The sequence below is a fragment of the Protopterus annectens genome, chromosome 3.part1, assembly GCF_019279795.1.
Source record: "Protopterus annectens isolate FY-2018-M chromosome 3.part1, PAN1.0, whole genome shotgun sequence".
NCBI lineage: Eukaryota > Metazoa > Chordata > Ceratodontiformes > Protopteridae > Protopterus > Protopterus annectens.
In genome coordinates, this window is record NC_056732.1 from 1,327,238,082 (window position 1) to 1,327,310,170 (window position 72,089).

A 72,089-nucleotide genomic window follows, 5' to 3' on the forward strand; every position below is an offset into this window, starting at 1 on the left:
CATGTTTAACACAATGGTGTTCTGTCGAATATACAGTGGGGCAATGGTGTACCAATTCAGTGTTGTCTGTCCACCCTACAGATATACTACAAATTTAGCTGATGTGCATGGCCATTGCAGGGAATCATGAGGAGTCTCTAGTGCTATACAGTGTGAGTTACAGACAGGGTTCATGCCATGACTATGTTCAGATACAATACATATATACTGTGGAATGTGACCCACGTCACTGAGGTGTATACACACTAAGCCATGATGTGGAAGTTGTGACACAGGTCACTGATGGGTATACGGATGACACCCCTGCACATCTGCAACCATATTGCTGCAGCCTGGCAACTATGGGCAGACATGGTGAACACGTTGGTACACCATGTCCCACATGACATCTGTGTACCACACACACACACACACACACACACACACACACACACACACACACACACACACACACACACACGAGGAGCTAGTAGGGCATTTATATCCATCACCAGCAAAGGGAATGTACTGTATCTGTGGCCTGATGTGGATACAGTACAGTTAACTGCTGTCATGTTGCAACACCCTCAAGATGTTCAACACATCCTATGTGGTGGATTGATGTTATGCCTAAACAAGATGTGCACATGCCTGTAGGATGTAAAGCATTCCACATCTACATTATGACCATTATATAAAGGCCATGGCCAAACCATGTGTAGCCATTGTACGACAGGGTGTACACACAAGCACAACACTTCTAGTGTGTGTGTTGCTCCATGTCTCTGGCCATCCTCCATGGCCATGTGTGTACATGTGTTGTCCAAATTATAGTGATGGGCATCTATTTCACATGTCTGTGTTGTCCCATATGACATATATGCTCCACTGACAACAGGGTTATGCAGATAAAGGGTGATATGTGGGATATGTTTTCAGGTTAGGTAGGCAGTGTAGCAGCCAGGTCAATAGATATCATGGACATGTCAAGATAGCACATCACATTGTGTGACATTCATAACAGGACTATGATCCACACCGGTGAAACCTGTGTGCTGGCCATACTCCAGCCCACTGTGTAGTACTGTTTGTATTCCACCACATGTGTAGATCAGATCTGTTGTAAAAGTAAACAGCACCTCCACCATTGTATGCACAGCTGTCAACACATCTAGCAATAAAGTTTGTGAGGATTCATGTCGGTGAGATGATTCACATAGTTTGCAAGTGTGGCACATGGATAGTCATTGTGATGCATTGCAAGTCCGACCTGTATATTGTGACAGGACCATACATTATGTGTACATGTTGTGAATGGCCACATGGCAGATAGATTTGTGCATTACGGTTCCTAATAAATAATAACACTCTCACCTGCAACGGGCTGCTGTCACTGCGGAATGCCAGAGGTACCTTAATAGGATTAACACAGCAGTATGAGCATAATCCACCCCTGTATAAAAGCTACAGGGAGCAATGTGCATGACACATACACCTGTACATTAGACTATACTATGGTGTATGCACATGTGTGCATACACAGAGTAGCATACTATAGTATGCGGTATGTGTGTATACATGCCTTGCATATGATGTTACATTACATATTGTACAGTGACACATGCAGCTATATGGAATATAGTTGCTATAGGTGCAGTATTGACTTACCAGGCAACTCCAGGCTCAGTGGTTGAGAGACATCCACCTCCACAATATCGGCTAGGGCTTGTGGATGTGGTTCTGTAGGTGTCCCCAGGTTGGCCAGTAGCTCCTTGGTACATGTGAGTGGGGGCTGGGTTGGTGGTCCACCACCTGTTGCACCTTGTTCCCTGGTGATTGCATTCACATGCTGTTTCACCCATCTAATGAGGTCTGTACAATGTCTGCACACCTGCTGGTATGTGCGGTTGTGACCACCCACATCATTAACCCTCCTGCGAAGTTCCATCCACAGGGCATCCCGCTGCTGTGCATCCCGTGGCACATGGCTGAACAGGATGTTGTGATTATCGAGTAGGTATGGGATGAGGGCCTCATCCTCCAAGCTTGTAGAAGGGGGAAGCCTTGCAAGCGGCATACCTGAAAGACATAATGATGGAGACAGGTCACAGTACCTCAGAGACATACAGAGCTACAGCTGAACATACATGTGTATCGCATTACTTCAGTTTAAATAGTTGTATTTGCAAACCTACATGACACTGACGTGTGTGTGTGTGTCACACACGTGACACTCAATGTTGAGTGGATCTTATCACCATATATGTGTGCGTGTGTGTCACCTAATTACGTTGCTCATACTCCATGTGGTTGCCGTCTTGATGTGGGCATGTCTGTTTGCCTGTACTGGTGTTCCTACCTATCAGCACATGGCTGGATGTGTCCACATTAATGCAGTCGACCTTGATGCAGTGTATATGTCACATATAAGGACATACACTGCCTTAACAGACATGACCTGTGACCCTGCAGACATACTCACATAAGGTTTTACATGTATGTGTTCTGCCATATACATCTACATGGCACTGTACAGTGATTCAACATCCTGCCATGTATCACCTGTGTTGCACATGTGATACACATGAGACACTGGCTAGCCAGATGGTATTTGCAGGGATGGATATCAACTATGGCATGTACAGTCAAAGTCAACTAGTGGGCTATATGCCATGGGCCATGCATGCATCTAGGATGAAAGGTTACCTGGCAGTAGCCGACAGGTGGGTCTGTGGGGCCAGGTGGAGCAGTGCCACATTACTGCCACAGGGTTAATGATACATATACCATGCATTGCCATGCAGTCATCACACCATGTCTGAGAGGGGAGCGATGTGCAGCTTTGACGGACAGGAATGCAGAGTATGGCAGGACTATGTCAAGTGTATGGGACAAGGATCTGTCCAGCATGTGGTAGGTGGATGTCCATGAAGTATGTGTTCGAGATCAGGACGAGTACACGTAGCATGTCCGACATCACTGGGTTGGACATGGATTTATTCAGGGTATGCATCATCCTACATAGTGGAGATGTGGAATGGGAAGGCTGGTGTAGGCCATCTGCACATGGCCAATACCCCTTAAAGGAAATATGTGATCTGATATGGGTAACTTGAGTGGTCTGTATGGCTGGACAATGATCTCTATATTCAAGAATGGTACCCTATTATTATTAAGGTTGCCACATATGACTCCCTGATGGGTGTGGTGACGTAGCTATCACAGGAAAGACAACTGCCCAGCTGCATCCCTCACACACAAGTGTCCATTATGATGACCGCTGCCTAGGTGGTAGTTCATGGGTACAGGGTTATTAATATAGGGGTGACAATGCAAGTCAGCTATTGCTCCTAGGTCATAGTCATTCGCTTACTTCAATAGGCAGATGCCTTCTGGTTGTCTGTGAGATATGGACTTCAATGAGGGGGAATAGAATTCACTAACACTGACATACTGTAGCTGCCACCAGTGTGATGATCACGTATTATTTAGACAACCTTCTGTAGTGTTGTTTCTGCCAGCAGTCCTGTTGCTAAACACTCCTGTGACATAGGAATGTACATCTAGTATACCGAGTGTAGGTGGTACGCAGTATGGGTGATGATGTCCTATGACCTGGCAAGGTTATGATATGCAGTGTGACATCAACCATACTGTCATCTACATCTGTACTGCTGATATCAATTAAGTGATCAAGGCTCATGGCCTTCCAGACCAGACTCAGCAGGGTAGTAGTGCAGTACTTCCCATTATCAGTGGTGTCTCCCCTTTGTTGGACTGCGATACCTGTTGGTGTGCACCATTCAGTGTGTACACAACCTGACATGGAGCTATGATTTACATGATGTGTACATGGAGAGCATCTTGTTTTGCCATATGTGTATGATACAACCTGTGATGTGGGCAGGTCACATGCAGACTGAGTGCAACTTGTACCTGCATAGTTGTGGGTACAGGGGCCCTGTGGTGTACTTGGATATATGCTTGTGTACCTGTTGGGAGGAGGGGCCATGTTTTTATATTATCCAAGACCCTGTCTGGATTGCTGATTCATGCTAAGCACTTGTTCAGGACTTGTAAACAGTATGTAAGCTAATGATTACTATAGCACTCAATCTTCCACATCACCTACAGGTAAGGGTGAACAGGCTTTGTACATACATTTCTCACTTGCATAGAGTAATGTAGCTGTTGTACTCACTTTCCTCACTTATCTAGGTGAATGTAGTTCTATATTCAGGCATGCCCAGAGTCAACTGTCAGTGTTCTCACCTGTCTATCTGATGAATATGGACATCTTGAGGCAATGTACACATTGCCTCATGTACACAGACAAGCCTCTCCACCTATCACCCCACACTACAACTTGTGAGAGATGCACTCATCTAGCCAAACTGGAGGTAAAGGTCTCTCCAACCAAGCCTGAGCCTGACTGTCATGTGGAGAAGATACACAGTCGCACAACACCACACTCATCGCATAAGCCTCACTGTATCTACCCCACCATTAACTGGGAAATATACTCGTGTACCAACACATTAGCTCAACGGTTTCTGAAATTCATAAACACCAATGCCCTGACTCAACATATCCACACACCCGCCAGGGACAACAATATCCTAGACCTAGTCATTACCAACATGAGTGACTGGTGCTCCACATGTGAAGCCAACTCCTTGTTGGTCCGATCAGACCATGTGCTGAACACCGTTGATATCCACATCCCACACCTATCCCCCATTAAGCGAACCACAGTATAATATGTCTACAAGGTCAACTACATGCTTCTTAAGGCAGACGTGGTGGACGTCATGACACCCATGCAGATGGACAGTACTGTTACAACTGCTGAATCCTACACAAATGCACTCTATAAGCACTTACAGGAGTGCATGGCTTGTGCTATCCCAAATAGAACCAGGACGCTATACTCATAATTAACTAAACCAATCTGGTGGTCCCCTGCCATAAACATATTGTACTACAGGAGGAAGACACTGTTGCAAATGAGAGTACAATACCATGCATGGAGGAGATCCCTGGCCAGCCTCAGTAAGAAGGTGAGATCCCTTATACGATCCTCCAAAGCTAACTACGAAAACTTTAACGCAACTAATACCAACAACAACCACAGAACCTCGATGTCAACAGCCAGATCTGCTCTGAGTTACAGCACAAAGGCACGAACATTACAGAAACAATGGATATTGGCAACATCCTGGCAGATCCCTCTCAAAGCTGCACACTTTGAAGGCAATATCACAGCATCCATGGGACTGGACAACATCCCAGGCTGCGTTTTACATGAACCTCAGATCGTACTGTCTTTTCACCTATGCACCATGTTCAATAATAGCCTCACATCGGGCATAGTGCCCCCTGAATGGCATACAGCAACAGTTATTCCACTGCACAAAGGTGGCACCACAATGGACCATGGTACCTATTTCCCTATAGGCCTGACTAGCCTGGTCTGCAAGGCTATGGTGCACATCATGGATCACTGTCAGAGACATTGGGTACCTCCCAACCTTTGACCCCTCCCTGTTTGGCATTGTTAAGGCTGGACCATGCCTCCTAAACCTGGTGGGCTTCTTAGAGACAGTTACCAAGGTATTAGATGAGGGTAAGGAGGTCCACAAAGCCTACCTAGATCTCTCATAGGCTTTCAACACCATTCTTCCTTCTGGTATTATCAACATACCCATCCTCCTGAACATTAACCCCTACATCATGTGATGGTTTGCAAAGTGGATCACGGACAGAACACACACAGTAGGAGTTGCATACCCTAGGTCCGACTGTATACCAGTTACAACTGCCGTCCCCCAGGGCTCAGTCCTAGGACCCCTCATGTTTGGTATATGCTTCTCTGACGTACAGACAAGCACAGGAGGGCTTTGGCTGAAAAGGTTTGCAGACGACTGCAAACTAGGGGACATAATTGTTTCCCCAGCTGTTACAGACACCCTCTGGAAGGGTCACACTGAGATGGATGCCTGGTGTTAATATCATGGCGTCAAGCTGAATGCCTAAAAGTGCATAGTCATCCCCTTTGGATATAACTAATTACCCACGGACTACCACATAGGTGCTAGTCCCCTACATAAAAAAAAGGTATTACGGGATCTGGAAACACCAGTAGATAGCAATCTCTCCTTCGATACCCATAATGACAAGGTGGTTAGAATATCCTTCTACATGGCCCCCCTAATCTCTAACGGGTTCGCATGCAGATCAGAGGGGCCATTGTGACTCTACACATGTCATATCAGACCCATTAAAGGATGCAACACCCCATTTGGGATATACCTTACAAGACAACTGCAACAGCTTGGAAGACCACACCAGTACCACACCAAGAGGATTACTGACCTCAAACAGATGACCTATGCAGCCCAACCTACGAAACTCCAGCTGTTCTCAGTTGCATACCGCATACTCACAGGTGATCTCTGCTTGACATACAAGGCCCATGTCCAACCCTGTATTGCTGGATATGCTCCACCTAAACAAAAGCCCCTGAGAGCCACATGCTCTAGGGATATACACCTAACCACAATGATGAGTAGGACGTGCTGAACGGATAGATTCCTGACCCGGACACTCCCTATGCTTTGGAATGTGATTTCAATGTAAATCAGGCAGGGCCCCTCATGAGCACTCTTCAAGGGAATCTTTGCCGTGTGGATGGGAGACAGACATGTACCCGGGGATCACTGCAGTGGCTCTGCTGGACAAAGGTACAGGGAACTATTGGCTCTGCTGTTCAGAGGCACAGGGAACCAACCTATGGGGGTGGCAAAAGACAACACATGCTAGCTAGGCTTACAGATATCCTTGGTAAGACAGCCTAGTACCTACCTTTGCACATACTACATGTCTTATGTGCATGGGCAGTTAAATAGCTCTTCCATTTTACTTTACTATCATGCTGATAAACTGTCGGCTCACTAAAAGACATATGTATCCTGTTATTCTGTATTGTAAATGCTGATTGACATAACTAATGTTTGCCTACCATTACAGTAATGCTATGTAGCTTGTAATACATATCTGCCTGCAATACTGTACATTACACAGTTATTGGCACAATATCCCACAATGCAAAACATACTTGCACAGTGGCCCAACATTCCACATGTTATTCTCTGTATTACACCCATACATATGGCTACAGTTACAATATATCAACATATAATATCCCCTGTTATAGCACATACTTGTTGGACCAACCTTGCCACTGACGTCGGCTGCTAAGGAGTATTTCTGTTCAAAGCCCTTATATAGCATCCCTTGTGGTGTATGTGGTGTTTGCTTTGTGACCTACAGCAGTACACACAAATACTACAAGCGTGACTATGCTCAACAATACATCTCTACAAGATAACTGTTTCCGCTATATGGATTGTGTGCACTTTAAATACTACAGAATAGTACTACATACACAGACATACTGACTGTTCTACATATCTTATTAGTAACCCGACATATCGTTAACAGTTGATGCAATCCTTTTCGGTTTGTGTTTCAATGTTATTTGTAATGTTCCGCTGGTATATACGGATGGTTTGAATGTGTGATGACACATCCTTTTCTAGTTACATATCGGTAACATGTTGTATCTTGTCCACCAATTGCTGTTCCAAAGTAGTTAATTGGATGCACATCAGCTGTGCAGCTACTCCATTAGCTGATACCATGGCAACAGTGGTGTATAAGTGAGTACTCCTTTTAGGGGTTGTCTGTTTGCCTTACTTTCGAGGGAGACGGCCTAGATGTGTTATTGTGATATATTTCAACAGCTATATGGAGACACACAGAGATATAGTAGCTTCATGACTCCCGTGGACTGTGTGTAATGGCTAGACGATTTAGTTCTACATGTGAGTACAGCTGTTATATTTCGGAACAGTGCTACTTATGCAGGGTTTGTTTGTACCTGATATTTCTGCAGATGTTTAAGTCTGGCAAGAATGTTTGGCCAGCTCAAGGCCATATGGCTGTGCATTAACTGTTATGTAGTGTACAGTGTGCTCACCAGACATCCTTGATTTGGTGTACAAGTGTAGCATACTGTGCTGTTACTCACTAATTGCTAACACATCCCGGTGTATGCACAACCCTCTGAAACGGGATTAGTGCAAACAAACCCTATTACATCAGCAGCTGTTCCATTGTATAACAGCCACTATTTCACTTAGAGCCATGTTAGTGTGTCTCTGACAAGGTATGTTAAGGCTTCTGCAGATGTCGTACAGTGTATGAATGATTTGTGATGTTATTACAGTTTGTATTGCAATATGTTTGGGTGTGGGGGTGATGTTGGTGGGTGTGCAAAGCAAATGCAGGTGTGTAGGAACTGCTTTTATACATAATTGCTATGTGCGTGAGGGTTCCTTCCTTATTTGAACACCTATCCTTTTGTGGACTACTACGATGGTATTTGCAGGCTGATTCATTAAGGCACTGTTATGTGGTTCCTGTATAGCATGCAGGTGATGTTAGTCCTTGAATCCCTTCGGTAATACATCTGAATGTAAAAACGTGTTGCTACATGATAGCTGTGTATTTCTGTCATAGGTATTTGCAGTCATCGTAGTTGTGTTGGTGACTGACCCTTTTTGGCTAGGGTTGCCGCCTTTTCATATGTCCATAGTGGGTCCTTTTCGGGACACACATCTGATTTTACAGGCCGACACAAACCCACGGTCAGTACAAGGGATAGAACTTTCCTTTCTTGCCTAATTATAAGCTTATACTTGTAGCAGTTTAGTAGCTTATCATGTTTCCTGTACCATGTAGGTACTTTAGATACAGAAATAACTATTGTATGCAACTGTTACAGTACATATGGGACATAATTATGTCCTACAATCCCAGGACATTTGCCACGTTTAATATATTTCATCAAGACACAACCGCCCAAAGAGGGAGTGTCCCTCGCAAAGTGAAACAGGTGGTAACACTATCATTGGCTCATGTCCATAGCACATATTTGTAATGGTGTATAGGCATATACTCTCCATATCCTTTGTTCATAAAGGTTGGTAGTGGCGGAATGTGTGATGGTCTATCTTATACACATATGTGAACACTTCAACCGCTGTATACAGGAGACCTATAGAATTCTGAAACCACAGTGTTCCGACGCACACAATCTCGGGAACAGACTCCCATACCCCACATTACCGACATCAAAAGTAACTCGCGAAGGCAACACAAACATGGAACACATACATGCACACACAGACACACTGATACCCAACACATCCAAACAAACCATCCTACACTATGTATGAGCAGGTGGCCAAGCCCTCCTACACACCCCATGTAGGTGTCTGTGCCCCACACACCACCCACTACTTTAATATTCTACATCCTAGGTCACGCAAACAGACGCACAAAGCTAACCCACAACCACACATTACAGTCCCACAACAACACACACCACACACAGAACACACACTTACACACACTACAGCCTTAAGAAACACACGTACACACAGTAACCTACCCAAACCGCAACACCAGAAGCACTGACTAACTGTCCATTAACATCGTGAAATTACACCTCGCACATCTGGTGTTTTGGTACTGTGTTCTTTCAGACCTTAAGTCTCAGGATTATATACGTCGGTATGTAAAGCAGTCAGTATGTGGTAGGTATCCCATTTATATGTACCTCCATGGTTATGTAGATGTTGTTAACCTATCTATATATCTACATACATATATATATATATATATATATATATATATATATATATATATGTATATCCCCATATATAAACATATCTCTCTCTCTCTCTCCCTCTCTCTCTCTCTCATTGTGTACATGCTGGTTTGTCCTATTTCAACACATTCCTACCTTTTGTGTTTTATCCTGTCAGTATACACGACTGCCATTGGTACATCTCAGGTAATTTAGTGGTATGTTATTGTGATGAATGTGTACATGGTTGCATGTTCTAATCCCGGCAGTGATATCTTACCTCTCAGAGCAGACACTGGTAGTGCAAGGGTGATGAACGCACATTTCAGTGGTTGTGTGTTCCACATGTTTATTATTCTGTGGAGAACTACCTATATATGCAAGCTGTGTTTAAGGTATACTATGTAACATGTACACATCTGTGAAGATTCCTGTCAGGGATACTCCCCATTATTTGGAAACACATCCCTGATTTCATTATACAAAACCCCTCACTAACACTCCGGGGAATCCTTGCAGAGTGGGTGGTGAACAGTAGCTACACCCCAGGGATCCTGCAAGTGGCTCTTCTCCACAGAGGGACAGTTAGTTGATTGATGGGGTGGTGACAGCAGACACATTTTGCCTATGCTTATGAGTGGCCTCGGCGGTTGGCCATGTTCCTACCTATGTATCTATGAACCTGTGCATACAGTATGGACACATGCTGATAGCTTAATATACTGTTCAGGTATTGACTTACCTTGTGCCAATGGCGGTTGTGTGTACAATAGTTGAGGGCTGCCTATGTAGGATGCACACAGTAGCCACCTATCTATGACAATTTACAGGTGGTCGTGTGTGTGTGTGTGTGTGTGTGTGTGTGTGTGTGTGTGTGTGTGTGTGTGTGTGCCATCCATGTTTGCTATGTGTGCAGGTGGAGAAGGGTGTCAGTCCATGAGTGCCTACACTGTCAGTGTGTGTGCTATATGTTCCCTCTTTGCCAAGGCATGGGGCATACTGGGCATGCCTCCATCTGCCTACTGGGGCTAGCACAGGGTGTTCATGGTCTGAGCCCCCCTGTGCCTGTGGGTCCCTTGGCAATGGTTGTGGGCTGTGAGGGCCTTCACCATTCTGTTCCTGCTGCAGCTGTTTCCAAACAATCATATTGTGTAGCATGGCACATACTATGAAGATGTGGGCACATGCTCCTGGAGAGTACTGCAAGGCTCCACCAGATATGTCCAAGAAACAGAACCGTGATTTCAGCATCCCAAACACGTGCTCTATGATGATTCTGGTTTCTGCGTGTGCCTCATTATGGCATTCTTGCGTGTCTGTGTGTACATTTCTGATGGGTGGCATCATCCATGGTTCCAGTGCATAGCCAGCATCCCCCACCAGGTGGCTATATGGGATGTCCCCCCTGGCAAATACCTGATACAGCTGTGAGGCATGCCAGATGTAGGAGTCGTGATAGCTTCCAGGACTGCCGACACATACATCCATGATAATGCCCTGGGTATTGCACACAACCTGGCAGTTGATAGAGGGGAATCCCTTGCGGTTTATGTAGTGCCTACCCTGCTCACCGGGTGGTGACTTGATGTGTATGTGCGTGCAGTCTATTGCACCCAGTACCTTCGGGTAGTCTGCCACACGGTGGAAGAGACGCATATTGCTGGCCAACTCCTCCTGCATTCGGGGGAAGTGTATGTGCTCATTGGCATGTGGTAATATGGCATCCAGGAACTGGTGGTGTACCCTGGATGTTGATGCCTGTGAGATCCCCATGATATCCCCAGTTGGCCTTTGAAAGGTACCTGTGGCTAGTATTCTCAAGCTTACACATACCTTCGTGTCCACTGGGATGGGTTCCCCTCTGTTACTTCTGGCTCTGAGGCGTGGCCGGCACAGCTCAACAAGTTGCTGTATGATATCTCTGTCCACCCTGTAATGCTCTACTATCTCCAGATCATGTAGCCCCTGGTAGGTTACCCTGGGTCTGAACACTCGTCTCCTCCTCCGGTGCCTGAGATGGTTGTCAGCATCATCCTCCACACCACCATCGGTCTCCAACACATGCTGGTGAATCAAAGCTATGGCAGCCCCTAACATATACATATTAAAAGTTCCCTGTCGGTATACACCAATGGTGCAGAGTGTCTGCAAATACACAAGTATGTGTGTGGGGCTTTCACAACTTATACTATTGTGCAATGGATGATGCTGGTGTAATTGGGTGTGTTTGTGCAATTCCATCTGCAGGGTATCTTAATTATTGGTTTTACAGCAGGCACTGCTATTGTGGGGCCTTTGGTGTTGACTTCCGCTTGTCTGCCATGATTCATCTATTGCCCTTTACTTCTATTTTCAACCAGATTCACCTCCTATTGTCAGGCATGCATCCAGCTGCCACCTTTCTTGTTTTGTGCTTCCACAACCCAGGATTGTATTGGGAAATGTGTTATGTAGCTGATCTACAGCAAGTTTACTTTGTTCTGCTGTGACAGTTTTCTTTTCTTTGCTGTACGGCACCTCTCCTTTCCTGTTCTGCAAGTAGCTGCTAGCAGCCTTGTTAGCTGTTGTCTATGTCCCACTGTGAGTTTCTAGGTGTTAATTACTCATTTGTACTACAATTACCATGCTGCAGCATTTCCTTATTGTCTTCCTGTAACCTTCCTGTTTCACCTAAGTTGCGCACCGCGCATGCCCGGTTTCCAGCTTTTGAGCGCGTTTTCATCCATGTTCACATGCACTTTCGGTCACCTTGTGTGCTCCCAGCTAAGCATAGCTATGGCTAGATACACATCCCTATCCTGCGGCTTTGCTTAGCAACAGGCATCCTGGATTACCAATGCTCCAATGTGCTTACAGCTACAGCAGCGCACACCTCTCATGATGTCATGTTTACCTCCAGGCCACTCCTCGGTGTTGTACCGCTGCACCGTGTGGTACATCCTTATGCCGATGGAATGTTTACGATTCAGTATTACTTGACTCATTTGCATGGCATTGACTACTAATTCCTAGTTACCGCGCAGAACACTGTCACAGACCCTTAGCAACCCTTGCGCCTTGGTTGTGGTGGAGCATACATAGCATTGACTATTATGGTGAAATCATGATTTGTGTTATATTGCAGTTTTATGACATCTAAATATATTTTCCTTGTGTTCCCATTTGCGCACCCATGCACTGTGGTTGTACTTTGCGTTAGTGTGGCCATGGCATTAAATGTTATTTTTTATGTGTTGTGCATGTTTTTTATGCCATTGGCTATATATTTAGCCATTGGCATATGTTAACATTGTAATACGTAAGTTTGGTCTGCTTTCATGGCTTTGATGTTCTGTTTGAAAAAATGTAAACCTTTTTTTGGTTTACATTTCTGCATGCTTACTCTACGCCTGCACCACTTCATGAATCGCTATATACCTTAATTTGCATGCTACACTGCTGTACATGGGATAATTAGCATACAAGCGCTGTGAGCTGCGCAGCTCTGGCGTATGCTGGTAGTGCACATGGAAACAGCTCTTACCTGAATCGCTCAACGGCCATATTTGGCACTAGATCGCCGATGCTACTCCGGTGCATGGCGCAAGCTTCATGAATCCCGGGGAGTATATCACTTACTTTGGAAGCTTAGCTTGCCCCAAGCCCCTTGACAACATTACCCACTATTGCCCCAGAAATAGATTCAGTTCTGCCCATTGTTAGCAAAGTTTTGACAATGTGTTCCCTGGAGTGTGTTTAACTAGGTATCTGTTTTACTTAATACATCCTTCCTGCACTGCACACAGTCACTTGCCTTTCAGTGTCCATTCCTTCCGCTTATTTTTGCTTGTCTCCTGTAGTCAGGTTTTGTCCTTCTGTAGTCCTGCCTTCTACCTCTTCAACTCTACCATCCACCATAAATACTTTTATCCAGCTTGTTCAGTTGCTCATTTATAAAGCAGTTCACTTCTGAGTCAGTCAAACACACTATATTTCCACCTCCCTAGAGTGCTTGCTTATCTGCCTGTGCTTTTATATCTGTTTTATGCCTAACTCTCCCATAGGAGAAGCTTCTTACTTTTCTGTACCTTTAATATAACTCTTTCACTTGTTTCCCCTCCACCATCATCTGTTTTCTCATCTTGTCATGGTTGTGTCTGTGATGATTTATTTCCTACTTATCACTTTTGCTAGCATGTGACCCCCTCTTCACTTCCTGATTTGTAGCATCTGACATTGCATGTCGTCATAATCTGTCTCATCACCTCTCGCACATCTGAGGTTGCTCTCCCAGTCCATGTCATTCTGGTGATTCAGATTTTTATTACTTGGGTTGTTTAGTTGTCTAAGATACCTTTGTAGAAACTTGTGAACATCTTCCGTATTGTATAGCCTGAACTATTCCCATTCCTGCTGTACTTCCAGAATTACTGGATATTTCATCCATGCAGCTATTCCATTCATTCTTATTTTATTTAACATCTACAGCATAGCTTTCCTTTTTCATAGCGTATTTCTCAGTAATCCTCAACCAGCTTTATGAATATTCCTTTAAATGGGATAACGTTCGTCTTTGCTTGCCTTAAACATATCAAAACTTGATGGGTCTGCTATCTGTAGCTGCTTGGTTGTTCCACTCTGTGTATCCTCTCTATTAGTGTTTCTTGATTTCTTGGCATCATAAATCTCTCATGCAACAGCTGCATTACTAATTGCTCCAGTACACTGTTGCTAAATCTCTGCTGTATTCCAATCATCCAAATGTTACTTCTTCTTGAGTGATTTTCACGTCCATCCAAGTTTTCTCCCAGTCTGCCTGTTAGTTACTATATTCTGTGAATCTGTTCCTACAGTTGAGATTTAATTGCATCCCCTGTAGACTTTTTCCTTTGATTTGTTGTTGTTCTATTGTATGTTTCAAAGAGCTCACATCCTGGCCTATGCTGATTATCCTTTAAAACAAATGGCACAATTATGCATCCTTGGATTTAAAAACAGTCATCTGTTCCTCCTTTTGTTCCTGCTCACTCATCTGTGTTTCTGAATCATTTTTCTCTCTGGGAACACTATTTTACTACAATTTCTGCAGGCCATGACCAGAGCTTTGGCCTTAGCAGGTATCTTTTATTGCATTCTAGCACTTTCCCTAGTAATCTCCTTTTTAATAGTAGCTTCTGTTCTAGTGTCAAATTTTAGCAGAGCTGGTATTTCACTTAGCACTACCCCATTCCTTTCTCTTTGCTTATACTCTGATAGCAACCACAAGTGCGGGCAGGAGTCTCTAACTTGCAGTCTGAATTTCTACTTGGCCTCATCCCACATCAATACATTCCCTTCTATAATTATTTTCTACCAATTCCTTAATTTCTTTGTTAATTTGCCCCAGCAAATTGCAGCCCCCCTCTTGTCTACTTCTGTACTGCTACTTGCAGTCATCCCTATTGGTAAAATCTCCTTCCTCCACTCCATTGATGACTTTTAGCTCTTAGAATACATTTTGCTAATTTATGATTATAATACTCAGTTTGGTTGTTCTTATTTGTCTTGTTGTGTCTTTCGGCTTTTCCCGGTTAGGGATTGCCACAGCGGAACTCCGGTCAGCTAATGATTGGCAGTAGATTTTTACGTGCCGAGTTGCCAGCCCTGACACACAACCTATTTTGTATCCATATTCAAAAACAAGAGCTTCCTGTTTCTCTGTTTTTGTATTATCTTTTCTTTAGTCTCTTCCCACAAATCCTTATCTGCCATAACAGAATCCATTGTAATTCATACTCATAAATATTTAATTTTATTGTGCCCCCTATCTATGGGCATTGATGAACCAATTAATGTGTGGGTACATAGTCTACAGCTATAGCCTTTGTTTTATTTTCATTAATTTTTTATCCTGAAAAGACTTGAAACTGTCTCAGAATGTTTCACAACACTGAGATTTCCTTTTCTGATTTTATCAGGTACAAATAATATTGTCTGCAAATAAAGCCAACTTTTCTTGATTACCGTACCAATTATATCCTTGAATTTCTGAGTCTCCTATTTTCATTGTCAAAGGCTGTAAATATAATACAAATAACAAAGGGGAAAAGAGGACACCTCTATCTGGTCCCTCTGTTCAGACACAGCTTATCAGAGAGAAACCCTCCCACTTTAATTTTTGTCTCCATTCCTTCATGTAGTCTCCTAATTAACCTTATTATTATATCAGGAAATGCAAATGCTTTCATTGTCCTACTCATAAAATCCCAGCCTGCTTTGTCAAATGCTTTCTCTGTATCATGAGCCACCACTAACAGCAGTATTTTCTTACATTCTGCCCCCTCTAGATCATCATTGTTCTGTTAATGCTGTCAAATGTTTACCTTCCCTCCACAAAACCACACTGATCCATATGTATCATTTGTGACAAAACCTTTGCCATTCTTTTAGCTATTATGGACATAAACACTTATATGGTTTAAAATTTAAGTCGGACTCTATTAAGCTGGGTCTGATGGGTCTTTGCCATCTTTAGATATTACAGCCATCACAGCTTATTTTGACTTATTTTTTTCCCCTAAATTATTCCATGTCTTGTGCCAAAGCTAGAGCTTGAACTGCTTTTTGCTGAACAGCTGCAGGATTCTTCCCAGTCAGTGTTTTCTCTTCACCATTTCTATTTGATTTTCTTTTAGGCTCTCTTAAGTTTCTTCTTTGCTGGCATTCAGGCTGTGTTCTTACTAGCCAGTAAAAAGAAGTTATGTACTCACCATAACGTTCCATCTGTGTTGTCCATTTTCATTCTTCCTCAGCTAATGGGTTTGGATCTGATCCCTTGGATCTGACTCGGCTGTTGCTAAAGCTCATGGCAACCAAAAACTCTTGAGCTTCTCCCTTACTCATAATGCACCAACCCCAAGTACCTCAGATCTTGTTTGCTGATTTTTAGTAGAAAGAAATATTTGCAGTGCATAGGAAGAAAGAGGAGTCAATGATTCACATGCAGTCAAGTAAGAGGAAGACTATATGTGGAGCTCAGAATAAAGGGCAGTAATGTCCTCTAACATTTTAAAAGGATGGGGTTGGTGGATGAGGAGTTCAGGAAGAATGAAAATGGACAACACAGATAGAATGTTATGGTGAATACATAACTTCTTTATATGATACTGTCAATTTTCATTATATCCTCAAGTAATGGGACATAGTCCTCAGCTACTTAAATTCCAGGGTGGACTCAAGAAAAGATATTCCTGAGCACCATTGAATGAAATGATGCTCTACCTGTGGAGACCAAATCCAATTTGTAATGAGTAACAAAGGTATGGGGAGTAGCCTAAGTTGTTGTTGCACATACATCATCCATGGATGCTCTAGAGTGGAAAACTGAGGAAGTTGCTATGGATCTAGTCGAATGCGCCTGTAATGGTTTTGGCAAGGTAATACCCAAATTGTTATAAATGAAATACAGTCAGTCAGTCAGTCATCTGGCTAAAGTTACTTTGGCAACTGGCTTTCCCAATTTAACTTTTTTCTGATGGCTGTTGTTCTATGTAAGTAAAAACATAATTATCTGTGAACATCCAATAAATTTAACATGTATTCACCGTTGTTAGTAAATTTATGAAAGAATACTGGCAAATTAATGGACTGATTGATATTAGAATCTGACACTACCTTAGGAAGAAAGGATGCACTGGTTCCCAGTGTAACTCTATCCTTGTGAAAAATCAAATATGGAAGTTTGTAGGACAAGGCTTGAATCTCATAAATTCATCTGGCAGAAGTAATGAATACCAGAAAAATAGTCTTGCAAGAAGGGTATTTAAAGTCACACTTTGCCGGTTTGAAGTGGGGATGAGTAAGTACCTGCAGTACCAGATTCAGGTCTCATGGGGGAGTAGGGTCTTTAAAAGGTGGTCTTAAATGAAGAGTGCCTAGCAAAAAGGATTTGCAGAGCTTACAACAGGCAACAGAAGAACTGTCAAATGTGAAAATTCGATATTGCTGTTAACTGAACCTTAACTGTAGAGGAACTATCTCCTTCTTTAAAAAGTAGGGCCAAAAATTCAAGGATGTTGTGTATCCAGGGAGGAGGGGCCGGCATAATGGTTAAGGTGTTTACCTTATGGACACAACATGCAGGGTTCAATTCTCACATGAGGTAATTGGCTAAGCTTAAAATGGCCCACAGCAGCAAGTTAGCCTAATACTAATCTATGAACCTACCGGAGCTGAAAAAGGAATAACATTATTTTGATGTGCCCAGTAAACAAACCTTTTCCATTTACTGGAATACAGCTTACGTATGGAAGGTTTATGGGAAGATAAAAATAATTGTCAGACTGGGGAAGAGAGCATAGGTTGTCTGGCTATTAAAGGAATTGGAGAAGCCAGGCTGTCAGCCTTACGTTTGATATGCCGGGATGGCTAATTTTTGTTGGATGAGACAGGAGGTCTTGAGTTCCATTCAGAACCCAAGGATGGGGAGGTAAGTGAAGCCAAAGGAATGGGAACCAAATCTGTCGAGGCCAGTAAGGTGCAATGAGGACGACTTTGCTGTTTAAAATGGCAGCTTTCTGTAGAAATTTTGGAATTAGTGGGATTGGTGGATAGCCGGACAGTAGACTAGGGGCCAATCATGAAGTAGATCATCCCTCAGTGATTCCCCCTGTTGAGAATTAGGGCAAAGTAGCTGCTGCATTTGTTGTTTAGGGGAGAAGCAAAAAGATTGCAGTAAAGTTGGTCCCACTGACGAAAAATCATTTTCACCACATTCTTGTTGAGCGACTACTTGTGCGGTAGAAGAATGCACATGCTCAGCTTGTCTGCTATCACATTGGGCTTGCCTGGAATGTGCTTTGCTCTGAGAAAGCAGCTGGATGAGATCAACCATGGCCACACTCTGAGTGCTTCTCGACATAAGGGGTAAGATCTAGTCCCTCCTTGTTTGTTGATGTACCAAACCATTCACATATTGTTCATTTGAACTGCAATTATCCCCAAAAGGAGAGCATCCTGAAGGGCCTGCAATGCTAAAAGCACTGCTCTCATTTCTAGAACAGTGATATGCAAGTTGGCCTCTTTGGAGACCAAGTTCCTTGGACTGTTTTGCCCAGAAAATGCTCCCCACCCCAACTGAGAAGCGTCCGTGGTGACTATAGCCTTGGGCTGAGGGGGAATGAACCTGATCTGACTGAATCCACCACCTGAGATCTCTCTTGCATATGTGATTGATTCAAATCAGAGTAGATACGGGACGGTAAAGTATTGACCATTGCATGGCTAGCATCCACTGGAGAATCCTCATGTAAAATCTGGCTAAAAGTACTAGTGTTATTGCCACTGGCTAACATTGATCCCAGAGCTTGAAGGATCAAGTGGGCTGAAATCTTGGTACTGCAGATTATTTTTTTGACCTGTGATCTTATGATCTGAACTTTTGAGGGAGACAGTGAAGCTATGATTGATTTTGTATTGAGTAGCGCTACTATGAACTCTAAACTTTGAGTTGGATCCAGTTGACACTTTTCATAGTTTATGGTTATCCCCAGTAGAGAAAAGTCTGGAGAACCTGATCTCTTGCCCTTATTAATTGATGCCTGGTCGGAGTGGTAATGAGTCAATCATCTAGAAACGGAAACACCCGGAATCCTTGCAGTCTCATGTGAGCTGTTACTACTGCCATACATTTGATGAACACCCTGGGGCTGATGTGAGACCAAAGGGCAGAACTCTGAATTGGTAATGACTGGCTCCCAGCCAGATGTATAAGTACTTCTGGATTGTCTGTTCATCTTTATGTGTCAGTACACATTCTGAAGGTCTGTAGAGCACATCCAGTCATCCTTGACCAGAAAAGGGAGAATGGACTTAACCATGACCATCTGAAACTTGGTGCATCAAACTGACTTGTTAGTTGCTGAGATCCAGAATTGGTCTCCAGTCACCTGTTTTCTTTGGCACTAAAAGAATCTTGAGTAAATTTCAGATTCTATCTGGTCTGATGGAACCTCTTGGATGACTCTTTTTTTTTTTTCTAGCAGCTTTTGAACCTGAATTGCTGCTTGTTCCCTCTAATTGGGTGGAACATCAGGGTATTTCTTGAAAATGGAAGAGGAAGGGAAAAATGTATTATATATTCTCTGTAAATAATCCTCTGCACCCAAGTATTAGTTGTTATTTCTAGCCAGGCTCTCTGGTGCAGGGATAGCTGACCCCGATTGCCTCCAGAATAGGGCAATTAGGCCTCCTTTCAAGAATACTGGAAGAGTCTGTCAAAGAATGAATCTCTGGACTCCCTAGTTCTGTGGGCCACCTCTTTTGTGAGGGCGGCATCTACCATTAGAGTTCCCACCTCTACCCTTGGTGGAACTTCCTACACGTGTTTTGTAAAGGTCCCTGGCATTTCTTGAACCACATCATTTGACTGCCTTGTTGATGCCTAGAAAAGGATCTTTGAGGGGTTGAAAAATGCACACTCACAGCAGAACAGAGTCTTTCCATCCTTCTCACACCTGGATATTGTGTCTTTCACTTTGAGGCCAAACAAAGACATGCCGTAAAAAGGAGCATTGATGAACAAAGACTTGATGGACTCTGCAAAATCTCATAAGTGCATCCAGGCACTTATTAATTGATACTTGGTCAGAGTGGTAATGAGCCAGTCATCTAGGTATGGAAACACCCGGAATCCTTGCAGTCTCACGTGAGCTGTTACTACTGCCATACATTTGGTTAACACCCTGGGGGCTGAGGTGAGACCAAAGGGCATAACTCTGAACTGGTAATGACTGTCTCCCAGACAGAAGGGAGAGCATCTTGAAGGGCCTGCAATGCTAAAAGCACTGCTCTTATTTCTAGGACATTGATATGCCTGAACCCACTGCCCATGAGGTTCCTTCAGCTACATACGAAATGAGCCTCATGGAAGAATTGGAAATAGATTGCAGGGTAGCCAACTGAGAAGTCACAGATGATTGCACTTCTTCATAAATGGAACCTGAGAAGGTATTTGAGAGCTCCTTAATTAAATCTCTCTGTAACCTTGTGAAATGTGCCAGATAATTCAGAGACCTTAAAGCAAAGGTCGCTGAAGCATAAACATGCTTCCCAGACCTGTCCACTGCCTTTGACTCCCTTTTGGGGGATCAACAGTGGAACTATCCTCAGCAAGTTCCTTTTTAGTGGCCTCTGCCATGAGCATAGCATCAGTGGGCACCCTTTTTTCCCAAAATTATTTGTCTACTGGCGGTGCCATAATTTTGTCTGGTCTCTGCGGTATAGGTTCAATAGAGCCAATATCCTTCCATGCCCACTGAGAGATCAATTTAATGAGCTCATCTGTGGGTGGAGTCACTCAGGAGGTAGATGGGTCAGTACCAAAAGCCACCAGGAATACGGACTCCTTGGATGAAGGGTTGCTGGGCATCCATCCATCTTTCTCTGCTTAAGGATTTCAAGGATGTCTCCAAATGAGACATCTTCAGGAGGTGACTGTGGAGACCTTTCACCTTCATCTGAAGTGCTCAGTGTGGACCTCGGATCTGAGAATAAAGATGTCCTCAGATTTGAGGCAGACAGAGTTGGATGGCTTAGATCCAAGGACTCTGAAACAGTAGATAGAGTCAGAGTAGGAACTGGTAAAGCGGGTGTAGTAGAAGAGCGACCCTCCTGACCCAAAGGTGTAAAATATTATTATCATAGAGCTAGGCTGACCAGACAGAGACAGTACTACAGTATATGTTAATATTTATTTGTATTAGTACAAATTCTTGCCAAACAGTTAATACTGTCAGAGTTACTTCAATTCTATTATAACATGGCTAGACACAAAGTAAAGACTGATGTACACTCAGTCCAAATATGTCACTAAAGAGTGAAAAATATTGTCCAGTTTATATACTGTTTTAAATGTCAAACAATGTTATTTTTAATGTCATTGTGACTTGTTCTTCTGGTTTCAGTTTGTGTCATGAAAAAGTCCATGGTTATTTCTAGCCTGGACAGTTTCTGTTGAAATAAAAATATGTCCTTCTTTGGTTATTTTCTTCCTTTTTGTATCTGAAGACTTAACAAAAAGTCTCTCCACGTCATATTTGCGTCACTTGAAGTGTCTGTATTTTATTTCATTTATTTCTGCATCTGAAAGCTCACAGAAAGTCAACTTCCTTTTTTCTATAACAGGATGCCTTTTACAGTAAGCCCACAGCTATATGTTATTAATATCTAAGCTGAACATTTACAAGAAATGAAGTGTTCTTGCAAAGCAAGCCATATTTTCTTTTACTGCACACACAGTATAATTTTGGGGAAAGCATTTTAATTTATACAATCTCTATCAAGTCCCCCTTTTTAATTAAAACCAAGAAAATTGTAAGACAATTTACAACACAATACGATTTTTAGTACTTTGAATCCCTTGGTCTGTTGCAACATACAAATCCCTTGCATTTAAGGCTATCTCTTCAAAGAGCATTACATTACCAATGGCTGTTACTTGATTAATACTTTTATTAACACAAATCTTAACACACATGCAAACTGTTGTAATTAAACAAATAATAACAATAAGAGCAATTAATGTGGAAATTATAGTACCCCACCATCCTGAGAACAATCCCCTTAGCCAGTAGCTAAACTAACTAAGCATGTTTTATTTTTGCAAGTGTCAGACACATAGCCATTATTACTTATCTGTTCTTAACTGCTTTCATGCTTGCTTAAGCTAGTTGTCAGCCTTGCAGTTACTCAGAAGCATTTATTTCAAAATCTTGTCAAGTTAACCCTTGCTTTACAAGGCAAAACCTTGTATTAGAAACAAGCATATATATATATATATATATATTTTTTTTTTTTTTTTGCATTGCAGCATACATTTAATTTCATTATTGCTTTGGGAAAAGAATATTTAAAAAAGCAATTTACAGGAAAATGTGATCCTCTGTACTTAATAGCCTTTCTTCATTGTTAAAAACAATTACTTGTTTAACAGTTTTATAACACATCTCCTCTGTTATATCTGAGATAGCTCCATACGTTGCATTTGCTATTAACTTTGTAACTTTTTATATTGCCTTAGTGGCACCATACCAGTGAAAAAATTCAGCTCTTGAAATAACACCATTTCCTATGTCCAGCTGTTTTAAAATCTTTTCCTTTTTTTCTTTTTTTTTTTATCATGAACCTCCCTCTTTTTCTTGTGATTTTTTTACAATGTCCTCTGGTAATGTGTGAGTAATTCTTATTATTGGAACTGCATACTTTATGTAACAGAATTTCTCCTCTTTCATCTCTTCCTTAAAAGAAGTATTATTTGTTAGCTCCCATGATGTTTTTATTTTATATTTTCATCAGCTGTAAATGTTTTTTATGGCTGATTGTCTTACAACTCTATTTTTATAAGATTCTTTAAACATAAAACCTGTATGTGTAATCTCTACAGGGACTGCATGTAATGGCATTTTCCCTCTGTAGGAATGTGGCTAAAAACCCAACAATTTGACTTATGTGCCCTTTGCAAACAAATTTCGCATGTCCAAAATATATTGAAATCAGGTATCCAATTATGATGTCCCTGTTCTCATGATTTATTATATCTGAGTATCTCTCCCCATTTTTTCTTTGCAACTGTTTTAGATTGCCTTGTCCTGTCCATAGATTGCTATTATAGAAACAAATGTAAACCTTTTTAAGACTAACAAACTGTTACTGTACTGATACTGTTTGATTGTTATTAACTTGCACTGATTTTTATGAACCAACATGGTGTGCTGCTTTTGTTTGGATTTTTATTAGCTGAAAAATGCTATTTGTCTAAGTTTTTATTAAGTTTTTTATTGACTCTGTACTTTACTACCTGTATGTATTGCTGTGTATTATTTCCTGGATGGCAGTTACACTAGTCTGACTAATGATGTTTTTGCTGTACTAGTTTGTTTATAAGACCGTTTGTTGTTTGTTATATTTTATGTAAGACATTCTTTTGAAAATATGACATTACAGTCACTATTTTTTACCAAGATTGATCCTGTTTACTGTATGCATAAGCTGCCTTTGGAGACATACTGTACGTTTAATGTGGGGGGGGGGGTTGACCCTCTCTTGTTACCATAGAACCTTTTGTCATTTAGGATTTGTCATAGGTACCTCCTTAAATGTTACTCTATTTCCAGATGTAGATATGGACTTACATACCCAACATTTAATTGCATTGTTTAGTTTTGCATATACCATTTGCATTACTGTAAATGTATTTACTGTATTTGTATTAACTTTAACTTTACACTGTATTTGTATTACTGTAGGTTATTTCTGTGTTTATTCTGAATCTGTCCTGGCATATTAAACCAGTAAATTAATGTTTATTTTTCTGTCTTTTCCTATCTCCTTTGTTTAATTAATTTACATTGAGTTTAAAAAATCCTGTACTTTGCTGTGAACTGATAACATGTGTTCTGTTAATTTTTTTGCTTTAATGCCTATTGCCTGCCATGATCTGGGTTATAGGGAGGATTATTTCCATATTCTACTGTTCATAATTTACCATTTTTATTATACTGTTAGTGTTTGTAATTACCCTTTTCAGTAAGGCAAGGGGTTTGTCCTTCCTTCTGTTTATTGCTTACCTCTTTTTTTTGTGTACCCTGATGTTTGCAGGTTATTTGCATACATGCTCTTTTCTATTTATGATTTACCTGTTCCCATTGTTCTATACACCTCTTCATATCCTCTCCCGCCTCTTTGGGGATTGGATATAGCTTCTGAAAAGGAGGAATGTAATCCGAAGGATTACCTACACTCACTGGTACTGCTAACTTGCCACAGTTTGTCTTTGATGTAGCCCATAAGGGCTAAAATTGTGATTTGATTTGCTCCCATTTATCCTGCAGTTGTGAATGTCTCTTGGTAATGTCTTTTTATAGTTACTTTTGTCAATTACAAAGCAAGGAAATTGTTGAGCTGTATCCCAACTATCTTTTGCTGTGGTAGACCATAAAACCTTGTTATTGAAATCAATTACTATTCCCAGTTTGCCGAGAATATCAACCCCAAGGATTGTTGTTCCACAACTGAAATTCATAAGAAATGTACCCTGTATTGAAGATCCATTTTCTGTGAAACATATTTTAACTGGCTTACTGCTTATGGCCATGCAAGTGCTGCCATCAAAGCCTTGAATGTAAGATTTTTTTTTAACTGATTTACAGGTAACTGTTTGTTAGTGACTGAGACTGCTGCCCCTATATCAAGTAGGACATCTTTCCATAGTGTCCCCTCCACCCATATGTCCACTAACGGGCATCTGTCCTTTCCACGTTTAAAATTTGTGAGAAAGGTTACTTGGGTGGGGGCACACCCCTAATCAGAATCATATTAATTCTGATCTGTTTTCCTGGGTATGTCTCTCATTACACAGACTGCATGTCTTCCCTGTTTAATGTGTACTTTGTACTTTGTACTTTCAATTTCACATTTTAATTCCTGACTTGCACCATGTGTGAGATTCCATAGGGTGTACTTTATTTTTTCTGTATCCCTCTGTGTTTGTTCCTGTGACTGATTCTCACTTAAACTATTTTCTTTATCTTGATTTCTTTCCCTATTTTTGGGTTTTGAAGAAGCACTATTATACCCTTTTGTATTTGACGTTCCTTCCATCGTTTGTAATATGGACAAACCTGTTTAATGTGGCCTATTTTCTTACAAGTAAAACATATCACCTGTTTTTCTGAACTTTGTTGTGTATCTGTCTGTAACCCCGGTGGAGCAAAAGCTGCTCGTGTTCCCCATGTTTTTTTTCCATCAGACCAGTTATTGCATCCCCTTCCTTTTCCACGTAGTCTACAAGCTGTTTTTGTACATTTCCTATGTGCATCTGCAATACTGCGTACTTCTTTTAAGCTGTCTAGCACTCTGGCTTTGTCTTACTCCAAGTGGAGTTTCAGATGTATAATCTCTGAGTCTGTATCTATCTCTCTGATAGAAGCTAATTTTAAAGCTGCATCTGCATTTTGCAGAATGCCATTAACTGTTTGATGGAATTGCTTCAACATCCCATCTGGCATTACCTTGTCTGTGTGTTTTAAAACAGTTATGTGAGTCTAGACACTCACCAGTTTCAGCTGCTTGCTTTGCTTTGACATCTGCCAAAGCATTTACTGTAGCCTCTACTGTATTACATTTTTATGTGCTTTGATTTTGACAATACTAAACTTTCCCTGTAAATTATTTTGGGAATCAATGCTCATAACTCTCATAGTACTGGAGCATGTTTTAGGAGTTTGCCAACACTGTTGATGAATCCCCTTCTGACCCAAACTGGCATGTGTAAATGCAAAAAAAAAAAAAAAAACATTTAAATAAAGCATCATTTCAAATAGACCACACAGTATATGTCAGCCATTGTTTAAATGCCAACATATTGAAACAAAATTCCTTTTGTTGTCTTGCCACTGAGGCAGAGTCTGCAATAAATAACACTATTGATATATATCAGCAGGAAAAATAACTGTCATTTCTGCTGAACCCTGCCCAATGTCAATTGGTATATTTTGTACCCCTTGCAAACCTTGTTGGGCTTTTTCTAACTGTCTTGTCAGATTAATCTCTGTAGTTTGTGCCCTTAGTAAATGATATTGGGCTCTGTCTGATTGTTACATTAAACCAGAAATGTCATTATGTAAAGTCTGAATGCTATGCTGAGTATGTTCCTCTAAATGGCATTATTGTCCCTTACTACTGTCTCTAGAGAAATTTTGAAAAGCTGTGAAAACCTTTTCTTTAAAAGGTTAATATTAATAGCACACTCTACTATGCTAGAACTTTGTTGTTTCGGTGCTTGTGCAATATTTACTATAAATAACATTTTTATGTAGTCTGTTACATTATTGACAATTATACAATGACCCCCCCATTAACATTCCAAAACATGCACGCTGATTGGTCAGCATGCCCATTGTAAATCCGACTTATACTGATGGAAAAAATCTGGTCGCCAGGACTTTTTCCATTAGTATAAGTCTTGATTTTTTTGTGTTTTTGGTAGCAACGGAGAATGGAAGAGCTCCATTGCTGTAATCTCGCTATGTTAAATGAGTTTAACATAGCAAGATATCTTAAAAAAAAGCAATTAAGATCTTTCCCGCTCTGTTGCTTTTTTTAAAGATATCTTGCTATGTTAAACTCGTTTAACATAGCGAGACAGCTTTAAAAAAGGGAACGGAGATCTTTCTTTCTCCGTTGCTTTTTTAAAGCTATCTTGCTATGTTAAATTCTTTTAACATAGCGAGACACTTTTAAAAAAGCAACAGAGACCTTCCTTTCTCCGTTGCTTTCCACACACAGCTCTGATGCACTGCGTAAGCATAAGAATGCGCAGTACATAAGAACTACCACAGAATACCGGACAGCTGCGGAAGGGCAGCACAGAAGCATTATACAATGCCATTATTTAAGAAAAGTAAGTATTTTTTTCTTAAATAGTGCCATTGTATAATAGCAATAACCCACTTCTGGGTGTGGGTAATGCTGGATTTACCCACGGTTGTCTTTGTTTGGCCCCTCGGGTTTCACCCTCGTGACCAAACCACACCAATCATGGGTAAATCCAGCATTACCCACACCCAGGTGTGGGTTATTCCTTAAGAATTGCATGCACTTGTACTGTATGAGATTTAGGTGACTGCAGAAGGTACATTTAACTGTTGTATATGTGAAGAACTAACAATGCTAGAATCAAACAGATTGTTTATCAGAATAGGATATATCTTATGGTATGGCTTACATACTAGACTCTTGTGACAAGATAGACATAAGTTTGGAAAGTTATTTCCACATAAAAATCAGTCTTTATGAATTGCTGTACATTTTACTATGTATGGATTATAGGCATTTATACATTTACAAACACAACTGTTATTTAAATTTTGAACATTAAACATTTTAGATTTACATTTCATGTCTGACAGAAGGTTTAAATCATTTAAATTTATTTATACAATATGTGGGCATTGTAAAGTTAACTGTCTGTACTGGCGTCCATGTTATAACTGTAAAGAATTTACTGTATTTTGCATAGATGACAAACAGGTGATTAGGCTGAAGTCAGAAGACACAGTGTCCTTTAACAGACGAATTGATGGTGGAACATCGCAGGACAGCTTCTATGACGTCACACTGTATCCACCAACAAAGTACTGGAACTTTCAATCTGTTGAACTCATGAAAAATGTAAGGCCTTTATGAAATATTAACTGTTGGTAACGGATAAAAAAAAGGTTATGACTAGTGGGCTAGGCTCACCATTGTAAAATATTGTTATCAGAGAGCTAGGCTGACCAGACAGACACTGTACTACTGTATCCATTAATATTTATTTGTATTAGTACAAATTCTTGCCAGTTAATACTGTCAGAGTTATTTCAATTCTATTATAACATGGCTAGATACAAAGTAAAGACTGATGTACACTCAGTCCAAAGATGTCACTAAAGAGTGAAAAATACTGTCCAGTTTATATACTCTTTTAAATGTCAAACAATGTTATTTTTAATGTCTTTGTGACTTGTTCTTCTAGTTTCAGTTTGTGTCATGAAAAAGTCCATGGTTATTTCTAGCCTGGACAGTTTCTGCTGAAATGACAAATATGTCCTTCTTTGGTTATTTTCTTCCTTACTGTATCTGAAGACTTCACAAAAAGTCTCTCTACATCATCTTTACGTCACTTGAAGTATCTGTATTTTATTTCTGCATCTGAAAGCTCAAAGAAAGTCAACTTCCTTTCTTCTGTAACAGGATGCCTTTCACAGTAAGCCCACAGCTATATGTTGTATCTAAGCTGAACATTTACAAGAAATTAACTGTTCTTGCAAAGCAAGCCATATTTTCTTTTACTGCACACACAGTATAATTTTGGGGAAAGCATTTTAATTTATACAATCTCTATCAAAAGGGGTAGGAGCCAGTAAGGCACTCATCTGAATCTGCACCGAGAGAATTTTTTGCACCATTGTTTCCACATCTTCTTCTGTAAAACTCCTCTAAGACCAAATGGAAAATACAGAGGGGACCTAGGTCTCTCCAAAAAGGGTGAGGGGATCCTGGAGGGTACCAGGTCCACAAAATGTGAGTATTTGGTCCTTGGTAGATAAATAATACTGAAAGGAGTGGTTGGATCCAGTAACCATTTTACTGGATCCAAAGAAGTCAGATCTGACAATTTTTTTCTGCTTAGGATCCAGTGTTAGGGTCGGATCTGACAATTTTCTCTTTTTCTTTTCAGGATCCAATGTTGAGGTCGGATCAGAAAGATGTCCCTTTTTGGAATTATCTAAGGCCCTGGAGGAAGAAGAAGATGGACCTGGAGAAGGAGATTTTGACTTTTTAGATTTAGCTCCAGATAAAGCCTCTCTGAATGCTGAGGGAAGTAAACCTTTAGGATTAATTTATTCTTCCTTTCATTAAGTGCCCTGAAATTAAACTCATGGCACATAGCACGGTCTTCCTGTAAATGAAAAAGCCCAAGATAATACACACATAAAGTGTGGGGATCAGATACAGGATTTTTTTGAACCCTGTTGGGCCTTTCTATACCATAGCTTCAAAAACAACAATAGTAAAACACACTATCAACAAAAATAAAGTAAAGAAGGACTAAACTTTTTTTTGGAAAGAGAAAAACTAGAAAATTTTACCAGCAATGGTAAATAAAGAATCTGCACTGAGTGTAGAAACTAGAAAGGAATACTAACAATAGTATTCAAAGTACAACTGATGGAAAAAGGAAAAAGAAAGAGAGATAATATAAAAATGTAAGCAATAGAGTAAGCAAAAACCCGAGAAGAAAGAGGTTTTAACTGGAAGGAAATGCAAAATTCAAAAAATTTACAACTTATCTGCTTGAGAGTAACGGTCACCATGTCTTTCTTGTAAAGTGGCAAATCAGATCTGAGATACTTGGGGTTGGTGCATTATGGTTACGGAAGAAGCTTGGGAGTTTTTTGTTGCCACGAGCTTTAGCAACAGCCCAGTCAGATCTGAGGGATCAGATCCGAACCCATTAGTTGAGGATAGAATGAAAATTGACAACATCAGATCTACATTTTATTTAAACTGTCAAAATTACTAGTCTTTATCTCTCAGTTTCTTTTTTTCACACTAGTAGAGTTGAAGTTAAGTTGTTGATCAGTGTGCAGCCATAATGGAAATCCCCATATATTTCAATTTTGACAGCACTTTTGTCATTCTCTAAGTTAGTAAAGATAAGATTTGAAATGGGTAAATTTGAAGATGGGTCTGAAGTGTCTTTTCCCTTTTTGGGTCATAGAATCACTACAGCTTTCTTCCAAGATGCTGGTCCCCCCTTTTTAAGATACTGTTAAACAAAACCTTCTAGGTCTTCATTAGTTTCTTCCCTCTCAACTTGCAATTTTCAACCATAATACCATCTGTCCCTTGGGACTTCCCCGTGGATTGATTATACAACAACATTTTATCCAATTTCTTCCCAGTTTAGTTATTAATTGTTAATACTAAAAGTACTGAGTTCTGTGAGAGATTACTTCTATGACAATTACAGGGAAATCACATTATAAAGAATTCCCTCAGGACTAGACTGAAAATGTGTCTTGCATGGGTATGAACTACAGCAGGGTTTTATTACTTAGAATTTAACATCTGATGTGTGAAAACATATGTGTTTGCCTCACAGACAAAGGGTACAGGGCATGATTCTCACCTTTGAGGGGAAATTGGGTAGGTCTATAATGAACCACAAGGACAACTAGCCCAGTACTTAGGGTCTATATTACCAGATCGAACATTTAGGTTGTCAAATACTTAAACATCGAACTGGTAGTATCGAAAGCCAAAAACCGCGAACGGCCACTTTCATGCAGGTAAAGAATTCCCTACAGGAGATGGTGCTGTAAGATTCGCTGGGTACACTAGAAGAGTGTTTTCATGAGGGAAGTGTTTTCAAACTATGCAGAGGAGAGGGCTCGTAACATGGAGTCCCACACAGGATGACTGGTGAGGCTGCACTGACAGCATGAATAATTTCAATTAATCAATTGATGGTCAACGTTATACATACTGTGTTAATTGAATGTACTGATTGTCTGAAGAAGTCGAGAATCTGACGAAAACGCATACTGTCCGTTATCAGAGGATTAAGGCGTTTACATGTTTTTTCGTGGCTGGTGACAGCCTTGTCTGCTTGGTTTTGGAATAAAGAGCTTTGGCTGACTTCCTGGTGGCGATTGTTTCGTTTTGTGGTTGCCTTTTGACTCTATTTGAGCAGACTACTATAGTTTATACTACGTGGGAGGAGGAAGGAAGAGGGTCCAGGACCCCCCTGGAGAATGGTCCTTGCAAAGTCTGCCCTAAACTTGGAGAAGAAATCTAATTTGTAATCCTTTGTAACTGTATGTACAGAGGACCAAGTTGTTGGTTCTAGAATCTAACCCTTTCCAAAAAGCCACAGATTAAGGCAAGGCTATGGTATAGTGAGCTTTAACCCTGCCTGGAATTGTCTTAATTGTGGTGGATATAACTAAAGGTAATAGTCTGAGACAACCATTTGGAGTTAGTCTGGTATGACACAAGTTGTCCTTTCTTCTGACCTTAATAAAAAATTTATAAATGACCAGAGCTTCTGAACATTTTAGCAATGTCAAGATAATTTTTAAGTTGTCTGTGAACATTCAAAGTATGGAGGATCCTTTCTCATTTTTATTTCTGGAAAGAAGACTGGATAGCTAGGCTCAAAGTAAACTTAGATACTAGTTTAGGCAAAAAGGGTGGATTAGTTCCTAAAGAAACCTTGTCTTTGTGGAAAACGAGATACGATTGACACCGCATAAGAGCTTGCCACTCTCAGATACTCTTCTTGCAGAAGTAAGAGCAATCTTCAAAACTGTTTCCTATGTTAAGAACCTCAAATCAGCCTGATGAGTTGGGGTGGAACAAGAGTTATTTTTTCTAAAATAAAGTTAAGATTCCAAGAAGTAGCCACCTGTTTTACAGGAGGCTTGGTATGCAATGTCCCTTTCAAAAACAATTTGACATGGGAATGCATTGAAAGGAGAGGATCCATAGTCAGAGATGCTGAAATGGCTGACAAATATAGCTTGACAGAGGAGAAAGAAAGGCCAGCAAATAATAACTATACTAGCCTTAAAAGCATTCTGGTTCTTGTTCTGACAACAACTAGAATATCTTCTCCATTTACTAATATAATATTTCCTAGTAGCAAGTTTTCTTGCCTCGTTTAATACCTGCTGCACATTTTCAGAAAATAATTGTTTAAAAGGAATTAAGACTCTATCATCTAGGTAGTTAGTTGAAGGTGTTTGGACTTGGGATGTATGAAACATCCTCTATTCTGTGTGAGTATGTCATCTGTGAGGAAGCTTGTCATAATTACCCACAGCCATTTCCAAATGAAAGGAGAAACATTGTTGCCCCGGTCAGAAGGGATTCATGACACTGATCTTTAGTGAATACTTCTCAGCCTTCAAAATGATACTGGATGTCAGTGGAGAGGGTGGTAAAGCATACAGGAACCTTGCAGTCCAAAGAAAAAAGAAAGCATTTGTTTTCCAGGCCTTCTTGCATGGAGTCCTGGAGCAGAATTTTGCCTAATAACTTTGCATGGAGCCAAATTGATCTTTCTGAGGTGTTCCCCAGAGCTGGATCAAAGCTTCAAGCTAGTCTGCACAGAGGGCAAGGTCTAGTTTGCCCCTGTTTGTGTACCAGATTACTTTCTTCACATATAATAGTTGTCAGAGCCATAGCTGATTTAGAGAGTTAAAACATTTATTATTACCAACATCTCTTTTACACTTGTGCATTTTGGCCCATCTTTTGTGTTCCAAAGATTGCATTTTTCTCCCATAGCAAAATTTTTTAGATGTTCTACTGAAGCCCATGTCAGTACAAGATATCTCCCACACAGGTTTCTAAAAGACTGCAAAGGTAAGCAAGTCATCTAAATAGGGAAAACTCTGAATACTTTTCAGTCTGCAGCAGGCCATCACTGGAGCTAGACACTTTGTGAATACCTTTGGAGCAGTGGATAACCTAAAGAGTAATGGATCCAAACTTAAGAAACATTTGAAATCTGGTGCTACAAGAATGTGATAAGCATTAACCGCAAAAGAAGGCAGGTGCCCCAACGTTCACTGATAATCAAAAAGTAAAGCACCAAATCCAGGAAAAGTGACACGAACAGTTTAATACACTAACGCTGAAACTTCACAACACGTTTTCGTCAAGCATTTGTTATAAAAGACATCATAGGTAGGAACTGGAAATAATAATAATAATAATAATAATAGGTAATACCGAAGTTTACAGTTGTCTAGGTCACCAACCTAGGTTTGTATATAAGACTGGTAGGAATTTAAAATTCCAACTGAAAAATTATAAAATAGATAGGACCAATAAAGTACTTAAAGGAACTACAAAATGTGGAGCTTGCAATCAGTATGTTTATATATATGAGGGCAATAGTATAATTTTAGAAAACTTGAGTAAAAATAAAATTGATTTTCAGACAGGAAATTGTAACACAAAAAGTATGGTTTATTTAGCTGTGTGTACAGCCTGCCCAGCATTTTATGTTGGGAAGACAGATAGGCATTTAAAGAACAGAATCTATGAACATACATATAACATTAAAAAAAAAATACAAATAATGCCTTGTTTAGACATATACAGTCTAACAATTCTAACCATACTTTTCATTTTGCCATACTTGAAAAAGTGCACTTTAATCCTAGAGGGGGTGATGAAAAACTTGTATTAGAGGAGAAAGAAGTTATATGGCAAGTCAGATTAAATGCATCGAACTCTCCTGGAATAAATTATTACATATCTCTGAAACCTATTTTAAAGGTCAGGGCTTGACAACGTCATTATGTATTTAATGTATTCTCAACATGTTTGGTAAAGGTTATTAAGGTTATTCCATTTTATTTTATTTTATTTTATTACATTATTTTATTGCACCAATTCTATCTGTAGCCTTTTGAAAAATGATATTTGATTCATCGATATTGTATTTTGTATTTTATATTAAGTATATATACATATATATATTTTATACATTTTTACCCATACATATGTTTTTAAACATACACATTTTTATTGATTGTGTATTTACATCACATCCTCTTCAAGTAAGTCTATTTTCTGTGGTTGTATGTATATAAGTTTGTAATTAATGATTGTTTAGGTGAATCTGATGAAGGCCAGTTAAGCTGGCTGAAAGCGCTTATTCTCGTTTCTTTTGTTACACTAAACGTGTGCTTCTAAGGGAGTCTTTATTGTTTAGGACTTCTTGCTTTATTTGCCTGTCGTTTTTACATTTCAAAGAATGCAATAAGATTACACAAATATTTTAGAATGCTTAGTCACTTGAGACACAGATGCAATAAGATTACACAAAGATTTTTCTTCAGAGGAGGAAAAAGAACCCATGATGTTCCTTATATGCTCAAAAGAATCAAGCATAAACTTTAACCTGTGAGCTTGACAATTAAGAATTCTAAAAAATATATGCTGCAGAAGAATGCATTTTCCCCACATCATCAAATATTTTCATATCCTTGTCAGAGGGAGAGGAATTAGCTTTTACTAGATGTTTAACTGCAACTGCATTTACCAAGATGTGAAAAACTGAAAGGCTGCCAGCCCAACCAGATAGAATCTTGTAAATAATACTATGTGATCTGTAAATATTAATATAATCCACAGACAGGTTTTACAAATGTAAAAGAGAACTATATTGTTCTGATTAAACTGTATGTTGTACTGAACTTCAAAAATATAACCACAGTGCACTCTGCTGGAAGAAAGCTGATAAGTCAAGCACTGTATAACTGTTTGATCCCAAACTCAGAGACATGATGTTTAGACTAGCAAATTCTTTCTATTGTTTTGAGACCAGAGTTAATTGCTAGATTGTACATGTATAATGTATTTAGTGCTGTGGCTTCCTGGCCAGGTGCAAGATCAAAGAACTGTTAAAATTCTGAGTTTCTGTTAGCCTGCGTAATTAAACCAGAGAAGTGCCAAGAATGATGTAATCTAAAATGAGTCAGCAGTGATGTATTATCAATTTAAGACCTTCTCAGAGAGAGAGAGAGAGAGAATCACAGAATTTTGGATTTTATCTGAACCTGAACAGTACTCTGACTTTGCCCTGTATGTATGTAAGTTGTTTAGAACATTGTTTCTCTTAGAAATAGATAGAAAATAGTAAGCTTAGACAAGCTGTTTTCTATGTTTATGTCAGACTGTTCTACAGTATTATTTTAAGCATTTTCCTGTGTCTGAACATTTGACTAGCACTGTTGAATTGAGGAGATTTGTCTTGTGTTTTTATTATTTAATATTAATTTTTTTAAACCTTTCAACTGCAGCTGTTTTGTGTCGAGATAATTTAATCTCTAGAGTACATTTCATGTATATAGTGATATTGTTCAATCTACTCCAATAAGCCTTGCTGTTCATCATACCTACTAATTGTATAATAATAATATTTCACAGTAAAATTGGACACCCTTTGATAAGGGCCTTATTAGTAGCTGATATTAGTGACTAGTGGCAGTGACTACTACCTTATAGCCTGGCAAAAAAGGGGCATAGGTGGAAAACCTGTGCCAGCCTTCCCCAGGAGTGTCTGTGTGTTTGTATGTAACTCATATCTAAGGTGTGTATGTGTCAGCTACTTGGGCAGGGACACGAAGCACTGGTTGGACAGAGAGGGTGCTGGATGTTTTAGCTTGACCACTAGGCTGAAACCTGTACCCTATAGCTGTGTCAGTGGGAAGTCTTATTGGGGATCTGGAGAGAACGGGAGAAACAGCCCTCGACTGACTGTGATCTCTGTGTTCTCTTAAGGGAAAGTGTGCTTTACTGTGTGTGTACTTGTTATCCTTCCCAATGTGCATGCCTATCACTGGTGCTAGTGGTGAGGATTGAGGCTCCTTGATTACTGGGCCAGTACACGAGCGTCACATATTAATTGGTTGGCAGTGGTGGGATATCCACACCACATATTAATTGTGTGGCAGTGTTGGGATATCCACATCAAATTGGCTTGTAGTGGAGTGGATAGTGGATTTCTGTAGCTTGTGTACAGTGATCACTGTAGGTATTTTTGTACTCTAACTCAGCCACACAGTGAATATTCAGAGTTCAGATCACAATTTTTATATTTCTTTTGTTAGCTTAGTTAGTCAGGGAGAGCAGGCAAGCATGTCAGCAGAGGAGTATGGCAAGCTGATAAGGAGCCAGTTGGCTGAGATGTGCCAGGAAAAAGGACTGGTGCATGGAAACCTGACTAAGGTTATCATGATTGCTGCTTTGGTCACAGCTGCATCAGAAAACAGCAATCAGGTGGACAATAAGACTGGCAGTGGAGATGTACAACACTCAGAGAATGGACAGCTCAACCTTTCTTCATTGGACCTAGAAATCCATCTGGAGCTAAAGACATGTGAGTTGGAGGCCAGGCATTTAGAAAGAGAAGCAGCAGAGAGACTGAGATGTCTACAGACTGAGGAGAATGAGAAACTGCTATGCCTGGAAGCTGAGGAGAAGGAGAGGCAGAGACAGAACGAAAAAGAGATGATGACTCTTCACCAGAGTCGTGAAGGTAATGTGGAAGGGAGTAACCGGACCCCAGAAGCACAAAAGGTCAGTAAATTTCTTCTGCAGTTTACAGAAGGGGATAATTTTGATAGTTTTATTCATATGTTTGAGAGGGTATGTAAACAGTATGATGTTGACCAAAGGCTCTAGGTACAGTTTCTGACCCCCTTACTCCATGGTAAAACTGTAACTATGCTGTCTAAATTATCTGATTGTGAATTTTTTGATTATACTGCTGTTAAGAATTGTTTGTTAGAATTTTTTAAGCTAACACATGAAACTTGTAGGAAAAAGTTTTGTGAACATAGACGCAAGGCAGATGAAAGTGTGTGTAAATATGTTGCTGAATTGAGCACTTATTTTCATAGGTGGGTGAGTGGATATCAGGTCACCACTTCTGATGAGCTGGCAGACCTTTTGGTGAGGGAATAAGCTCTTAACACTTTGCCTGAAGACATGAGGATCTGGTTATCTGATAGACAGTGTGCTACTTCAGAGGAGTTGGGGAAGAAGGGAGACCTATTCCTAGCAAGCAGGGCTTCCATGCACAGGAAGGGGACCCCAGTATTGCTCATGGGTCTAAAGGAACCCATAGTGGGCAGCCCAGACTGCCCCAACAGAATCTACCAGTAGCAGGGGAAGCCACTAGTCCAGGTACATGTACAGAACCTAGGGTTAAATGTTTTGAATGCAACCAGTGGGGCCATGTGGCATATAGATGTCCACGGAGGCAAGGTGGGGAGCAAAACATGAGGGAGCCAGTAAGTGGGATGGACAAAATGCCAATAGTAGGTTGTCTTGAGACAACAGGGGTACCAAACTACCATCATGCAGATGTCCTGATAGGGAAGGATTTTGATGAGGCAGTTTCATGTATTAATGTAGTTACACACAGTCAGGCTAGGAGACAAACATGTGGGTCTGATAGCTTGGGGGAAACCCAGACAGACTGCACACTCCCAGTTAGGACTAGTGAGGTGGTTACTTCTGGGAAGGAGCTACCCTGTAGCATTGAGACTGAAGGTGAGCCACAGCTGTTTGTGAGTACTAATGGTCCCTTGGACAGAGTGACTGCAAAGGTAGAGGTGAGTAGTAGTACCCGGGCTGACAGTGAGGCACCGCTGTCAGAGAATACCAAACTTCATGTGGAAGGGGAGCTGGGAAGGGTTACAAAGAGAGAGAGTTGAGACAGGCTCAGCTCTCAGACCCTACATTGCAAGGCCTGATGTAGGTAGCTAGTGAGGCACCTGATTCTCAAGGGAAGGGGGAATCTGTATACTGGGACAACAGGTTACTGTATAGAGAGTGGACCCTTGAGGGAGGGCTAGAAGTTGAGAGAATACAGCATTTGGTAGTGCCTAGAGCCTACTGCCGGGCTCTACTAGCCACAGTCCATGATATTCCCTTTGCAGGTCATATGGGCATAAAACATACAATGAGATGTATTATGCAGAACTTCTACTGGCCTGGAATTTCCAGAGATGTAACAATGTACTGCAGGACCTGTGAGCAGTGCCAAATGGTAGGCAAGGCAGAAGACAAGGTGAGAGCTCCTTTGATGGCTTTGCCTGTGACTGAGAAGCCATTTCAGAGGGTAGCTATAGATATTGTGGGGCCTCTGAGTACCCCATGTTCCACAGGGAAAAAGTGTATCTGAGTGGTAATAGATTATGCTACAGGATATCCTGAGGCAGTGGCTTTGTCCATTGAGGCAGAAAAGGTGGCAAGGCTTTGTTAGAGATTTTCAGCAGGGTATGTTTCCCAAAAGAAATACTGACTGAGGTGCCAATTTCATGTCAAACCTGCTGGCTTGTCTGTGGAAGTACTATGGGTGAAGCACCTGAAGACCACCCCCTACCGTCCCCAGACTAATGGTCTTGTTGAGAGGTTAAACTCTACAATCAAGTCCATGCTATGGGCATTTGCAGACCACTTTAAGAGGGAGTGGGACAAATATTTGCCCCATCTGTTGTTTGCTTACAGAGAGGTTCCCCAGGAATACACAGGGTTTCATCCTTTGACTTGCTGTATGGGCATAGGGTGAGGGGACCTCTAGATTTAATTCATGATGAGTGGGAAGGTGAGTGTTAATCTCACAAGGAGTCTGTTGTGGCATATGTCCTAAACCTCTGGACAAGGTTCGGGGAACTCATGGGCTTAGCCCAGGAGAACCTGTCAGAAGCCCAACAGTAGAAAAACGTCTGGTATGACAGGAATGCTCGAGCTAGAGAGTATGTTGTAGGGCAGCATGTAATGGTTCTCATTCCTGTCAGACACAACAAACTGCAGGCAGCTTGGGAGGGACCCTACAAGGTGGTAAGAAAGGTAAGTGATGTTAACTACATGGTAGAAATGCTAGGCAGGAGCACAAATTGTACCATGTTAACATGATGAAACCTTACCATGATAGGGAGGCTGTTCTGCTGAGTATTTTGCAGTGCATTGCAGGAGGAGTCTGAGGGAGATCTGGTGACTGATCTCCTCAGTGAGGCTCAGACTGACACCTCAGTGAAAGGGGTAGCAATGTCCCAGCAGCTATCTCCTACCCAGGTTCAAGAAATCCAAGCAGTGTTCCAAGAGTTTGGGGACATGTTCATTGGGAAACCAAGGTGCACCCACCTGGTTCAGCACCAGGTGGATACAGGACCCCAAAGGCCTATTAGGCAAGCCCCTTATAGGGTGCCTGAGAGAGTCAAACAGACTCTGAGGGAGGAGATACAGGAGATGTTGGTACTAGGGGTAATTCAAGAGTCCAACAGTCGCTGGGCCTCCCCAGTGGTGCTGGTGCCAAAGAAGGATGGCAGCACCAGGTTCTGTGTGGACTACAGGAAATTAAATAGTCACACAGAGTCAGATGCTTACCCCATGCTTAGGACAGATGAGGCCCTAGAGCAGCTGGGTGGGGCTAAGTATCTTACCACCATTGATCTTACCAAGGGTTACTAGCAGGTGTCCTTGACTTCCAGTGCTAGAGAGAGGTCAGCCTTTGTGACTCCTTTTGGCTTGTGTGAGTTCACAAAGATGCCCTTTGGGATGAAAAATGCCCCAGCAACTTTCCAGAGGCTGGTGGACCATATCCTATCAGGAGCAGGAGGGTTTGCCCTTGCTTACCTAGATGATATTGCCATCTACAGCCATTCCTGACAAGAGCACCTTCAACATGTCAGGGAGGTGTTGAGCAGACTACAGAGGGCAGGGTTGACCATTAAGCACAGCAAATGTCAGGTGGATATGGCAGAGGTCTCCTACCTGGGACATAGAGTGATGAGAAGTAAGATCAGGCCAGAACCTGCCAAAGTGGAAGCCATTTAGGCATGGCCTGGACCTGTTACCATAAAACAGGTGAGGGCATTCTTAGGGACAGCAGAGTACTTCAGAAAATTTGTCCCCAATTATAGTACCGTAGCTGCTCCTCTCACAGACCTAACAAGGAAAAACAGGGCAGATAAGTTAGTGTGGACCACAGCATGTGAGCAGACATTCCAGAAGCTTAAAGAAGCTTTGGGAGGACCCCCTGTGTTAGCCAGTCCAGATTACAGCAAATAATTGGTTATGCAGGTGGATGCTTCAAACCTTGGGCTGGGGGCTGTACTTAGCCAGATTTCTTTACCGTGAGAAGAGCACCCAGTGGTTTATCTCAGTTGTAGGTTGCAACCCAGGGAGGAATGCTATGCAACTGTAGGAAAGGAATGTCTAACCATAATGTGGGCACTGCAGAAACTTCAGCCTTATCTGTATGGAAGGAAATTCACTGTAGTTCTAGATCACAATCCCCTAACATGGTTACACCGATCCAGCCAGCAAAATGCTAAGTTGCTAAGATGGAGCCTAGGTTTGCAAGCATATGATATGTCAGTGCAGCACTGCAGTGGAATTAGCAATGCTGATGCAGATGGGCTCTCAAGACAGGGAATGGGGTAAGGTAGATTCAGATAGACCTAACCCTCTCAAGCAATGTTTGTCAAGGGTCACTTGAAAAACTAGCTTGAGGTCTCAGGGAGGGGGAAATGTAAAAAACTGAAAGGCTGCCAGCTCAGCCAGATAGAATATTGTAAATAATTCTATGTGATTTGTAAATATTAACATAATCCACAGGCTGGTTTTACAAATGTAAAAGAGAATTATATGTTATGATTAAACTATACGTTGTACTGAGCTTCAAAAATGTAACCACAGTGCACTCTGCTGGAAGAAAGCTGATAAGTCAGGCATTGTATGACTGTTTGATCTCAAACTTGGAGACATGATGTCTGGGCTAGCAAATTCTTTCTATTGTTTTGAGACCAGAGTTCATTGCTAGATTTTACATGTATAATGTCTTTTATTGCTGTTTCTTCCTAGCCAGGTGCAAGATCAAAGAATGTTAAAATTCTGAGTTGCTATTAGCCTGGGAAATTAAACCAGAGAAGTGTCAAGATGATGTAATCTAAAATTAATAATCAGTGATGTATTATCAATTTAAGACTTTCTCAGAGAGAGAAAGAATTAGAGCATTTTGGATTTTGTCTGAACCTGAAAACATCTACTCACCAGTACTCTGACTTTGCTCTGTATCTGTGTATGTTGTTTAGAACATTGTTTCTCTTAGAAATAGATAGAAAATAGTAAGATTAGACTAGCTGTTTTCTATGTTTATGTTAGACTATTGTACAGAATTATTTTAAGCATTTTCCTGTGTCTGAACTCAAGACTAGCACTGTGTTGAATTGAGGAGATTTGTCTAGTATTTTTATTATTTATTATTAAGCCGAAAAACACAAACAAATTATTAAATATTTTAAACCTTTCAACTGTGGCTGTTTTGTGTAGAGATAATTTAAGGTCTAGAGTACATTGCATGTATATAGTGATACTGTCAAATTCACTCCAATAAGCCTTGTTGTTCGTTATACTTACTAATTGGATAACGATAATATTGCACAGTAAAATTAGACACCCTTTGGTAAGGGCCTTATTAGTAGCTGATATTAGTGGTTGGTGGCAGTGATTATTACCTTATAGCCTGGCAGAGAAGGGGGCATAGCTGGAGAACCTGCACCAGCTTTCCCCAGGAGAGTCTGTGCGTTTGTGTATAACTCATATCTCAAAGTGTGTGTGTGTGTGTGTGTGTGTGTGTGTGTGTGTGTGTGTGTGTGTGTGTGTGTGTGTGTGTGTGTCAGCTACTTGGGCAGGTACAGGAAGCACTGGTTGGACAGAGAGGGTGCTGGAGGTTTTAGCTTGACCACTAGGCTGAGACCTGTACCCTATAGCTGTGCCAGTGGGGAGTCTTATTGGGGCTCTGGAGAGAAAGGGAGAAACCAGCCCCAGACTGACTGTGATCCATGTGTGCTCTTAAGGGAAATTGTACTTTATGTGTGTGTACTTGTTATCCTTCTCAATGTGCATGCTCCTCACTGGTGCTAGTGGTGAGGATTGAGGTTCCTTGATTACTGGGCCAGTGCACAGGGATCACACAAGAAAATCACTGTTGTGTCTGATTTGTGGTTAGAAAATAAAAATGTATAAAATGGGGATCTTTACACAATCTATTTGCTTTCTCGGGGGCAGCAGGCTGGCTATCAGGCAAATTACAAACTGTAATAAATGAATCCTCCAATGCTGGAAAAGCAGGAGGAACTGGTGTAGGTTCAGGAAATTCCATTTTCAATAAATCATACTATTTCTTTAATGATAGTGGAAGATCAATGTGTTCCAGCAGAAACAATTGATCACTTTGGATATGGTTTCAGAAAAGGAAAATCCTTCCAAGGGACTATTGGAAGAAACACTCCTTAGAATCAGAAACCTGAGGAGAGGAAAAAGTACAGTTGTATAAGTTGCAGTACGTATTTGAATTTCTCACTGCTACAGTAGTGTTTTGGCTATATGGGTTGTATCATGCCCACAACACAACAACCAGCTTAACAAAACTCTGGCTCCCATTCACATTTTACTTTGACTGTTGCTTGCATAGTCCAGTGGAGATAAATCAACAGTCAAGTGAATAAATCTTCAGGACTTTCTTCTCACACAGAGAGAAGATCATAGTCATCCTGAGCCTCTATATGATATAAACAGTAACAAATAACATTATATCCCAACAACTAACTATATAAAGAAGTAGGGTGTGATGGATGGTTCAACTACTGCAGCAGTAAGGAATTCAAACATCTACTGCTATGGTAGGTGCAACTTACACAATTGCGCTATGTTCATTATTTTCACTGCTGCAGTAGCCTTTTGGTTATATGGGCTGATTACCAATGCCTATTCGACCTGGGAGGAGGAAGGATAAGGATCTAGTAGACCTGGGGAATGTTCTGGAAAATGTATCCATGTGTAATGCTTTGTAAAGATATGTACAGAGGACCAATGCTAGGGGAGTCTACCCCTTTCCAATATGTCATCATAAGTGCCAAGATTCTCATAGAATGTGCCTTGATACTGCCTGGAATAGATTTTCAGTGGTGAGTACAAGAAAAGGCAATAGCCAAGGACAATCACCTTGACATATTCTTACTTAACATTAGTTGTCACTTCTTCATCCCATTATAAGAAACAGATGGCTAATCTTTTCTAAAACACTTGGTTCTGCCAAGATAGTACCTGAGGTACGTATGCACATCCAGAGTATGTGGAATCCTTTCTCCCTGGTTTGGACAGTCTGGATAGAATATTGAGACACTTATAACTTGATTCAAAGTAAACTTAAACACATTTGGGCATATATGAGGAATTTGTTTCCAATGAGATCCTATCACTATGGAAGACCAGACAGATTTCACCCACCATGAGAATGTACAATCCAGATACTCTTGCAAATTTCAGAACAATGAGATGAGCCATCTTCCATGTAATGAACTTTAAATCAGCATGATGTGAAGACACAGTCAAGGTTTCCAGTACAAAGTTAAGATTCCAGCAAGGAAACACCTGTTTTCTAGGAGGCCTAATATTAAAAAAAAATAACTTAAACTGCTTTACTAAAAAGAAAGAAGAAAGGGGAGTATCCATGAGCAGACATGCTGAAATGACCACAACATGTACCTTGACAAAAGAGTAAGACAGGCCAGAGGAAAGTAACTTGCACAAATTATTCCAAAACCAGTGGTACACAATCTCTGATAGGGTCCTAGTTATTGGGTAGGCACCAGCAAGAACATCTTTTCCACTTGCCAATATAAAATTGCCTTGTAGCAGGTTTTCTTGAATCCTTTAGTACCTGCTACATGTCGTCATGAAAGAGGTGCCTAAAATAAATCTAAGTTGAATCATTCAGGCTTGAAGTAGTTTGAAATTTGGGTGTATCAAACTCCTCCTGTCTTGAGTGAGTGCATCCAGTCTATGATGAAGCTTGTAGTACTTGCCCCTGGCCAGTTGCATAAGAAGGAAGATGTGATCCCTCCCACCTCTGGGTCAGTTATAAAGGAGCCTTAATCCTCACCACTGGCACTTGTGGGGAATGTTCACTGGGAGGATAACAGGTCCACACCCATTATTTCCAGTTGCAGCTCTCTGCATCAAGTACAATCAAGCACAATTTCCCTTAAGAGCACATGTGGAACACAGTCAGTCCAGAGCTGGTTTCTCCCTTTTTCTCTAGATCTCCAGTAAGACTCCCTTCTGGCACAGCTATAGAGTTGAAATCTCAGCTGAGTGCCCAAGCCAAGACCTCCAGCACCCTCTTTGTCCAACCATTGCTTCATGTTCCTCCCAAGTAGCTGAAACACACACACTCTTTGAAATTCAATTTATACACACACACACACACACACACACACACACACACACACACACACACACACACACACATACACACACACACACACACACACACACACACACACACACACACACACACACACGGGAAAGGCTGGCAGAGGTTTACTAGCTATGCCCCCTTCTGCCCAGATTATAAGGTAGTTAACACCGCCACCAGACACTCCTTAAGGCCCTTACAAGGGTATTCAATATACTGAGTGAGATTAATATTAATACAAATGGTAGTTTGACAAAGAGCAAGGCTGTTAAGACACAGTGTCACCAGATAAATATGCAAATACTCTAAAACCTTAAATATCTCTACAAAGATCAGCTACCATTAAAGGTTTAAATATATTTCATGATAAATAATATCTATTCACAGTGACATCAGAGCTCATAATCACAGTAAATATTTAAAATAACATTGAAGAACAGATGCAGACAAATAAAGGAAAACAATACCTAAACTAAGTTTTACTGTATTCCTGACTGAATCTAAGAGAATTACTATCCCATACTTACTTAATAGAGCAAGGCAGATGATGTGCTGAATGGTCCTTCTTGTTTTCAGGCCCAAGACAGAATACAGAATGCTCAGTCTCACTAAGAGACTTCTCAAAATAATATCTAAAATAACCTCTGGGATAGCTTGCAGAATGACATCACTTCTGGTCATCTGACTTCTAGTCACCATGCAACCCCCCCCCCCCCCCCATTGCTGGAAGCTGGCAGGATTTAGAACCTACCTGTAAAAATACACCCACAAGGGCGTTTGCTCAGATCTGTGACAGGTGCTGGAAGTCATAAAACAATTTCATACCTCCACGCTTCCAGAGTAGTAATTAGTTCACCTCAAAGACAATACAGAAAGCTTCCTAGTACAGACTTTGCATCTCTGGCTGCATTGAAACCTGTGGGATAGCATCTTTATGGCCTAGCCCATAAAGTGATTTAATTTCAGATATATTTTAAAGTTTGCTGGACTGATGTTAACCTCCTGTTTTCGAGCTTCCTCTGTTAAAACATACACATTTAAACAGTTACAATAGTGCATGTACATTTCTGTTCTCCCAAGTAGGGCACACTGTGGATGCATTTCAAACATAAGCACTTTACAAATACCTTTTCCACACAAACATCTGTACAAATCAGTTTGATATACAAATGCATACAGTTCTAATAATTTGTAATACAAGGATCTTGTATATATCAGTTTGATATTCACAAATGACATAATTATTTACAAAATTCCAGCTAGCTGTGCTAGCAGTACCTCCTATCATCACAGAAGGGTCAATGTTGCCTGGGTCAAAAAGGAGTCACCACAATAAGTTTGGAGTCCTTCTAAATCTTCAGAATTACCCTGGGTATCAATGGAAAACATGAAATGTATAAAGAATCATTTCTGACTACAGGAAATAAAATGCTTCTGCTTTCTAGGTTTGCCTGCCAGGAGACTTGTAGTAGAACTTATTCAGTTGTCTTTTTTTTTTTTTTTTTGTAAAGTTCAGTTGCCTGTTTTGAAGGGAGGCAAACAAATATATCTGAGGTGTTCCCCACAATTAGATCAGCTCCTAAAGGACCCCCTCTTTCAATTTCAATTCAAGAGGGACTGCCCTGCTTCTGCTTAGCTTGTCTGCCACTATATTTTGCTCTGACAGAATGTAAGATGCTTGGAGGGTTAAGTAATGCTGTAGAGCTACCAGCCAAGCACCATTGCTTGTTTATGTACCAGATCACTGTGGTGGTGTCTGTAATCATCTGAAGAGGTCCTGGGAACTATAAATGAAGAATAGATTTTAAGCCATGGATCACAGCCAACATTTCTTTGATATTTATGTGCTTTGGTCTGTCTGAGAAGTTCCACAGGCCTTGAACCTTTACCCCCATAGAAACTGCTCCCAAAGCAAATTCTGAGGTGTCTAATTAAAGCCTGACTGAGGATTTGAGGGGAAAAGAGGAAACCAAGATTCAGAGCCATTTGTTGTTTCCAACAGCACAGATCAATTTTTTACAAATCCTGAGACTGGAATCTGAAATTCCAGAGGATGAAAGTGTTCAGTCTGTGTTTTTTTTTTAACAGACCACTGAATTGTTCTCATATTTAACCTGGTGAGTGGAATCATAGAGGCCATGAACCTAAGATTCCTTAAATATTCTCTTGCAAATGTCTGAGACTAATTGGAGAAGCGTAGGAAAGTTTACAGATAAAAATCCACTTTCTCCTGTGTAAGACAATCCTTTTGCTGAAAATTATCTGTAGGACAAGAAACACAATCCTGTGTGATAGAGTCAAGGAGAATTTCTGAAATTTATCTGGAATCCCAGATTGGTAAGAAGAGATAAAAGCCATGTTAAGGACTCATGATGTCTAGGAAAAGACTCTGCCAAAATAAGCAAGTAATCTAAATAAGGAAATATGTGAATGCCATCTGAGCTGCAATGAGGTATGACTGGAGCTAGATACTTTGGAAACTCACTTCGAGCTGCTGGTAATTCAAAAGGTAATGCAGAGAACAGATAATGTGACCCAGAGACAGAGAATCTGAGAAATTTCTTGAATCCAGAGGCTATGGAAATGTGAGAAGGATCTTTTAGATCTGTTAATGTGCCACTCAAGGGAGAGATGAGGGGTAAAACAGTGTTTGAAGGGTCAGCATTTTGAAGTTTGATACTTTCACATACAGATTGAAAAAGTAGAGCTCCAGAGCTGGACTCCAAAAAGTTATTTCTTTTTTATCAGAAATATTTGGGATATAAGCTTTTGCACCTTTGACTCCTAGGATAAGTGAAGAAGAACCTGGGAAAAAAACTCTGGTTTGGCAGATGGAGAAGTCATCTGAAATGAGGCATTTATATCCAATGCTAACTGTACCCTTCCTGTAGTACTTTTAGTACCTGATAGTCTGAAACAATCTGCTGCCAAAGGAGAATGCAAAAAATCCAGTTTCTAGGACAGATGTCTGAGAGATAAGGGAAAGGAAGAGGGTTGTGGGAAGAATGCTGGCATAGTCATTATGAGGTATTAGATGGTTCCTTTTTGGAAAAGGCATTGTTTTTTGTTGGTCCCCTCCTGCCATTTCTTTTTGCTCCCTGTTTGATTTGCATTGGCAGGGATTGCTTGTTAAAGGAAAACAGAAATTGGGAGATTTGTAAACAGGAGTTTGAAAAATCTCAGACACTCCCCAGCCATACCAGGTTATTTATCCTATCATACATTCAGACCCCAAACTGTGGGCAGCAAGGCAAAAGGAGGTGGGCTTGCAGTATATATTAAAGACATACACACCTCCAGGCTGGTCAAACAGTATGATGCACGGAATACACTCCAGGTGCAGTTAACTATTGACAAGACTCCTATTCAAATCATAGCTAGCTACAGGCCCCCAACTTTGACTCAAGATGCCCACTCCACCTATCTGGACCTCTTTGAATATATCATGATTCAACCATTTGCCCTGATCCTGGGTGACTTTAACTACCCAATAATAGATTAGAAGAACTACTCATGCCAAAACACAAATGCCCAGAGATTTCTAGATTTTGTCAATGCAAATGCCTTGGACCAGCTGGTTGACACCCCCACAAGAGGTGATAATATCTTAGACTTGGTATTAACCAACATGAGTAACCACTGCAGCATCCCTACAGTGTCTTCCTCCCTGGTAAGAACCAACCACAAAGCAGCCACTTTCAAAGTCACCATCTCCCTCAACCCCCCCCCCCCCCAGCTATGGTCATACAAAAAAACTTCTCCAAAGCTGGTTAAAACCTGCTGAGGGAAGGTATAAACAGCTTCACAGCCCCCTTCCCCTCCATAGGAACTGGCATATATGTCAAAACCTACACCAAAGTACTATATGAGCATTTATATAGCTGTATGGAATCAGGAATACCAGACAGGACAAAATCATCCTCAGCAAGGAAGAGTAAATCTGTCTGGTGGACATCTGCAATAAATAAACTCATTAATTGAAGGAAAAGGTTGCTGTCCAGGACCAAGAAGAAGCAGGTGCCTAACTGGAAGTAATCTCTCCATAGCCTGAACAAGCAAATAAGAGCACTAGTGAAATCCTCAAAAGCAAGCTTCGAGTCCAAACTGCTCACATCTACAAAAAGACAATCATAAGACCTTCTTCAGATATGTCCACAATCTGTAAGGAAGCATTCAGATCTGCTCATAACAGGTGGTCAAGGACACCACATACACAAATGCTGTAGATATAGTCAACCTGCTGGCAGACAGGTTCAGTAAAAACTTCACCCCTCTGTCCCCCCATCAGTAAATCAGGACATCCCCAGCACCTGCACCACCCTATCTCTAGGGAGCAAGTCATCACTGCCCTCTCAAAAGCAAAAAATACAGCCTCCTTGGGACCCAATAACATCCCAGGCTGCATCCTACATTAACTCAGGTAGGAACTTGCAGCACCATTAGGCACACTATTCAACCAAAGCCTGAGTACTGGCTTCATCCTAGCTGAGTAGAGGACAGCCACTGTAATCCCTTTGCACAAAGGTTAAGCATCCACCTATCCAGAAAATTATAGACTCATCAGCCTAACTGGCCTGATCTGCAAGGCCATGGAATGAATTCTCATGGACCTCATTAAAAAGGACACTGGCAACCTCCAAACACTTGATCCCACACAGTTTGGTTTCATCAAGGGGAGGTCATGTCTGTTAAATTTGGTTGACTTCTTTGAGACAGTCAGACGGTGCACACCACCTACCTTGACCTAGCCAAAGCCTTTGATACAATTCCCCACTTGGGTATAATAGATAAACTGTCTCAACTACTCATCAATCCATATGTTACCAGATGGGTAGCAAACTGGCTCACTGATAGAACCCACCTAATCAAAATAGGGGAAGCCACCTCAAGCAGTAGACCTGTAACGAGTGGTGTACCCCAGCGATCAGTCTTGGGGCCTCTGTTGTTTGGGATATACTTTTCGGAGGTGCAGGCCAAAACCAGTGGGCTATGGCTGAACAAGTTTGCAGATGACTGCAAGATGGGCACTGTCATCAATTTCCCTAGTGATGTGGACATCCTCCAAGAAGGTCTCACCCAAACAAATGACTGTTGCCAGAAACATGGCTTCAAACTGAATGCCAAAAAAATGCATCATTGGGGAGAGTGATGTCCCCACAAATTATCATATTAATAATAAGGTCCTAAGCATGCAATCAGTCGTGAGGGACTTGGGCACCCAGGTTGTTAGCAAACTGACTTTTGACCACCATATTGCCTCTGTTGTACGGAAAGCTTTCTACATGTTCCAACTCATTATTAAGGGTATCTCATTCAGGGACAAGGAGGTCATGACATCCCTGTATTCTTCCCTTATATGACCCATTATTGAGTACAATGCCCCTTTCAACATGAACCTCACAAAGCACATACAGCAGCTGGAGAGACAACAGAGGTTCCTCACCAGGAAAATCCAGGGCCTCAAACATCTACCCTAAACAGATGGGCTAAAAGCCCTGTTCCTCTACTCAGTCTCATACAGACTCCTCAGAGGTGACCTCTGTCTGGCATACAAAGCAATCTCAGACCCCGCCTTGATGAGACTGCTGCATATCTGTAAGCCTAGCTCCACCCAAGTAAGCCACATGCGTGACCTCAAACTGTTCTGTGACATCAATAGGACTTGTTGGTGGGACAGATTTGTGTCCCAGAGACTCCCCCTTCTGTGGAACAGACTCCCTCACCATGTCAAGCAGACTACCTCATTAACCCTTTTTAAGTGCAACCTGGATTACTGGATGGGGAACAGAAAATACACCCCTGGGATTCCACCTGTGTCCTTGCTGGACAGGGGCATCAGGTGCTCACTTGTTGGAACATGGGCTAAATTCTTGGCTAAGCTTGTAAGGGCCTCAGGGCCAGCAGCCTAGTAACTTCCTATGATCCTATGAATTAATTTCCCTCTTTCATTAAATTGTTTGAGGACCTGAGTAGCAGAATGGCTAAACAAAATGCCTTTATCTAGTGCAGAATTCAAAATTGCAGACTTTATTTCATCAGCAAACTTTTGATTATAAGCACAGCCATATATATTCAAAACTGTAACAGTGGTAGTGGCCCTAGACACAATATCTTCCATTCATACACACTCTTCAAAGGATGTATGGATACTTGAGAAATGTTAGAAAACAAAAGATTATGTACTTATCATTACACTAGATTGTTTCATTCATGTCCATCTGATATGAACCATGGGTCTGTGAGATGCTTGTTGGATTCAGCTCAGCAGCGTTAATGACCCAGCCTCAAGCCCCTTTAAGACTTTCCCTTCCCATAAAGCACTAGTGCCCAAGTTACCTCAGATCTTGTTTGACACCCCACTGACATAAATACAGATATAAACATGCCTGAATGTTGACAGACTATCAAGAGAATGTCAAAATCCTTTAGGTTCTACAAGTCAGAGGAAGGGGGATGGAGGGTGGGTTGCCATATCGGACAGACATAAATGAATAGATCTAGCATTATGAGAAGTACAAAACTTTCATATCCTATTTATTCAGTCTGATCTGACATGTGGGTCAGAATCCCAAACTACCTGAAGTCCTGGACAGCATAATGGTAGTAAACCTTTCAGGAGAGAGGCACCAAAGGATGCCCTAGCCCTGGAAATGTAATCCAACTTACACTGTTTAATGAAAGTATGCATGGAAGATCATGTGATAGCCTTACAAATTCCACCTATCAAAGAACACCTGAAAAAGGTGGTAGAAGTTGATACTGCCCTGTTGGAATGAGCTTTAGGCTTGCTTGGCAAGGGTCTGAAAGCCGCCTAGAATGGGAAAATTTAGAGACTTTTTCACCCATCTCACTGGATATAAAGGAAATAAATAGCTGTGAATCTTTCCTAAAGACTTTGGTTCTCTGAAAGTAAAAGCATAATTGTTTATGCACCTCCAAGGTATGCAAAATATACTCTACTTTGCTGGAATACTTGGGAAAGAAGGCTGGAAGATGAATGTGCTGTGACATGGCTGACTCAGGGGCTACCATAGGAAAGAAAGAGTGGTTCATCAGGAGGGATGTAAGATGCTGATGATAAAAGTGCAGGAAGGTCTGAAACCTTCCAGTGGAGGCAATAGTTAACATAGAGAGTTTACTAAGAAAGGAACTTCAAAGAAATGGAGAAAGCTGGTTTGAATGGTGGCTTGTTTAAATCCCCTAGAACCAGGTTTAAATCCCATGGGGTAATCAACTCTTTGAAGGTAGGTTTTATCAAAAAACCTTCTCTGAGAAATATTTTACAAAGCTTATGTGAAGTGAAAGAGCATCCCTTAAGGCTCGCATGAAAATCAAAGATTGTTGCTAGTTATACTTTAACTGTGGAGAAACTAGATGCAAAATCGAATAAATATGCTAGGAAGGGGAGAAGGCCTGGAATCAGAACTGAGAAAGGATCAATATTCTGTGAGGAAGCGCACAGAGTTATTTTTTTCTATTTACTATGTTAAGTTTTGTGAGTAGACACCTTCTGGGAGGCGGTCAAGATTCTGACCACCTCCAAAGAGAGAGATACTTCTCATTGGCCATTACTGGAACTGGAGAAGCTAAGCAGCCAGGTTTAGGCTTCCTAGAGGGGTATGAAAGGAGACACTGTACTGGATCCAGAATCTGGGGGGGGGGGTTCCCTGAGATGAGGCCTGAAAAGGGGAAACTAAATTTGTGTGGACCAGAAGGGGTTATGAAGATGACAGTGGACTTGCACTGGATTGCTTTCTGCATGAACCTGGGGGTCAGGGGTAAAAGTGGGAAGGCATAAAGAAATCCAGGAGGCCACTACTAGGATAGAGCAGGAGGGATCATGGCAATGAAACTGCTGCATTTGGTGTTGTATGGGGAGGCAAAAAAGAGCATAGCAGAAAATGGCCCAGCAAATGCCCTGATTGAATATCTGGCTGGCTATCACTGGATTGAATGATTACTTGGGAAGCATAAAAAGAGACCTGCAGAGCCTGTCCACCAGGCAAATGAGAACTCCCAAAAAGTGTACTGCTACAAGAAAGTGGTGTAATGCCACCACCCATTGCAAATCCTCATTGCTTACGGACAGCTACAGTCATGTTGCTCATTTGCATTGAAATCATACACAGAAGGAGGTAATCCTAAAGTTCCAGCAACACCTGGAGGACAGCCCTCAACTCTAGGACACTGATGTAAATGCTGACCTTAGCATCCATCAGTAGACCTCAGACTGTCCTCCTATTGTATCACTCCCCCTATCCTACGAAGGAGGTGCCCATGGTGATGAATATAAGGATGGTGGAAGGAATGAGGGAAGAGTCTGCAGAAATGAATCATCAGGGAATCCAGTTATCACTGTGAATGTTTCTTGCAGGAACTGGTTATGATAATCAGTTTGGAGAGAGAATGCAGATGCTGAGGCAACTGCACGTGAGGGAACCATTGTAGAATGCTCATGTGGTAACATGTAAACTGCAGCATTAGAATTGTTGATACCATTAGCCCCAACACCCTACGAACTACAGCCACAGTTGGAAAAGAAACTTGAAGTAGAGTTTGCACTGCCTGCCATAAAGTGTGAATCATGTCCAGTAGGATGGAAATTATGAATAGTGTAGAGCTCAGATGACAGTCTATGAAAATAATCCTATGAACTGGTTGAAAGTTTGACTTCTTAAGATTTATAGAAATTCCCAAGGACTGGCACAGCCTGAAAAGGTAATTCCTGGCTTCTAGTAGAGACTCCATGATGGGAACACCTAAGAGCCAGTCATCCATGTATGGGAAGACCTCATATCCCTGGAAATATAGATGAGCTGCTATGACAGCTATGCCATTTGGTAATGACCTGGGGGATTGTGTTGAAACCAAAGGGCAAGGCTCAAAATTGGTAATGGCTGGCTCCCAGCCAGAAGTGAAAGAAACTCCTTGACTCTTTCTCAGTCTTAATATGAAGGTAAGCATTGTGAAGGCCCAGTGAGCACATCCAGTCATTTACCCTGAGACAGGGCAGTATTAATTGTACCATGACCATTCTGAACTGGGTATTCCAAACATATTTGTTTAGATGGCTGAGGTTAATTATGGACCTAAGGTCTTGATTTTTTTTAGCCAAAATGAATCTTCAATAAAACCGTGAGCCTTTCTGGTCTGGTGGGACCTCCTGGATAGCTCTTTTGGAAAGCAATGACGTGAACTTTCTTTTCGCTGTCTTGACCTGATTGGGTGAGACACCTGGCAGCAATTGTCTGAGATTTGGGAGTGTCATGAAAAATGATAATTCAATGACCTCTGGATATAATTCCTTTTACTTATTTGTCCTGCATGATGGCCTCCCATGCATATTGGTAAAGGGACAGATGACCCTTCACTAGTGCATCTAGAAGGGAGCAGTTAGGCAGCCTTTTAGGGACACTGTGGCTGGCTGTTAAAGAAGGGCCTGCAGTATTCCTAATTTTGGGTATTTCCTCTGGGCCTGTGTCTGCTAAAAGGTGCCACCTCTGCTACTACCATCTGTCAAAAGAATCCTCATACTACTAACACTTAGACTTTCTGAAACAGAATGAGTATTATCCCTTCTAGTTCCTACTATACAATGTTTGAGGGACCTCAAACTTAACTCCAACAGCAGAGAAAGTCTTACTATCCTGCTTACACTTTTGTATCTTTTCTTTCACAGATGGACTAAACAAAGATAATTCATCAAAGGGTCATTGGTGAAAAATGTCTTGAAATGGTCTGTGAAGTGGTAGAGGCAAAGCCATGTCTAATGCCTCATAGCTACACCAGCTCCAGTTGCCCTTGCTGCTCCATCCACCACATTATGCATGAGGTGCATGAAGAGGTTTGTAATGTTGGAGACATGGTTGCAAAGGTTGCTTCCTAGATTCTGATGTTGGGGTGGGTGGCTTTCAGAGTAGTTAGTGCCTGCTGAGCTAAATCTCTCAGGAAGCAATTCATACAAATGGCATAGCTTCAGGACCTCAAGGCAAACATTCCTGAAGTATATGCCTTTTTCCCCCAGGGTATCCATTGCCCAGGACTCCTTGTTGGGAGAGTGGATAGAAGCTGAATCATTGGCCAGCTTTCATACTTGCTGCCAACTCAGTGATGGAATTCAGCAGGGAAGACTTTGATCAATGTTGCCTGTCCTGAGGAAGCCAAACAATCTCATCCATTCTTCATGGTATTGCCTTACATGTGTCAATCCTGCTATGAACTCCTCATCACCAGGTCAATTAACTTGTCTGCTTGAGGGACCACCCAGAAAGTAGACAGGGTGTCAAATCGTAAGCCTCAAAAAGTACCAACTTGTCTTGGCCATCATGGGCCATGATCCCTTTCTGCATAAGTTCAAAGATATCACCAAATGAAGCATCTTCAGGAGGGCACTGGGGAGATCCTTCTTTATTATCAGAGTTAGTATCTAATGTGAAGGACTCTGGCGGGAGACTGTGTGCTTCCTTTTGCATCCCCTTTTTCTCCGATTCTCAGGGGGAGTATGACCTGACTCTTTTTAATTTTTCCAAGTCTTTTGAGTTTTTAATACCATGATGAGAATGGACCCCATTCCCAAGTTAAAGTATGATTCAAGTTCATGAAATTAGTATTGTTTCAACCTTTGGTGTTAGCCAAAAGTGCTCTTCACAGCACCTGCAATGTGTCCAGTAATGACTTTGTCTGCAATTCCTATAGAGTTACATGTATCTGTAACATATCTTAGTATGACTGTAAATTCTTTTTTATAAGACCCATTGCTTCTATTACTACAGGAACTGTTTGGGTATCCTTCCACATTGACCTTGTTTCTGCCTTCAAATTCTGGAATTTTATGACTTTGTGTCTCTCTGTAGTCACTGGGTGTGGTGATTTCAATGAGCAATACTACTTTTGTTTTCTTTTCATGTACCACTATATCTGGTTTTCTCGCATCTATTTTTTTTCAACAGTTGGTAATGGATGATCCCATGGGAGATAAACTTCAACATTTTTTATGATGCTTTCTGGCTCATGTTTCCAGTGTATTTGAGCTACTTGAATATTATGTTTGCACAATCCCCAATGCAACAGTCTTGCCACATTATTATGCCTTTCAGTATACAGTCCTTGTGCCATTACTATATGAAAACTAGCAACAAGATGTGTGACTGTTTCCAGTTTTGTTTTACAAAACATACATTTGTCTGTTTCTCTCACATATTCAATGGACTTTGTAAACCAACGTGTACGTAGTCCACTATCTTGGACCACTAATATTAACCTTCCGTCTTTTGGTTAAAAGTCACCTCTCCTTAACCATTCCTGCATTCGATCCTAATCAATATGAGGTTGTTCCAAGAGTTTTCTACACTTGCAAATATATTTATGCATTTTCCACATTTCTTGCCTTCTCATCTGATACTTCACCTTATATACTTTCTTTTGTTTTTTTGACACATTCACTTGCTGCCTGATTTTTATCTACTTCTGGTTTGATTTCCATTCCCACTTGATGCCAATATACTTCTGCTAAACTGAGCAGGAAAGTCATTTTAGACAGATTCTCCTCAGGGTTCAAAACTTTCACTACATTTCAGTCTTGTGACATCAGCAGATATGTATGTAGTCCCACAATTGCAGATCTATACATGTAATCAATTTCAAGGAGGCCCATACCTCCTTCAGAACGGTAGTATATAATCTTGGTATGTACTGATTTAAAAATCATTTTATGAGCATGAAGCATCCTTCTTGTTTTTTTGTTGAACTTATCCAACACCTTTTGGGGCCAGTCAATCTCTCCAAAACTGTAAGTTAGGACAGGAGTGCAAATTGGTTTATAGCTTGGACTTTGTTCTTAAATGTTAATGCTGTTTTCAGTATTAATTTAAGTCTTCTAAACTATTCCTTACTAAGTTTATTCGCATTTGTCCATGTTTTGCTCTTGATCCTTCATCAATTCCCAAATAGTTATACACTCCCTCTTGCTCAAATTCTTTTATATCACATTCCTGTCCCAAACTGATGTTTCTTGGTGCTGCAGATTTCCTGCTTTAAAGGTTGCTTTTGCACATTTATCAAGACCAAATGGCGTTCTTATATCATCTGAAAAAGTTTTAACCACTTGCAGTTGTGCTTTCAGTTCCTCGTCTGATGAACTATACAGTTTTAAATCATCTACAAAAAGATGAAATCTTTACACATTGTTGTTTTCTGGGAGCCAAATTGTAGCCATGACCCAGTCTGTTAAGTAGACAACTTAATGGGTTAAGGGCAAGACAAAACAGCAGCAGTGGCTTAACTGCAAAGTGGTCTGCCACTGTTTCATGGTCACTGTAATGTAATCAATCAGCGTAGTGTGTATCTTATACATTTTTAAGCACTCTGTTATCCATGAATGTGGGATACAGTCAAATGCTTGTTTATAGCCTATCCATGCCATATTTAGATTCTTCTCCTTTTTACAGTTCTCCATTATGACTTTATATAACAACAGATGATCCTTTGTTCATATGGTTTTCTTTTATTACTCTTTTGTTCTACTGCCTTGATTGAGTTTTCTAAACTCTATTGGCATCAATTTCAATGTAGAGTTTATATGTCATTGGAAGGCAAGTTATTGGTCTCTATTTTTTAGCTTTTCTTAACTTTGCTTCAATCTCTCTGGCCGTTACTTCATTCCAGTTCATATTCTGCACATTTGAACTTTTTATTCTTTCTTTTACTTCTTCTATCCATTTAGCAACTTTGTTATGTTCCACAGGATCTTCATAGATATTTCTCCAAATTGTATCTATTTCTTCTTTTTTTCGTGGTGTTTCAATTTCTTTTGTCTTGCTTCCCAGTTCTCTATAAAACTTTTTTAGGTCATCAATAAATTGCTTATTTTGTACCTTTCCTTTATATTTATCTGCATATCTTCTAAGTTTTTTCTGCCTGTGCTGATATTTTTAGTTTATTATTTGCAATATTGCACAATAGATCCTGATCTGTTTTGATACTATGCATTGCTTTTATTATGTCTATCTTTCTGAGTAATTTTGCTGATCTGTTCCCTCTTCTATACTTTTCTAACAATGACACTTCTTGTCTTAATTGTGTTATAGTTTTCTCTGTTCCATATTTCCACAATGGCATTTCATTTCTCCCCTTCCTTTCCCTTACTACCCTGTATTTTTCTGTTATTAATTTAGATGCACAATAGTACATCCTATTTACTTCTGTTATATCATATAAATCTCTATGGACATTCCTAATTACTGTGTTCATTCGTTTTATCAAACTTCTAAGTTTTGGGCTTTTATTGATTTTTTGTAGCCTATTTCTTTCATTGATCTTAATATGTCTGTCCATTTCTATTAAATCAAACAACTCTTCTTGCAGATCATTTTCTTCTAAACTGAGAGCATATTCTTTGTTCTGCATTACCTGTGGGCATTCTATAGAAAGTTCCAGAGCATCTTCCTGTGCCACATTCTCTTCAGTTTCATCCTGTGTCATCCATTGCTCTTTCATATTGAACTCACTGATCTATCACTCCATAATGTTGATTGTGTCAGAGTTGTCACAGTTTCCTGTTCCCTTCCCTTATTGTGCAACTCCAACTGAACTTTTGTACTTGTGTCCTATGGAATGCTCCAAAGTATCTTCATGTGGCAACTGATCAGATCTTTACCACTCCACTGGTTTCTCCTCAATTTGGGGATCCATGGTTCTATCCTGCTGTGATGTTATCTGAGTTAGATTTTCCACACTAAATCTTTCACTTTGCAGGTAATCCATCACATCAGTTTCTTTTTCTTTAACTTCTCCATCACTAATCCTGTTTTCTACTTTTCCTCTTTTTTTTCTTATATTGTAAATTTTTTCATGTCTAGATGCCTTTGCACATATTTCTCTTCAAATATTTTTGGTGCTGCTCTTTTTGTATTGATAAGTTTTGCTTTTTCCTTTGCATAAATATTGCACCACATTAAATCTCATTTTCTTTCTCATGTCCACATTTCTTCTTCAGATGTCTCCTGCTCCTCCTGTTTCTCCTTACTTTGGAGACTAGTTGTTCTATCATGCTGTGATGCAACCCGTGTTAGACTTTCTGCACCAAATCCTTCACTTTGCAAGTATTCCATAACTTCATCTTCTATTTTTTTTAACTTCTACTTTAGTAATCTTCTGTTCTACATTCCCTCTCTATGATCTTATTTTTTATTGTGAAATTTTCCATATCTGGATGTCTTTGCCTGTATTACTCTTTGAATATCTTTGAGGCTGCCTTTTTTGTGTTGATTAATTTAGCCTTCTCCTTTGCATAACTATTGCACCATATTAAATCTGTCTTCTCCATGTCCATATTTACTTTTCATACCTTTCAAAAGTCTCTAGATTTTGTTCTTTATATTTTCACACTTCCTCAGTCGCTTCTTTTTCTGAATGGCACAAGGTTTCTTGGTCTATATAATGTTTTCATAAATCTGTTGTATTAATGAAGACAAATTTTAATTTGAAGCTTCTGACAGTTTTTCTTGTGGAAGTATTTTTCATTCTTCTAATTTCTCTTGTAATCTTTTTGTATGTCTTATGTCTGGAAATTCTGGGCTTTTTGAATAATAGTAACAATACATAATTTCTTTCTTATCCTCAATAGTCCACTCTATTGTCTTTTTGGCCTATCAGTTTTTGTGATTTTTGTGAACTCCTACTTCCTTCTATAACATGGGGCCATCCTCCCCCTGGGTCTGGCCTAGCCCCATTGTAGGAATGTTTCCATGTCTTGGGGATTCTACACTGTCATTTTTTCCGGTTCTGGCACCAATGCACCTACCAGGATTAGGCACTTTTTATCCTGGGTCTTGTGCACCCAGCTATCTTTTTATTTTTTTTAACTTTCTCTGTCCATGATATATGCTATATAAAATATAGTTTATATATCAGTGTCATCTTGGTGATAATTTGTGAAATACATGGTGCACCTCATGAAGGTACTCACCAAGACTTTAAGATTAATTCAGTTCCAGGAATACTACTCTCCTTTGCTTGCAGACTTATCATCTCGCCATTTGAACCCCCTTCCTGAGAGGCCTCCACACTGGGGTGACTCTGACCTAATGATGTCCAATGGGAAGAAGGTGAAAGGGCATGGGAATCAAAAGATGGAGCTAGAGCCAAAGAAGCTGCCCTGGAATGACTAGGGTCAAGGATGGAACCCCAGAAGTGGAGAAGAAGGAAGGCTTAGAAAAAGGGACCAGAATCGATGACTCAAAAACTGAAGTCTCCAACACCACCAGTGGAGCAATGTGAGACAGCTCTGAAGGAGGCGCCAAAGCCTCATCCTCAAGTTCATGATCATGCCACTGCCTCAGCCCTGACAGCATTGGGGTGAAGTGCCTTGGATATAATATCCCCTAAATTAATGCCAGAGTAAGTGTTGGCTCCAAATGAACTGGCCCTAGGTGGGAGATCGGCTTGTAAATAACAGGAGCAGAGAGGCACACCAGGGAAGGAGCTAGTAGTCGGGATACAGGACCTGAACCAACTGCCTTCTAAGCCAAAGAGAAGGAAGGTATAACTCCTATCTCAGTATGTGTCTTGAGAAAGCTTCTCATTAAATGATCCATGCCCACCTCCAATGTGCTCTGGTAGGACCTGAAGGATCTTATCAACAATACAGCGGAAGGTTGAAATGGTATCCAGTGCAATTTCTTTGTAGATGTCCTCTGGGTGGTTGGTCACTTAGGCAAAACATCCTGCACAGAAATAGGCTCCATGGATTCCACATCTTGATATGATGGCAGTAAATGAGATCTGAGGTAGCTTAGACACAGGTGCATTATGGGAGGGAACTCTTAAAGGTACTTGGGATTGGAGCACTAATACTGCTGAGTTTGATCCAATGAGTTGCTCGAGGGACCACAGGTCAGTTTGGCCAGACTGAATACATAGGATCAATAGAATTCAGAAAAGGGTTATCCTCTGAGGGAAGAGAGGAAGAGTACTCCATCAAATTGTCTGTACAAAACAGAATAAACTTCCACATATGGCCTGGTAGTTGAAAATTCTATAAGTTAATGTGGAAGAAGAAAACATTCTCTTTCCACATCTAGCCTTCTTTGCCCATTAGGGAGGGATTAGCAGTAACTAAATCTGTTCCCAGCAGGCAAAGAGGTAGATTTTGCAGCTGGATCAGATCTAGAATGAGAAAAAAAATGTTAGTTTGTGGTACTTTATACAGTCTATCTGCCTTTTTTTGGGGACTGAAGTTGGAGTCTCAGGATTATTACTGCAGCATTAAACATACCTTCCAAGGCTGGCAAAAGAGGACAGCTGGCTATAGAATAAGGTATATCCACTTGTAACATATATCTCCTCACTTCAGGAGGAACATCCACCTCTTCCAGAATAATACCTCATTCATCCTGGAAATAGTCTGACAGAAAGAAAATTCCTCCAAAAGAGGTGGAAAGGAGTATGTTTCCTTTAAGGCAGAATTATGGGCTTGTGAACTGCAGGAAGAAGGCCTGTATCAATGTCAGAATACTTTGACAGGTTTTCCTCAGGAATTTCATTAGTGACATTGCGTTTAGGTGGAAACACTAGAAAATCACGAGATACCAAAAACTCGAACTACGGTATCTCGAGACGAAAACGGCGAAAAACCACAATGCCGAAAATGGAAAATGCCGAATGTGGACTAACCGACACTTAAAAGAGCAAGACAGTAATATCCGATCCCCCAAATAACAGACACGTAAAAGGGCAAGTTACCAATTCCTGACAAACAACCATAAACAACCACGCAAACATCCGGAAACACTGGAAATATAAGCACCGATATCAGAATGTCGAAACCATGACAAGTGCCTTTATTTACAAGTATGGTCCAGAACTCCAGTAAACACCATAAACCAAACATCCACAGCCCCAGTAATCCAGCCAACACTCGAGTACGACATCCACCAACCGCAGTGTGCCAGCAGCACCTCTAATGCAACACATACAGAGTGCACAATCCAAATAGCCCCACAACGCACCACATAGTGACAAGAGGGAAACACACCAGCAGATGTTGAGCAACTGCAACAGACACACCTTCCACTAGTTACACCTTCAGCAGCTGAGCAATTGCTGTGAGAAAGTCCAAACAGCCATACGTTACCCTATTCTGCAACACATGTTGAAACTGCCCGTGCCATTTAACTACATGCCGCACTTTGGAGACGGCGGACAGCCACACAACATACGTGCCCGTAACTCCTCCACCCTGTCCTGTTCCCTTGCTAACACATGCAATAAAGACAGTTTGGTGGCTCTGTGTCCCAGCATTGATTTCAATTTGCAGTGCCACGCTTCCACACTGTTCCGTGTGTGTGGAAGGAAGAGAGCATTCAAAGCATGAACATTCCAGAATGTTATGGGAAAGAGCAGGGGGAATCTACAGCATGTTGTTGTTCTGGTAGCAAATCATGAAGTGCAGTGGATTAGCAAGGAGGAAGTAAGGATAGCTATGAAGAGGATGAAGAACGGAAAGGCTGTTGGTCCAGATGACATACCTGTGGAAGCATGGAGGTGTTTAGGTGAAATGGCAGTGGAGTTTTTAACTAGATTGTTTAATGAAATCTTGCAAAGTGAGAGGATGCCTGAGGAATGGAGAAAAAGTGTTTTGGTACCGATTTTTAAGAATAAGGGTGATGTGCAGAGCTGTAGTAACTACAGAGGGATTAAATTGATCAGTCACAGCATGAAGTTATGGGAAAGAGTAGTGGAAGCTAAGTTAAGAAGGGAGGGGATGATTAGTGTTCAGCAGTATGGTTTCATGCCAGGAAAGAGCACTATAGATGCAATGTTTGCTTTGAGAGTGTTGATGGAGAAGTACAGAGAAGGTCAGAAGGAGTTGCATTGTGTCTTTGTGGATTTAGAGAAAGCGTATGACAGGGTGCATAGAGTGGAGTTGTGGTATTGTATGAGGAAGTCGGGAGTGTCAGAGAAGTATGTAATAGTGGTACAGGATATGTACGAGGGTAGTGTGACAGTGGTGAGGTCTGCAGTGGGAGTGACGGATGCGTTTAAGGTGGAGGTGGGATTACAACAAGGATCAGCTCTGAGCCCTTTCTTATTTGTAATGGTGATGGACAGGTTGACAGATGAGATCAGACAGGAGTCCCCGTGGACTATGATGTTTGCAGATGACATTGTGATCTGTAGTGAGAGTAGGGAACAGGTGGAGGAGACCCTGGAGAGGTGGAGATATGCTCTAGAGAAGAGGAATGAAGGTCAGCAGGACTAAGACAGAATATATGTATGTGAATGAGAGGGAGGATAGAGGAATGGTGAAGATGCAGGGAGTAGAGGTGGCGAAGGTGGATGAGTTTAAATACTTGGGATCAACAGTTCAGAGTAATGGTGAGTGTGGAAGAGAGGTGAAGAAGAGAGTACAGGCAGGATGGAGTGGGTGGAGAAGAGTGTCAGGAGTGATTTGTGACAGACAAGTACCAGTAAGAGTGAAAGGGAAGGTCTACAAGAGGGTAGTGAGACCAGCTATGTTATATAGGTTGGAGACAGTGGCATTGACAAAAAGGCAGGAGTCAGAGCTTGACGATGTTAAGATTTGCACTGGGTGTGACGAGGATGGACAGGATTAGGAATAAGTATATTAGAGGGTCAGCCCAGGTTGGAAGGTTTGGAGACAAAGCCAGAGAGGCAAGATTACATTGGTTTGGACATGTGCTAAGGAGAGATGCAGAGTATATTGGGAAAAAGATGCTAAGGATGAAGCTGCCAGGTAACAGGAAAAGAGGAAGGCCTAAGATAAGGTTTATGGATGTGGTGGGAGAAGACATGCAGGTGGTTGGTGTGACAGAGCAAGATGCAGACGACAGGAAGAAATGGAAACAGTTGATCTGCTGTGGTGACCCCTGATGGGAGCAGCCGAAAGAAGAAGAAGAAGAAGAAGTTGTTGTTCTGGTAGCGAATTTACGTGCCCTACCAAACACATACCAGTCCTCAAAGTACCATAGTAGGTCCTTCCCCTCACATGGAAATGAGTCCCTCAACTGATTGAATGCCGGTATCACCTCCTCGTCTGGTAGGAATGCTAGGGCGACAAGTGACTTCACAGTCAACTGGAATGCCATGACAGTATTATACCTATGTGCTAGCTCTAGCTGCTGTTCTTTACGCCAGATATTCTGGTCAAAGTGGAAGAGACACCCTTTGGATGCCACATCTTGTAGGTTCCCTTTGATGCTCCTGATGGCAGCTAACTCAAAGTCCGTTAACACGTACTTCAACTGAGTGTCGCAGCTATGTTCTGCCAGAAATTGCAACACACAGTGCCACATATAGTTATAGGCCTTAAGAGACTACTTGCTCATTAAACAGAAGATTAACAGTACAGACCTATTGAAGCCACCATACTTAACCAGGTTGTGTACAGTTGGCGACATATGACCCCTTTATGGAAGAATGTGCTAAGATCTATCAGGTTCTGTACTGTTGTGAACACCATTACCACTGTGCCTGTAGCACTATCACACATCCTCTTACTAACAAATGGACTGGTCTTTGTGGGGAAGTCAGTTACATTAATCTCCTGCAATATGCTAACACAAGCATCTGTACATTTAGCTTGCTTCCTTCTCACCCTCCCCACCTGTTGCAGCAGTGCCCTCTGATTTGGTAGGTTGGGCACGATATTGCTGGATGTGGATGCCAGGGCATCATCCACAATTACGCATGGCATGTCGCTGGATAACTCAGATTTCACCTTTAACGTTGCACACATATGATACTTTTCAATCTCGAAGGGGTCCCCACTATGGTTATGCCCTACTGTTTTGAGCAGCAGTTCCCCCTCAGGCACACATTGTGTGATGGCCCTACCTTTACACTTCTGGGCACATTTCCATTTGCAGCACCAGTACGTTTTCTCCTTGTTTACTTTTTGCAGATTCAACACATACCCATCCAACAGTAGTGCAGGGTGTCCCTTTTGTAACTTGATTGTGGAGTGTACTGTGACGATCATCCCAGGAGCAATGGCAGGGTTGTCAGCCATGGTTGCAGCAGACATCAGGGCTGTTGTTACCCGCTTGCTTGCAGTGAACGTCAGGGTTGTAGCTAACCATAGCAGCCTGTCTGTGGCAGTTTCGCCTTTGCAATCGGTGTGCTTTTGAACTGCCGACATTTCCGGAATTCACTGTTTTAGTCTTGAGATACTGAAATCTGTGATTTCGGTATCTCGAGATTCTCTAGTGAATCCGTTTAGGTACATACTTCTGAGCAACGGGATTAACAGTCTATAACAATTGCCTGTCTAAGGTAAGAACATATTTTCTATGAGATACCATGTCTTCAAATAAAAAAATGTTTAAACTGTTTTTTCTTTTCAGATAACAGCCCAACCACAGACCAACTAGGAGATGGCAGTTTAGCTTTGAATCTTTGCTGCCATTTAAGTGTCAGTTGTACAACGCTTGGCTCATAACCTACAAGTTCTGATGCATTTGGCGACAACTTTACTTGAGAAGAAGAATGTTGTTGGTTTCTGCTAAACTCTACAATAAGACTTGCATTACCATATCCACTACTTCTGCACTTGTTTTTTGCATTATGTTTGTAACAGCTGCATTAATTGAGTGTTTCTGTGCTGAATATATGCACTTTTTGACCTTTTTAGAGTCTTTTGTTAGGATGATAGGAAATTACTAGGCTATCGACATGGAGGTCCTTTTAAGCCTAGCCATTTCAACCCAATGTAATATCGTACAGGTACTAGTCAGTACCAAAGACTGCATTCAGTGATGACTGCCCACGTCCAGGAGGGTTGTGGGTGCTATTCCTGGTAAGAATTTACAGTGCCCCATCCACTTATCCAGGCTCCTCTTGAACAGTGTTATATAGGTGCTTTGTTTCACATGAATTGGTAGCCTGTTTCAAAGATGTGGCAGGCGCTGAGGGATAAATCTGTCCCTCCAGCATGTCTTATTTATGTTGCAGACCATATTTAAGTCCCTGGAATGGGCAGCCCTAGACCCATTTGATTTGTGGATATGCAGTATGTTCCTTACAAAGTAATTAGACATGAGGGTACAAGTTACTGGAAATGCATAAAAAAGTTAAGGCAAAAATCATTTCTTCATGCATTACATACCTATGGTGCCTATTCAGAGCAAATCACTTGCTACAAAATACAGAGCAGTGACTCAAACATGTAATCCAGTCTGCATGACACAGTGTACTGGATCATTTCCAAACAATTCATTACAAGCATAGTTATGGATATACATATGAATGGTCATCACAGACTGCAGGTTTGCATTTTTTGATGCTCTCTCCCCTATCTCTAACAGTACAGCTGTACAAGTTTTTGCAGTTCACCTGTATTAAATTACACATTCAAAACAAATACCCATATTATGGTTCAACTTTAGTAAATTTATTACAGTACACCTCAATTTTTCTATCTTATCTTGGATTCTGAATAGGAAGTTTTGATTAGCGATTCAGACTACTGAACGTTTCTTTGCGCTAACAATAGTATATAAGTTTAGCCTTGTGGCAAGCAGAGGTGATGAAGAATGAACTATTATACATCCAGCCAGAACATTTTATTTATTGGGAAAGTCCAACTTGGAACAAAGCCAATTTTCACCGAAGGCCCAGGGAGAAACTATCCAGATGCATGTAATTGTAATGTGGGAGAATACCCACATGAACGATATGCAGACTCCACACAGAAGGCACCCCAGGCAAGAATCAAACCGGAGAACCTTTTGCTGTGAGGCAACAACACTACCGCTGCACCATTGCACCATCCCAATACTCCATTTATGCAGCAAGACTCATTTCTAGTATTTGAAAAATAATAAATAGAAATTTAAATAAAATTAATTAATATTATATATTATATTATATATTATATTATATATATATATATATATATTATATTATGAGGGATAAATCTGTCCCTCCAGCATGTCTTATTTATGTTGCAGACCATATTTAAGCATATATAATATAATATATATATATTATATTATATAGTATAATTAATATACTATAAAATATTAAAGAAATTTAATAAAGAGAAATAGTATTTGAAAAAAAAAATTTCATCTGCTTTTACTGTACTTGTGTTTCTACCTACTTCATTTTACTTTTGCATCATCTTAAAAATACTCAATTGTATTTATTACTGCTTGGTGTAACTCATTCTAAGCCTTTTGGTTTAAACACTTGGGCTTCGGACCAGTTAGTTGTTTTGCACTGAGAGGGTTTGTGGTCTGCACTGTTGTGGCAGAACAGGTAGCTTACATCCTTCTAGGTTGAGAACTGCTGATTGAGGGCTCAGTGTCTGTTATTCTAAAAGTGTATTAATTCTGGTTTAAGCACTTGGGCTTTCAAGCCAGTTATTTTACATTAAGAGGGTTCGTGGTCTGCACTCTTGTGGGAGGAGAGGCTGGACTCTGCCCTTCTGAGCTGGGAATTTCTGGTTAAAGGCTTATAGTGCATGCATATCTGAACTGTTTCTTACTGAAGTTGGTGCGCCTTGTTTGCTGTGGCATAGACTGGATTCGGGCCTGCTGGATCTAGCTTTGTTTGTGTAACTTGAGCACTAATCCAGACATTCTCTAAAGTATTCAATGGTATTTATTACTGCTTGGTTGTAACTTGATTAAAGTGTAGCTATCATTCTAAGTCTTTTGGATTAAGCACTTGGGCTTCAGACCAGTTGTTTTACATTAGGAAGGTTTGTGGCAAGCATTGTGGTGGCAGGACAGGTAGCTTTCATCCTTCTAAGTTGGGAACTGCTGATTGAGAGCCCAGTGTCCATGTGTATTAGTTCTGGTTTAGGCACTTGGGCTTCAGGCCAGTTATTTTACATTAAGAAGGTTCGTGGTCTGCACTCTTGTGGGAGAAGAGGCTGGACTCTGCCCTTCTGAGCTGGGAATTTCTGGTTAAAGGTTTATAGTGCCTGAATATTTGAACTGTATCTTACTGAAATTGGTACACCTTGTTTGCTCTAGCATAGACTAGATCCAGGCCTGCTGAATCTAGCTTTGTTTATATGCTTGTTGTTTGTTTGCTTGTTATTTCCCTGGAAGCTAATTCCACCTAATACGCAACTTCTCAGCGCTTCTGTGGATCACTAGTGATATGTGCATTTCTTACTGTACTTATTTCCTTGTTTCACTTGAAAGAAAGTTACTGTTTGTCGTTTTTGCATTTAGTTACTTGTAACACATTGCACTCAAGTTACCTGGCACTTGCTCACTAAAGCAATTATATGTCAGCACTAAAAATTAAAAGCACTACACCCTCACTCCCCACTGGCCCTTGTTTTCAATTAAGGATTTCCCAATATTATTCTAGCATGTCCAAAGGTCAGTTGTCAATCTCCTCTCCGGTCCAGATGGTGAATCTGGGAATCTTGAGGCAATGTTATAACTGCCTCATGTACACAGACAACCCTCTCCTCCTCCCACATAACACAAATACTTGCGAGAGATGCAGCTATTTAGCCAAACTGGAGGCTGAGCTCTCTCAACTCAGGACTGGCAAGACCAGACAGGAGGAGAAGGCAACTACACACACCACAAAACCAGCCTCACATAATGCTACCACTCCACTGAATCAAACACATAAACACACAAAGACATACTCGGAGGCTCTGAGTAAAAATTTACCTAAACAGCAGAGGCCTTCAAAGCAGACACCCAAACAACTGCTACCTCAAGACACCCCACAAGCAACACATAAACCACAAAAGCAGTGTGCAAAGCAGTCACAGCCCTTAAGGCCAAATACAACACCAAACATACTTGTCATAGGTGACTCCATAGTCAGACACACTGACGTCCCACTCACCAGGCTGAACAAGGAGAGGGTCACAGTAAGCTGCCTATCGGGCGCTAGAATCCGCCACATAACACAAGCACTCGGGTCACTCCACGGCAAGTACAAATATGACACAGTCATTGTCCATGCTGGTGTGAACGACCTGAGACGTACCTCCCTGGACTACATGAAAAGAGACATAGAGGAGCTCTCTGATTATGTAGCCCAGGCAGGTATGACCCTAACCCTGAGCAGTATCCTTCCTTCACCAAGAATGATGCCACAATATAGAGACAAGATGATCAGCTTTAACAATTGGCTTAATGTCTGGTGTCATTCAAAGGGGATCCAGTGTCTGTCTGCCTGGGATGACATGCTTGACAAGCCACGCTGCTTCGCAAGGGACGGCTTGCACCTGTCACCCCTGGGTAGTCCAGGGAGGTACGTCTCAGGTCGTTCACACCCTGGGATTCCGGATATTGGCTAAGGCTCTTGCCACCCCCATAGTGCCTTTTTTAGGCAAGGCTCAAATTCTAAACCTACCACCCTAGAAAACAAAAATGGGAAGAAACTGAGGGTAATGCTCAATGCCAGAAGTCTAAATCTCAAAATGCATGCACTCGAGGCCCTTCTCAGTATGGAGAACATCGATGTCTGTGCTGTAACTGAAACCTGGTTCAAGGCTCCTGAGAGCACCCCAGCACTATTAGGTTTTACCTCATATCATGCGTTCTGGCCCCAAAACCCGGACCACACCACAAAAGGAGGGGGTGTATCCATATTCATAAAGGATACCCACACCTCCAGGTTGGTGGCAATGCACGAATCTTCGGAAACCATCCAGGTGCAACTAACCATAGGCAAAACTGCTCTACAAATTGTAGCATGCTACAGGCCACCCTCTCAAACTCAGGAACCCCACACAGCCTTCCTGAAGACACTGGAGAGTATAAATGTATCTCCAAACACCATCATATTGGGTGACTTCAACTACCCGAATATAGACTGGGAACATTAATCAAGCACTAACTTTCTAGCCCAACGGTTCCTGGAGTTCATAAATTCAAATGCCATGGAACAGCTAGTCACTGTTCCCACGAGAGGAGAAAATATACTAGATCTCATTGTCACAAACATGGGGACAAAATGCTCCACACCGGAAGTATATCCCTCATTGGTGAGATCTGATCATAAACTAATCTCACTGGAAATCCACATCCCGCCCCCACCCCAAACAAAAAAGACCATAGTGAAGAACTTCTCTAAAGCAAACTTCACACTACTCAAGACTGGTGTGGTATCCTTCAAGGTCCCTGAGCCAGTGGAAACCACAACCCAAGCTGCGGAAGCCCTTACAAATGCCTTCTATGAACACCTCCAGGACTGCATGGATCAGGCAATCCCAAATAAAACCAAGACTCTTTCCACAAAGGGCAAACGTCCAGTCTGGTGGACCCCAGCCATTAACAAACTTTACAATAAGAGGAGAAAGCTATTACATGATAGAACAAAATCCATAAAAGGGAAGTCACCCCTGATCATTATTAGTAAAACAATACGAGCACTCATACAATCAACTAAGGCCAATTTTGAGAGAAAAATTTCCATGGATTCAAAGGACAATCATAAGGCCTTTTTCAGCTATGTTAGGAACCTGGGTGGAAACTCCCAGATATGCTCAGAATTAGTCCAAAATGATACAAAAATCACTGAACCCACAGACATTGCCAACATACTGGCAGACAGGTTCAGTGCAAACTTCACCCCCCTCTCCCCCCCTAAAGGAGAGATAACTATCCCAGCCGAGTGTAGCCTCTCGGTCATCTCAAATGCGCAGGTGAAAGCTGCTCTCTCTAAAGCTAAAATCACAGCATCAATGGGACCGGATGGTGTCCCTGGCTGTGTGCTACACAAGCTAAATGAGGAATTAAACCCGCACATAAGGCAGCTGTTTAATCTCAGCCTTACCACAGGATACGTGCCCAAGGAGTGGCGTACGGCAACTGTGGTCCCACTCCACAAAGGCGGCGCCTCTACGGACCCTGGTAATTACTGCCCCATAAGCTTAACAAGTCTAGTCTGCAAAGCTATGGAGAGGATCATAATGGAGCTCATAAACAAAGATATAGGGGACTTGCAGACATTGGACCCGACCCAGTTTGGCTTTGTCAAGGGAAGATCATGCCTTTTGAACTTGGTCGACTTCTTCGAAACAGTCACCAAGGCCATTGATGAGGGAAAGGCAGTCCATACAGCCTACCTTGACCTTGCAAAGGCTTTCGACACAATACCCTACTCGGGTATTGTAGAAAAACTTACCAGCTTAAATGTAAACCCATATGTCACAAGATGGGTTGCAAACTGGCTTAAGGACAGAACCCACAGGGTTAGAGTTGCTGGCGCTATGTCAGACTCCAAGCCGGTCACAAGTGGTGTCCCACAGGGCTCGGTCCTTGGCCCCCTATTGTTTGGCATCTACTTCTCAGAAGTACAGGCCAACATGGGAGGACTTTGGCTGACAAAGTTTGCAGACGACTGCAAACTTGGCGCCATAGTGGAAAGTGCATCGGACACGGATATCCTTCAGAAGGGACTCACGGAAACAGATAGCTGGTGCCAGAGCCATGGCCTGAAGTTAAACGCCAAAAATGTATAGTCATACCCTTCGGGAAAAACAAGGTAACCCCAAGCTACCATATAGGTGGCAATCCACTAAGCACAGAGGAGGTTATCAGGGACCTGGGGACCCAGGTTGACAGTGGCCTTTCTTTTGACACTCACGTTGCTAAAGTGGTTAGAAAGACCTTCTACATTGCCCACCTGATCATGAAGGGATTCACATCCAGATCTAGTGAGGTCATTGTTCCCTGTACTCTTCACTTATCAGACCAATGATCGAGTACAATGCCCCATTCGGGATGTATCTCACCCGACATCTGCAGCAATTGGAGAGACCCCAAAAGTTCCTCACCAAAAGGATAAAGGGACTCCGAAATCTGTCATATGCTGCCAGATTAAAGAAACTCCAGCTCTATTCAGTCGCATACCGTCTGCTCAGAGGTGACATGTGCCTGACATACAAGGCCATGTCCAACCCGGAATTAATGGACATGCTCCACCTCAAAAAATCCAAATCCACCAAAACCACTAGAGCAAGCGACTTAAACCTTAGCACGGATATAAATAGGACGTGCTGGAGGGATAGATTTATCACTCAGAGGCTCCCTATGCTGTGGAATAAAATCCCGGTCCATGTGAGGCAGAGCACCTCGCTGACTCTGTTCAAGAGAAATCTAGACCTGTGGATGGGATATCGTAGGTTTACCCCGGGAATCATCTCTGTGTCACTGCTGGACAGAGGCACAACAAACTAATGGGCACAGTATTTTTTCATATAAGGGGTGGCATAAGCCACAAAAATTTGGGCTAGGCTTATAAATGCCTTAGGGCAGATAGCCTAGTATAAACCTATGAACCTATGAATATTGATAAATGTTACAAGTTCTGCTTCTGTGGCTGATTTATAGAACAAGCAGCAGTCCAGCTGTTTTTTCATAGCTGGGTTTGTACAAGATGAATGCAGAACTAATCTACTTCTGTTATTGAATAAAATTGTGTAGGTATGGGTATACACAAGCTTGCAGACATACTCTATATTCACATTCACAGCTCAAGATAGTACAATCAGTACTCAAGCCTGAGCACCTGTTGTGTAGGTAGTCATGTTTTGCATTATTCTACAACAGTAAGAGCTACCGTAGCACTCCAACTGTGTGAAACACTGTTGAGTTGCAGTGTACTTGCGCACAGGCAAGCAAAGAAGCAAGAAACACAAGGGAAATCTGTCACTTAACAGTAAGATAAAAACATGGATGTTAAGATTTCAAAGTGCAGTTTGATCTGCTGTACAATATGTCTTGCAAAGATCTAATACACAGCCATGTTAAAGTTTTTATGCTTTCCTGTATTAGGCTACCTGAAAAGGAAGTTATGGCATTTTTGAAACCAGTGTTAGAAAAACGTGCTGGACCAGTCCATGACAGTCAGCTAATTGTTATAGTGGCCACTAAGTTTGAAAGCTGCTTTTCTTTTCTGCTATATCACCCAAGAAACTTTTTTTCCACATACCTCAAGCATATATACTTTAAAAGATCAATACAGCTATGATCCTAACTCTTGAAGCTTGATGCTCCACAAAGCTACATAGAGGTCTCTCATGTAGTTTAGAAG